Raw genomic sequence first — 60,948 nt, forward strand, 5'->3', positions numbered from 1 at the left:
TCAAGAGAGGAAAGAAGGGGAAGTAAGCTTCCCCGCCAGCCGAAATCTCCGCTCCAGTTATCTCAGCGGTGACAAAGACACAAGCGGCCAAGCCAAGGTTCGAGGGGCGGTCAGCTTGACTGCCCCTCGAACCGCTGCAGTTATTGTCACGCTGCAACCGGAGGCGGAAGAGAAAGGCGTAACATACGCACAGGTCCTGGAGCGAGCCGAACAGGGCATAAAGCTCCAGGACCTCGGGATCTGTAGCGGACTTAAGGTCCGTCGCTCGGCAACAGGGGCTAGAGTGTTGGATTTTTTAGGACCCGGATATATGGGTATGGTCCGCGTCACCTGTCCCATTACGGTGGCGAAGAAGCTGTCCGACGCCGGTTGTCTTCTGGTAGGGTGGAGCTCAGCCAAAGTGTACGTCCTGGAACAGCGCCCTCTGCGCTGTTACAAATGCATGGGCGTTGGACATACAAAGATGCTCTGCCCATCCAAGGCGGAACGAGGTGGGCTTTGCTTCCGGTGTGGTATCGAGGGCCACAAGTCTTTGACCTGCACTGGAAAGCTGCACTGTGCAGTATGTGCGGACGCTGGAAGACCCTCTGGGCGCGTGATGGGCTCGGGAGAGTGTAACCCTTCTTTCACAAAAGGAAAGATGGTATTAGGCACTCACACCATCACCAACGTCGGACGGCGCCAGGCCGAAAAGGAAGCACCCATGTCAACATGAGCGTGAAATTGTGCTGCTGAATGAGACGGGCAAGCTCTTCGAGAAGATCCTCGCTGCTCGTCTTATTCAGCACCTCAACGAGGTGGGGCCGGGTCTTTCAGAGGCTCAGTACGGGTTCAGGGAGGGTCGATCAACCATTGACGCCCTGGACGCCCTAAAGACCTGGACCACCGAGGCGGTGGCCCGAGGAGACGTAGTCCTGGCGGTATCGCTGGACGTAGCGAACGCCTTTAACAGTCTTCCCTTCGAGACTATAAGGGAGTCACTCCGATACCACGGGGTGCCTTCCTACCTCAGAAGGCTGTTGGGGGCATACCTCCGGGACCGAGTGGTCCTCTGGGAGGGGGGCGATGGGCGACTTGTCCGGCGTTGGGTAGGCTGTGGCGTTCCACAGGGGTCGGTACTCGGCCCAATCCTGTGGAACGTCGGATTCGATTGGCTCCTTAGGGCCCCCATCCTTCCCGGAATGAGGGTGTTGTGCTACGCGGACCTTTCAGGAGGTGGCCCGCCTGGCCGAGGTCGGAGTATCGCTCACGATGGACCGGATTGGGATGCTGGGCTTGAGGGTCTCTGTCACAAAAACAGAGGCCCTCCTATTCCACGGTCCACGTCGGGGTCCCCCTCGAGGGGCGTCTATCACCGGTCCAGGGGACGGTGATTAAGGTGCAAGCCCAGATGAGGTACCTGGGCCTGATCCTGGACGGAAGATGGAGCTTCAGGCAGCATTTTGTCCAACTCGGCCCGAAGCTCATAAGCGCTGCTGCTGCTCTGGGCCGCCTCCTACCGAATGTAGGAGGGTCGGAAACACCAAGTCGGCGTTTATACGCTGGCGTGGTACGCTCCATGGCGTAGTACGGTGCACCCATTTGGGTGGATGCTCTCACCACTCGTAACAGAGCTCTTCTGCGGAGGCCGCAAAGAGTCATAGCGGTGAGAGCGATACGTGGGTACCGTACGGTGTCATGGACGGCAGTGACACTTCTCGCGAGCGATCCGCCCTGGGAACTCCAGGCAGAGGTGCTTGTGGAAGTGCACCGGTTCCGGGTGGAAACGAGGTCAAGCGGCGTCCGTCCAGGTTCAGCGGAGGTTGAGCGAGTCAGGGCCCTAGCCCAGCGAGCCTTGATTCGTAGGTGGGAGGAGGACCTGAGGTTCCCCTCGGCAGGCCTAGTGACAGTGGAGGCGGTCCGACCCCACTTGAGTCGCTGGGTGGAACGGAGTCACGGCACACTCACATTCAGGCTGACGCAGGTACTTACCGGACACGGTTGTTTCAGTAAGTACCTGCACCGGATAACGAGGCGGGGAAGAAGGCGTCGGCGCTATGCGCATCTTCTCCTCCCGCCCTAAGTGTTGCCGGGGTTAGGGGGTCTTTGTACCCTGAGAACCCCTTAGGATTTGGAGGCCTGCAGAGGCGGGCCAACCGTCGGGGCGTCATAGGAGGGGCGGGGGTAGTATGCGCAAGCGATCCCGTGACGCCCTCGAAAAGGCGGTGTGGGTACCGCTGGTTTTTTAGTGGGTATTCCGGCACATACTCGGCGCCGGCGAGTCTCACATACCCCCCCACTTCAAGTGGGGGAAACGCGTAAACGCGTTTTTCCAGCGAAAAAAAAAAGACCATACATTCCTAAACAAAGGACTTCTAAAAAGTTTTCATTAATAATGAAATACATAGATACGATGATACTGACAAAATTTGTAAACACTGATACTGATTTTATCACTCTACAGACAATAATTTACTGTGCCGCATGGACAGCAGCTAAATGTAATGGGGCAAGAATGACATTCTCAACACAAAACAACCATCAAAACAAATCATATAGAAAACCTAGCTGGCAAAGAAGATTAGAAAATAAAATAAGGAAATTGCGAGTCAATATAGGCAGGTTAACACAATTTATTAGAGGAAATAGAAACCGAAAAGTAGTAGCTGCAGTAGAACTCATAAAGACACAATATCAATCACACGCACAATATGAAAATACAAACACGCATATAGAACACTTCTTAGATACCTTAAAACAGAAACTCAATGCAGCAGCTAGTAGACTTAAGAGATATTTGACGTGTACTGCCCGTAAAATAGAAAACAAAACATTTGCTAACAATGAAAAATAATCTTTTATAGAAATTTATTATCTAATTGCAAAGATAATGAGCAAAATCTAGAAATACCTCCCCCTGAAATATTTCGACAATTCTGGGCTAAGACATGGGAAAACCCCATAGAACATAATGAACATGCAGACTGGGTTAACGAAATAACTATACATATTCCAGAGATGGAGTTCAACTTCATACCAATAGAAACATTTATAGATGTCATCAAACGAATGCACAATTGGAAATCCCCAGGCTCAGACAATATTCACAACTATTGGTACAAGAAATTTGGTAGATACACTCATACATACATAAGAACTTAAATACATTCATTCAATCACCACATTTACTACCGAAATATATAACACATGGAATCACATACTTAGTACCTAAAGATAAACATGATACCACAAATCCAGATAAATACCGACCAATAACTTGCTTACAAACCATATATAAAATTTTATCAGCTTGCATAAGTGAAGAAATATACAAACATTTAACTAGACATAATATATTAGCCGAACAGCAAAAGGGGTGTAGAAAAAATAGCCAAGGTTGTAAGGAGCAGCTTACTTTTGATGCAATCATTTTAAGTAGTGCGGTAAAATCAAAATCAGATATCCATACTATGTTTATTGATTATCAAAAAGCCTTTGATTCAGTCCCGCATAGCTGGTTATTGTATGTCTTAAAATTGTATAAAATAAACCCAACCCTCATATCATTTCTTCAAAATTCTATGCAAAACTGGCAAACTGTATTAAAAATAAAACAATCGTCCATGAAATCTCTAACTACTGAACCAATTCGTATCCAACGAGGAATTTTTCAAGGAGACGCTCTGAGCCCCCTCTGGTTTTGCTTAACCTTAAATCCTCTTTCACTCTTGTTAAATAAAACCAATACTGGATTCACACTTTACGGTAATAACACCCAATATAACTTATCACACCTCATGTACATGGACGATATAAAACTTTACTCCACTGACAAAAACACGCTGCTTGAGTTAGTAAGCATTACGGAACAGTTCTCCAAAGATATTCATATGAAATTCGGTGTCGACAAGTGCAAAATTCTGTCATTCTCGAAAGGAAAAATCCTTAATAATAGCTACACACTCGAAACTGGTGAACAAATTGAACCAATGGATGAACAAAGCACATATAAATACCTTGGTTTTAAATCAATCTAGGCAAATACTACAAACTACGACAAAACAAGAACTGCTTACAAAATTCTCGCACCGATTAAATCTCGTATATATGTATGTAGACACACCTTTACTCTAAAAACACAATAAAAGCTATTAACATATTTGCCATACCCTTACTTACGTACTCTTTCGGAATAATACAATGGTCAAAAAGTGACATAAAAAAATTGCAGCGAACTATAAACACTCACTTCACTAAATATAGGAAACATCATCTAAAATCTTGTATTCAAAGGCTCACACTACCACGCAAAGAAGGAGGAAGGGGATTAATAGACATACACAATTTACACAATAAGCAGATACTCTCACTCAGAGCATACTTCCATGATAAATCCGAACACTCACCTCTACATAGACATGCAACAGAAATAGACAAAAAGCTTACACCATTAAACCTACATGACAAAAACACTCAAGTAAACGAACATATCATAAGTACACAACAACAAATGTTGCTGAAAAAACACTGCATGGGAGGCACCGAGCCTATTTGAACCAACCCCACGTCGACAAAGAGAAGTCGAACGAATGGCTCAAACGAGGTGAACTGTTCCCTGAGACCGAAGGTTTTATGCTCGCCATTCAAGACCAAATAATAGCAACTCGTAACTATAGGAAGTACATAATGAAGGATCACAATCAACCGACTGACTTATGTAGACACTGTAACGCAGCCTCTGAAACTATTCAACACATAAGGGGGCTTGCAAATCTCTCGCACAGACCGATTATAAGCATCGACATGATCAAGTGGCTGCAATCATACACCAACATTTAGCATACAAATATAAACTTATAACAGAAATGAATCCATATTACAAATATAAACCAGAAAGTGTATTAGACAATTGAAACCACAAAATCTACTGGGATAGAACAATAATAACTGACAAAACTATCTGTTATAATAGACCAGATATTACCGTTCATGATAAAATGAATAGAGTCGTTTATTTTATCGATATAGTCGTTATTAATTCACATAACATACAAACCACAATATCTGAAAAGTTAAGTAAATACCAAGATCTCGCCATAGAAATTAAAACGCAATGGAAAGCACAAACAGTACACATAGTCCCAATAGTCCTATCATCCACAGGTATCGTGCCAAAATCCTTGACACAAAGTCTGAACACCTTACAAATGCCAACATATATCCTTCATATACTTCAAAAAGCCATAATCCTTAACACCTGCCGTATCACCCGAAAGGTTATATCATCATCCACTTTATCATCAACGTTTTTAATATAAGCAACACTCCTTAACGCTTGGCTGTAGCCCGCGTTTTAGGTTTAAACCCTTTGAAAAAAGAGAAACTTTAAAAGTTAAATAGAAATAATAATAATAATAAATAACTTTATTCTCCAAAAAGAAACAGACAAAAAAATTAAGGTAGAAAACCATAAAAAAAGAGTTAACAATATCATAATTTGGTGAAAAGGTCGTAGTCCCAGCTAGGCTGCTTTTCAGTCTACGCCTTGTACATATGCTGCCAACACAAACGCTACATTCAGTGCAGTAAAAGGTAAAAGGAGATAAAATTACTTAAATAATAAAAGTTAATACAATTTATAACACGCACAATAGGCTAAAAATAAAAGAAAACATGCAAGCATTACTAAAACAGTGAGGTTTTTTTTTAAATTCTAGAAAAAGGAAAATATTTCATATTGAATAAAAAATGAGAATAAAATAATAATAAAATATTTAAAATGTTTAAACAAATAGAGATATATGTTTTAATAGATTACAATCAAATTAACAATTAAATATTGAAGTTTAGTTACACACATTTGTCCAGACACAATGCGTTGAAGAAATTACAGTTGAAGTTAAAAAAATAAGGCGTATAGCCTTTCTAGTTAAAGAGTTGAGAAAGCCCAGTGAATAGAACTCGCAAATTTTAAACGAATATTGTGGGTTAAACCTGGATAAGCACCGCTAAATGTCATTTGCTTAATGTGTTTATAATTCATCTCGTGCGGTAAGAATATGGTAAAATTATCAGGAGTGTGGTTAAGGCTCCAAACCTTCTCCTCAAAAGAAGAGAAGGCCTAAATCTTATATTTTACTATTGATTCATTTCGATGTGCACATATTAATATTATGACGATTACGGATAAAAGATGTTGTAAAGAATGCATGAGCTAAAAAACCTTGGGATATGCGGAAAAACGCTATGACTACCGCATACATCGGTATTAGGATCGAATAGGCTACTTATTAGGTATTTAGCTTGCTGTAACATGCATTAATAAGTTATCTATTAAGAATGTACATGAAAATGAGAACACATTAATAAATAACATTATTCGATTAGAAATATACGTGAAAATTGCTGAAAAGTGACAAAATATGCACTTTGCATATCGAATCAAATGATAAAAATGGAAGGTTTTAATTTTGTATAATCAAAATAAAACCTTATAGATGATATAATACAATCGACAAATAAACGACGAAATCATTTATTAATTTGTTTTATTATTTATTTGCATTTATATAAAACAATTTAAATCATTTACCGAAGGTGAATTTTTGCATAATGATTACAGTTGTAATATACGAGTAGTAATACTTACATACAGTTTACGTTAAAGGATTACAGTTTGTTCTGTAAAATTATTGTTAAATACGAATTCATAAAATATAATAATATACTACAAGATTGAAATATTGTATGTTTATTTGTCAATAAATAAAGCAATTCGCTATATTGATGTACCTAAAGTATATTCAATTACATATTAGTTATTTGAGTATATAATTAAATAAAGTACATAAATCTATATATATCTAACTGCATTTATGCTTACAAGTTAATATTGTTAAAAGACTAAAATACAACAAGGATTTCTTAATTATGAATGAATTCTACTGAAAGTATGCATTATAATTTTATATCTACGTGGGAATATGCAATGTTATTTTACTCAAAGTATTTGCATCGTATAATGAGGTTGACTATCTGGTAATTACTAGTAAGGATCTAGAACAGTGTTGACGTTATCGGGAATAAAATACAGAAGCTGACATTTTGCTAGTTAGACAAGTGAAACTAAGCCTGTTCGTTTTGATAAGTCTCCATAGATAATATTCACTCTGCTCGTACAATCAGAGACCAATATATTCCAGTCTTCACGTTTATTATAAAATAAATTACGGTTATTAATTATGTCTCGTTAAAAATTTCATATAATATTTTAAGATTACAGTGGGGCATAAATTATTTATAAAAAAGTAAATGATTATTATTAACAATAAAATATTCTATTAAATATAACCTATTGCACTTAGAGATTTATTAAAGTGTTTAATAAGACGATAAAAATAATAATACGTTAGTAGGTGGGTACCAAGAGAGAAGCACACAATTTTTCTAAGGCCATAGCTAAGCGGTCGCTTACACTGGCGCCGGACCGGGGTTATCGGCGGGCGCGTGCGGTACGCCTGTCGGCGTCGCGACGCGCATAAATATAACGTAGGGGAAAGACACATACTAGTCTATTAAGTGCGTTAAAGCTCAGCAGACAAAAATGGTGAGAAGTGTTCTTCGTGGCGATATTTGCGGGTACTGCAATGCCTGTGTTCGTATAAGACTATGCGCAGCAAGAGGTCGCAGTCCAGAACCATTGGAATGTGCCTACAAGCATATTTTAGAATCATATGCCGGCAACGCTAGTGGAACTGAAAAATTTCTTGACACGCCAAAACCGGCATGTGCTTCTTGCCGGTGGACATCGGATGCCCAATTTCCAGAAACACCTCCGTCTTCAAGCGATCTTAGTTTAGAGTGGAGTTCTCAATCGTCACATAGGCCTCGTACGCGACGACGCAAGAGGTAGAATTATTGATTGATGGCGAAAAAGTCTGGAACCAACTCTTCGCAGTTGAAAGTGAAAGCTGATGGCGTCGTCTCTTGATGAACGATAGAGCCTTATCCTTTGCTAGTCAAAATGATGTATACCGTTTTTAATTTACAGAGATTATGATAATGTAATTATTATATTTAATAAATTATTTCGCTTGAAATTTGTTGTTTTTTATTAAAAAAATTTTTGTTATTTTTTCAATGAAATAAATCATAAAGCATTAAAATTAAATATTATGTATATATTACCACTATAATTTTTTTTATATACTAATTAAATAAATAATAAAATATTTCTTCAAATCAATATCATTAAAAAAATGCCATATTAATTAAATGGTGTTGATTTATATGTTTTTCACTTCATTTATCCTTAAAAGCTGAAGGAAATAAAGGTATTAAAGTAAAAAGCCTTAAAAAGCTATCAGGAAATATTTTATGAATATAGTTTAAACATGTCTCATAGTTGTATGCATATTGCATAAATAGGCACACAACAGGCATAGAACCAGTACCTTTTACTTCTGTTTTTCAATCGATTTTCTTATTTTTTTTGTTTGGTTATTAATATAATTGGGTTCGTTCACTATTATTGGTAATATCAAAACATTTTAATAATTTACTGATAAAAGAATAGTGATTATTGAGTCGTCAGAATAATTATAACTTTTATAAATTTATCTACTAAATTATTTGGTTCCAGATTTTTTGTTAACTCGACGTTTTCACAGGCCTTTTAGGCCATCGTCGCTTTAGGTAACAAAGTAAATCACATAAATGCTAGAAATTAGGTTATTAGTATTTATTTAATTTTATTATTTTATATAGGAATCAAACAGAGCATTTATTTTTACATCTATAACAATAAACATTTGCACATTTTTGGTATTTGTGCTTATAAGTTTCCACTTGTATCTAAAATATGATAAGATCAAAACAAAAATTAATTAAAATTCAAAAGTCATCACAAAGGAGGATGCAAGTTTTGATTCCACCTCCACAAGCGACGTGTATGCACGCATTGTTGGATAGGTATTTTTGAGCTGAACCAAAGTTACTATGACTCCAAGTTTTAAATCTTAGTCCGTTCAGAGATATAATTTATTAAACATGGCAGTTTAAGTAATAGCCAAATAATACTTTTTAATAATCTTTTGGTACCTAGGGTTCGCCAGGCATGAGATATTTGTAAGTCCAGCCTTATTTTTAAATGCGATCATAATAGACGCAGAGTATGAATAAAAGTGTGTGATTTTTTTATAAATAAAAACGTTACTAAATAATTAAAAAAGCAACCTAAAGTAGCTTACCGTAACCGTAACAGCCCGTGAATGTCCCACTGCTGGGCTAAAGGCCTCCTCTCCTCCTCTTTTTGAGGAGAAGGTTTGGAGCTTATTTTTATATTATTTTATATTTTTATTTTTTGTAGTTGCTACTATTTTTTTTAATAATTTGACATTGGTGATGTAAGAAATATTAACCATCGCTTACATACCTTGTGCTTGCCATTACACTAGTTCACTCACCCTTCAATACAACAATACCAAACTTTGCTGTTTTGCGGTAGCATTTCTGATGAGTGGGTGATACCTACCCAGACGAGCTTGGACAAAGCCCTTTTTTTTTATAGAATAGGAAGGCGGACGAGCATATGGGCCACCTGATGGTAAGTGGTCACCAACGCTCTTAGACATTAGCATTGTAAGAAATGTCAACCATCGCTTACATATCCAATGCGCCACCAACCTTGGGAACTAAGATTTTATGTCCCTTGTGCCTGTAATTACACTGGCTCACTCACCCTTCAAACCGGAACACAACAATACCAAGTATTGCTGTTTTGCGGTAGAATATCTGATGAGTGGGTGGTACCTACCCAGACGAGCTTGCACAAAGCCCTACCACCAGTAAATATAGTATACTAGTATTAATTTAAAAAATGCATTGTATTGGGGTAAAACATTATTTTTGACTAAGATTTGAAACTTAGCGCTATAGTGACTTTTGTTCAGCTTAAAAATATCTATCCAACGATGTATTACAGGTCGCTATCGGATGTGGGACCAGAGTTCATACAAATCCTGGCATCATCCTTTCCTAAAGTTTGCAATCGATGCCATGAATATTAATTTATTATTAATGTTCCTTACAAAATTTATAATTAAAGCAATTTCGATGATGTTATTTTATGTAGTATGTGCGGTGCATGAACAAACGTGAATATTTTTTTATTATAATATTGTAAGACGAATTGGAGAATGGTAATATATATCTCCCCGAAAGTGTAATACAAATAAATAAAGTTGAAATACAGAAAATGTTTATCAATTGTAAGAAACTTACCGAAAGTACTGTTTAGTTACAGAATCTTAGCGTATTCGATGGATTCGATCTGTAATATATTTTTATTATGTAAATAAGAAGATTTCAATGCGTACAATGTTATATGTTCGGAAATTGTATAAATAAGATCACAATATTTCAGCTGTTAGCTTATTTGCTACTTTAGTGCTTTTCTTAAATGACTGTCATTGCTATTGGCTATACTAGTCCCTAACAGTGTCAATGGGCAGGGGGCCGGGTATGATTGTGTTGCGCTACACACACACACGGCTCACCACACTTTGACGGAGTGTGCTGCGTGGGGGCCCCAGAGGCATACCCTGGCGGCGATAGTTGGCGAAGATCTCTCGTTGCCGAGCATCTAACGCTATGCTTGGCAGTGTGAGGTATTAGATGGAGATGGTCTCTTTTTGCGAAGGTGTCATGCAGCAGAATGAAGTCGCGGAGCGAGAGCGTAAGGCGAGGTCAGCCGCCACTGGTTTTCTAGCGGGTATATCGGCGCCTTCAGCGCCTGCGAGTCCCACATACTCCTCCACATATCCCCACCTCATGTGGGGGAAACGCGTAAATAACTTATGTAAATACGTGCGGATACAGGCGTCAGGCTTGAGGGTTGTTTTCTATGAGATTGTAACTCGGTTCAGAACATGTTAGGTAGGAAACTTTATAACTTTATATTACATCCAAAATGTATAGATTTACGTTAATAGTCTGTAAAAATAAGAAATAACATGTAATTAAAATATGTTATTATTTTGTTCAACTTTATATTAAGACAAATTAGTCAAATCGTGACCTTAAAATGATAATAACATTTATAAAAAAAATTTTTTTAGAATCCATACGACATAATAATATGACTTATGTATGAGTGTGCCGTAGTATTTAAAAGATAATTATAAATAAGGCATTCATTGGTTTATAAGAATCACATAGAAACTAAGGCAACATGAATACAACTCGTGGTAAAAAATAACATCATATTATATGTTGAAAATAGTCTCTTATCTTAGGGTCACCTATTAATTGGCATGTACAAAAAAAAACACATCGTCACATGTATTATAAAATTATATTATAAATAAATTATTTAGTAAAACAAAATATTCTTAAGAGTTAATTATTAATTCTTATAAATAATCAATAATCATTGTTAATAATAAAATTAATGTTGTTGACAATTGAGTGCATTAATTTTAATGCCCTCAATTGTTCAGTGCGATAGTCGCAAGTTCGATGCCTGACCCCTTGAATAATAATAATAATAATAATATATAATCCAATTCTATTAAAAATATATCTTATTTAATTAAATAGAAAAACATTGATATTCTATTGCACTTATAGTCTAGAAATCTATTATGTGTTACTAACAATCCATTTGAAATTTGCCTTTAACGTGCTACACTATTGCGGATAGGTACATTTTCTTTATAGCAAGTTTTCTGTCTTCATAAATTGTCACATCACATAAAAAATAAAGCTTAATCAGATTCAAGTATCTACATGTATTAAATACTACGACATTAATTAATGGTCTTGCGTTTTAGTATTATTCACTAGTTTGACTCCTATCTACATTAGTCGTTCTTAACAGTGCATGTCCAGCGTTTCCGGTTAAGTTACTGTTAAAATGTCTTTGATAACAATGTATTGTAACCTAATTACAAGAAAAATAATATTCATATTGTTTTCAGTTTAATTCACATCTCGCATGTTAAACATTAAAAAAATGTAGTGTTTATACTTTCCTAAAAAATTTAAGCCCATTGTATATACATACAAATTAAATTTAATTTAAAATGTTTGTTGTAGATTATTTTAAATCTCGATTCTTGATCAGTGATGTGACGTCATTTCAAGGTCAATTTTGTTTTTTATCTTTACTTTCCTTTTCTTTCCTTCTGCCTGCGTTTATCTTGATTTAGAAGATTCCAATATATTCTAAATCAAGATAAACGTACGACTTTTTCTGACGCAAAATCAAGTAAAAATTGTATTGCAATTTCTAAGCTTTATGTTACAGTCTTATCAATGAAATGATGCAATTTAATATTCCATTAATCAATCGTTCAAACTCGTGTTATAGATAGTTCTATGTGAAATGTTTGGAAGCGGTTGTCTCTGAACAATGTGTATGAAACACGTGTGAACTAAGGTCAGTCGACGGGCACTAACAATTGCGTTTTAACAAGTCATATCAATTTATTATATAACATAATAAAGCTGATATATTTGACTTTCTCTCACATATTTGACTTTGTTTTCCAATAGTGAAATAATAAACAACTAAATTGTAAAGATAAATGCGTCGTTGTGAAAAAAAGTTTTGAGTCGGCATAGATATGTAGCAGAATTCCAAAAAAAAAAAATGGCATTACAACTTAAAATATTAAAAATGTAATTAATGTGTTTATTGATACAATAAAATTAACTTCTTTAAGCTTGTAATAGTACCTACTACATAAAAATGTACACATTCATACAATCGAAAGTAACATGTAAGTATATAAATCTTGGGTTATTATGTGTGTCTAATAATAAGGTTGTTTATGAATGACAATATAGTTACTTGAGAGCGTAAACGAGGTAATGATATCTCTATTATTCGGTGTTATATTTAGTCTCGTAATGAATACATTTGTATAACGGTCTATAAATATTTCTAAGTGACGTTTAGAGTAAAGATAATATTATTCTGATACAATAAATATCGTAAAAGTAATAAAATTATACAGGACATACGAGTCACAAAGTTATAGTAGTGTAGTTTTATTAGCCATGTTTGCGACTGTTTCATTTAATTGTTTGTTAACTTTTTTTTACTTGTAAATGTGAACTGCATACCTTTTTACTGTCTACATACAGAGTTGGTTTTAATATTATATTTAATTTAATAATAATATATCTAATTATTATATTTAATTATAATTCATCTCGTGCTTTACGGTGAAGGAAAACATCGTGAGGAAACCTGCATGTGTCTAATTTCATTGAAATTATGCCACATGTGTATTCTACCAACAATTGAGCAGCATGGTGGAATAAGCTCAAAACGTTCTTCTCAAAAGGGAGAGGAGGCCTTAGCCCAACAGTGGGACATTAACAGACTGTTACTGTTAAGGCAAGATACTGAAATTAAGTAATTCGTTTGTTTTGCAAGCGATTTGTAAATATATTATTAAATTTTTGATAAAAAAATTATTATAAAATAGTTTGTTATTAACTTTTGGTATCGACGTATTTGTGTCTTCGATTTATGCAATGAATATGTAAAATATTTTTAGTTACAATAAAAACTTAAAAGCGTAATCTTTTTGAAGCGACTATTTGAGAAAATTTAAAAGCATCAATCAAAATCAGTTAAAAATTATTTTAGCCATAGCAGAAAAAAAAATTAATACCCTACCGGTCATGGAGTTCTTTGCAGGTATGAAAAAATCTGCAAGTTATTCACAAGCACTCTTTCTCGATGTAGTAGACTCTATGTAGATAAGATTAAAAATAGTTCAATTGAAATGTAAATACTATATATTTTATAGTTCTTCTAAGAAATAGCTGCTTTGTCCTTTTTAGGCTATTAATTTTCATTTAGGAAATACAACTAAATTTAAGCGTTTTAAATTAAACAAAGTGTCATTAGCAATTAAAACATTTACTCAGCTACCATAAGATGTGTACCTATTTATGATAATATTATCGTTTTATGAATCTCAATTATGGTTATTACCAATATAATGTTTCAAATAATTTTGTTCAAATTGAATGATAAGAACAATTTATCAAAATTGTTACATTTAATATTATCTTTTGTTAATACTTATATGTTTAGGTTTTGTACAAATTCATTTGAAACAATCACAAAAATATAAAAAAAATCAAAATTTTATATGCTTATGAATATAAATAAATGAATCTAATTTACATAAAATTATATATTCTATTATTCTTTTGTACTAAGACATAATGTAAATTGCTAAATAGTAATTATAAAATAAATAAAATAGGTCACGTTTCATTTTATTTGATTATAAAATATATATAAGTTTAGTGTTATGGAGTCGATTATTATTTAACAAAAGTTAGAGTCGCATTGTATTTCAAATTCAAAATAGGAACTTTAAAATTAAAAAAGGATATGTACTCACGTATTTACATAAGTTATTTACAGTATGTACATCAATGCTTTAACTAATAATAATAGTCAATGTAACAAATATTAAAATTCTAATTATAGTAAGATTTATCTTATTATCATTAGAATTTATATAAAGTAAATATTATACACAGGTCAAAACGGAATACTTGAATGTAGAGTTAATTTTTCTTTGAATTTTGTTTATCTGGTATCTAAAACAATGAAGCGTCAATGCTTACTTCTAAATTTGTCTCATAAAAAATGGACATTAAATATTATCTACGCCAGATTTTGTTTCATTACTAATAGCGATGGATTAAAAACGAATTATTTCGTTCTGAATTCTACAAATTGTATTGAAATGAACAGCTGTGAATTTTTAGATTTGTTTAAAAAATAAAATGTTATTGATTATAAATATTTAAAATAAAGAGTTTATTATTTGGATTGCGGCATATTTTATGTATTGTTTTACTAAAAACAATAATTGGATGAGCACAATGTGTTGAACATTTGATAACTTTACTTCATACTCGTATGTGATATGGTATTAAAATATTCCTAGAATTAATTTATTGCGTGCACATTGTATTATTATGAAGGCATTATTTTAAATATATTTGATTATAGTGAGATTAGACTTTAATATTTAAAAAAGATCTACAGCTTAGTACAATCTAATTTAACATTCCTTATTATAATAAAAAAGAAACACTAGCGCTACAGATGATCTCCATCTTCTTAGTTTTAATATATCATAAGAAAACATTTTTGACTATTATATAATAAATAGGTATCAGAGAAATATGCAATAAAACAACTTCCTTTTTGTGCGAATATTCTGATACCAAAAAAAAAGTTAGATCTTTTCAGGCAATAGTTGTACAAACGCACCATTGCTGCCCGTCTTATCGTTAGTACAAAACGCTTAACTTGAAGTAACTGAAACTTATACCAATAGTTTTTCACCTATTCTGCCATTGTAAGATTTATTATTTTGTAATATATATATATATATATATATATATATATATATATATATATCACTTCAGCAACTTAATTGTAGCAATTAATACGAGTATACAGGCGGCGTTTTTATATTAAGGTAGAATTTAACAAAAGTACTTACGACACTTTTAGTACAATTTAAAAAACTTTTAGTCTTTTACTGTTACGGTGCTTATATATTAAGAATGACAAGAATAGGAAAGATAATAGATTCCACGATAAAATAAAATTAGAAAACGACATAAACTAACCAAATGAAGAATACAAATAGACAGGCTTATTATAACTTGTAAATTAATGTATATCGATATTGATGGGAACCCTTGAATTTTAATTAAATCAATTTTTGTTTAAAATAATAAATATTTAATGCACAGCTGTCAAAACAAAGGTACCATTGCCGGTGTTGGAGATGGGAGATACAGTAGGTAATACCGGTGTAGGATAAATACGACAAGTTTCTGCGGGGGGTCCGAGCATGCCCAGCAGTAAGTAGGACACCAATGAACCTGACAGCAAGCCACCGTTGTATGATAATGTCATCATGTTTCCTGAAATATTATTGAATACAATCAAAAGAAATATCAACTAGAAAAAAAGGAATACAATTTATGTGTTTTTATTTAACACATTTGCTTGTGTTAAATAGGAAGTAAATTATTAAGTAATTAATTATGCGTTAAAAAGTATAGAATTACCGGCGATTTCACGATGTTCCCTTCCAACTCTCGAAGGGGCCATTATCATGGGTACAGAACCGAACAGCCCGTTTGTAAATCCTAGCACGACGGAAAACATTATTGGGTAAACCTGAAAATTTAAGAAACGAATTAAAATAACTTAATATGTAATAAAAAAGTATGGAAGAAAAACTTTTCGTTTATTTTCATGCTGGACAAATAAAATAATGCAATCGTATCTTATTAACTACGTAAGATGATTTTTAGACAGAGTCCGTCATTCCGGGCTAGTGGTAACTTTATTTATTTTAATCTTGTAAAATGACGATTCAAAAGGGCTCGTAAGAGCTTGCTTGCTTGAACAAAATATATTTTGATTTCGTTACTTTCTATGTATACCTCTCGGATATGGAAATTTTATTTTATGAATACTTTCCTTAGTTTATTTAGATAACACTTATTTTCTTGGAAATTGGTACAGATACCTATGTGTAAATCGACAATTATTTCAAAACCATTTGAAGAAACCGACTGCCCTGAGATCGTCTCAGGGCAGTCGCGTTCTTCGTGAATTCTAGAACTTTATATTTATGAGAAATTAAGTAAATGTGTCACTTACATCGCCGACGATGTGTGGTGAGTGTCTCGGCGCTGCGCACAGCAAAAGTAATGGAACGAGTAAGAGTCGAAGACCACTAGCCATTAAAAGCTGACTACGACTCCACTCGTAAGGCCATGCTGCTGCGATCTGCATAGTAAAAATATTATTTACATTCATTTTAAATTTTCGACTAAATAAAAATATAATAATAATATATTATAGATAATATATGGATAATATCGAAAAAAAGCCTAGAGTATAGAACACGTGTAACCGTAAACTTGGTCAGGTTTTTAAATCCGTACAAGCACAACTGAGTTTTAAGTGTTTAGCTTTGTTTAGAATTTATTCCGTGTTTGACGATGAAATTATATGTGTATCCCACAGAGGAGCTTCGTGTGAGCTGTTGCTCAGCTTTGGGACATATACGGGTGTTTTTAAAATGCAAATTTTTATATGCATTTAATTTACAATATTTTGTATTTAGTGGTGTGATTTAAAGATTGTTTTTTATATAATAGTTGCGTGTCTGGTATGAGTATACTAATAGAGGTTATTAAATAAGGTACAAGTATAATAATAACGTATGAATACTACTATAAATACTAAGCCTATGAAATACATACCTACAAAAATATAAATATCTTACTTTTCCTATGAAGTCGAAGAGGTTAAAAGAGGACATAAGAACGATCGGCATCCAGGATCCTAGGCGACACGAAGGAACCTCTGATGCAATACCAGGGTACAAGCTCAATGTGGTGAAATATACAAGCCCTATTGACACCATGTAGGGGTATATAGCTCGGGCAACAGCCCACCTTGCTAGCACACCACCTGTGGTATCAAATTACTTAATTAGTATCACAAAAAATATATGTATATTTATGATTTTTAATTAACTCTATTAGTGTCATAGTCCTGTACTAAAATTTGTTAGAGATATTTTTTTTGTTAAATGAATAATTACTTTAAGCTACCAAAAACCTTATTTCCTGTAGGCGTACTTTTAATGATTAATGATAACACGTTGTAATTGTTAATTATTAATCCGATTACATTTTGCCTTATGTCTGATAAGAGATACTATTTCACATTCCGATGGTTTCCCTCGATATATGTGTTATTATTGAAATTGCAATAGGCGTTACCTCGGGTGAGTAGAATAAACCTTAAGATTTACATAGGATTCACTGTAAAATTTAAAAAAAATTGTGAGTTTACAATGTTGTTTATTATACATGTGAATGTTAAGTTAATAAAACTGTCAGTAAGTAGTGAATTAAATTAAAATACATTATAAATAACTTGACAATTATACTAACACTAAGCAATATAATATTTACGTTTGAAGTTTCTCCATGATGTTGGTCTCTCTGGAGATTCAAAAACCACATCTTCAACTTTGTAAGATGGTCTTGGGGTTCTAAGTGTTGTAGGAGGTAAAGTAGACTGTTCGGATACACTCGCCGGCGGTGACGCTAGCGGTACAGGGACAGGCACAGGCGCAGCTGCAGTCGGTGAATAAACGGGATTTGCGAAACTAAAAGTGTTCTCCGCTTCCACTAGAAATAGATTTGTATAAGACAAATATGTATGTTAAGATATATATGTTAATAATAATAATGTCCTCATAACATTATGTTATTTATGGAGTTGGCCAATCTCAAGAGAGATTAGCCAACTACGCAGGAGATATTATAGTGTACAAGTGTGTGCGCAAACACAGGTGCACTCTGTATTCCCTAACTCTCGTAATCCGATAGGACGGCAATCCGACACGACCGGAAAGAGTTCAGGCGCAGGACCTACGGCTTTACGTGCTTTCCAAGGCATGGGAGTGTCCACACTTCCAACTTCCAACTTATATATGTTATACAGTACACCGAAAAAGAAATAAAAACAGTTAGTTTTGCCTTTGGATGGCAGACATATAACGAAAAAAATATATATTTTAGTATATTTTTCCTAAATATATTAGTATGATATAGATTTTGTTGTAACGAATAGCAATTAATTACAACATGTACTTCTATATATGTACCTTATACAGTATATTTGATAAGAAATCCTTATTTATTTGTTAAAGTATGTTTGAGTGTGTACTATCGTTTTTGTCAAACAAAATTTCAGTCATCGTTGTGATATCATATAAAATGAGATGGTAAATGCCCTTCATTTTACGTTATTACCCTTCATATTAAACGTTGATCGCAATTAACAGAAAAGCATTGCAAAAATTGAGCCAATTTACGCAGCGTGAAAACTAAATTCAAGTTTTGTAGTATCTTGAGTTTGTAATCGAAAACTGAAACAATAAGAATTAGGCGTGATTTAAAAAATATATATTTTAGGATAATAATTTAGCAAATAATGGCTACCAATAACTACATCGAACAAAACACACGATAAGGTAGATAAAGGTAAAATTAGTATGATATTACCGCCGTTATTTTGTTAATAAAAATAGAGGGCAGTCTATCATTGCATTGAAAATAATTCTAGTAAGAAAACACCAAATTAAATAAAGTTCACTCAACTGTAGAAATCTACGAAATTTTTATATGTTACATGTAATGTTGTTTAATTATAAAACTAACAAAAAAGTTTTCTACCCGTACATGTACGGTTCGAAAATTAGACTTTCAACGCCTCACTTTCATCTTATTCTGAGATGACTATTAAATGTAAGCTTAAGTCGAGCTAGCTGAATAAAATGTAAATGTAAATGTGTGTTAATTATTTTATTTCATTTCCATGTTTCCATTTAATTAAAATAATTGTAAGTATTAGACGATTTCTGTAGTATATATGATACTGCACTCATAGGTTATTTCATTGATTATCTTCATCTATTATTAGTATTACATGATTTCTGTAAACTCTAAATAAGGAAAACACTCAAAAGAGCATAATTTTTTTTGAGCATTTCATTATTTTGGAAGTCACCTAAACATGCTTTAGCACAAAATAATAACATCACAGTATTAGATGACCACTAAACACAAATAAAGAGCAAAAGTGTAAATATTAATTTAACGAAAATTAAACTTGGCAGCTTGGTATTTTAGTACTTCGATGTCAAAGTTTGTAAAATCGTTTTTTTTTTAAATGTACGATGAAAAAAATATTGTCCACGTTTATTATTATTATTCTAAGTCAAATTTTGGTTCTATTACATCTTGTATTTATATTTTTGGATGTAATATATATTTGTGCCGTTGAATAGTTTATATGCAAAAAGTATTATATTAAAAAAAAACACTAGATATTTTCAAGGTTTTTTTATATAGAATAGGAAGGCGGACGAGCATATGGGCCACCTGAGGGTCACCAACGCCCATAGACATTGGCATCGTAAGAAATGTTAACCATCGCTTACATCACCAATGCGTCACCAACCTTGGGAACTAAGATGTTATGTCCCTTGTGCCTGTAATTACACTGGCTCACTAACTGGTTTAAAGGAAACCGGAACACAACAATACCAAGTACTGCTATATTGCAGTAGAATATCTGATGAGTGGGTGGTACCTATCCAGACGAGCTTGCACAAAGCTCTACCACCAGTTTTAACAACAACTTTTTCGGTCTGATATCTCGACAGTTGTTTTTGGCGTGATTATAAATATAAAACTGAACAATAGATTGTAATAGTATGATTCTTCTTCCCTTAGACCTTATTGTGAAATATGAAATCGCACTAACCTACTCCAGTAGAAGGCGCTGGGCTCTGAAGTTTCAAGACACCATAACTAGCTTCTCCAGCTTCACTTTCCATCTAAAATATAACACGTTTAATAATTGAATAAATGTTTGGCTATAGTTAGCTTCTTTATAACCATAACTTACATAAAAAAGTTATTTATTATTCTAATTGTTACATAAGAAAAAACATAGTGTAATTTGATTGCGTTGAATGCTCTAGGTAATTTTTCAGTAGTTACTCAAGCTGATTCATTCGTACATATTTTAATTTTAAATAACGTTAATACCTAATAGTAATTGATCATGAAATTTTTAAAAATAAGCTTATAATATAAAATGGCTTCAATAAGATTTTATTTAATATACCAAAGTAGCGTCCTCAGTTGGATTGAGATGAAGTTGAATGCGGCGTCGATGTCGGGATTCGTTGGTTAAACGTAAATAGTGTTGTACAAGTGGATGTCTCATCATCACATGATGTAACATGGAATGACCGAGTAGTATCAATATTGAAAAAACAAAAAACATAAAAGTACTGCGTTTAGGCTGACGGAATCCATATTTTGTAACGATCCTATCGAGTGATACCCAGAATCCAGCTGCGCCTGTAAAAATATAAGAGCATTTAAATTTTGAAGAGAAATAAATCTACAATATAAATGTTTTATTAATATAAATTTCACTTGAATTGAAAGTATATATATTTTAAAATACCATAACTAAAGGTAACTTATAAATTAAATTGTAAAGTAAAAATTAAAGTATTGAACGTTTTTGGCATTTCGCTAGGCGTTTATTCAAATTGTGGTTCTTTGTGAATTTATAAAGAAGGACTCATGTCAAAAACAAACATCCAAAGAAAATTACTTTAACGTTTGTTGTATTAGAAATACTAGTATTATTCTGTAATAATTATATTTAAACTAATAACTAACTCTCTCCTGCCATAACAGCTTGTGTGTATCGAGGAGGAAGGCACCCAGTAAAACCGTAATACGATGCCTGTTGCATGGTACACCCGAAGGCTACAACTCCGATCGCCACTAAGTTGATAGTGTAAGATACACTTGTTGAAAATCCATCCCATCCAATATTGCACACAGCCACGAACAACATAGTCGCCAGGGAGAGTAAGATTCCTGCAATAACGAACTGAGCTTGGTTTCATTTCATAATGCATGAGTTTGCGGATTTATGAAATTGCTTTTTTATTTTAGTTTAGTCCTTATTTTAATTCCGTTGACATTTTCTCCATAGACATGAGCGAACGGCCCTTATTTTAAATTAGTATCAGAATATTTATTACTTCAAATTTAAAATTCATAATACTAAATAGCAAATATTACGTACTCATATAAATACATCGTCAACTAGTATAATTAAAAATGTTTAAATACTATATCAATACGTTTTAGATTTAATATTACAACATTACTATACTATGTTTTTTATCCACATTTCTACAATAATTCTTATTAGTATTATTAGTAACTTTCAAGAACAGCTGTTTTTACTATTCAGCGTGGGTTCCCCGATGTTCTCGCGACACACTTTCCTTCAATTAAGTGTTTTACTTATTGACTTCATTTTGATGATTTCCTAATTTCCCGTTTGGCGAATGATAAATCTTATATTCTTGGTAAAAATATTTTTAATTCATCGAAGTGATCAGACTGACTTTTAGCTTACTTTATAATTAGACTTTTTTAGAAGATTGATCAATAGAGACTGGTATATAGGTAAGTATAATGAAATAAGCTATTTTTAGTTTTTGAAACGTTGCAAATTATTATACAACTGATAATAGTTATTATACAACTGATAATTTTATATTTTGATGACTACTCTGTGGGATTGTATTGAAGCCGCTGGGTTCCTAAGGGATATGTGTGTATTTCTGTATTTGCAACTGCATGCAAATCTACAGAAAAGGACCGAAGTTATTTAACATCGTACGTAATTATTTGTTAAAAACTAAAACTCGTCTTCGCTTGTCGACAGCACATAAGAAATTAGTAATTATCATTTTGTGAATAAACACTATAAACATCTTACATTTCTTTAAATAGTGGCATTATTTTCGCCAATATTTCACATGTACATACGTTTTACAAAATATTTCTGGTGTTTAACAATTTAATTCTCTTTGTTTTGTATTTACGCAATTATTATTTTGCTTTAAACGTTAAAATAAAGATTGAAAGTTTAAACACGGGCAACACCACTGACTTTTCGTAAGCTTAATTTGTATTTATAGTTAATTTCGTGTTCAATTCTGAAAGACAACATCGTGAGGAAACCTGTATGTGTCTAATAAAATTCAGGCACATTTCTTTATTTTTTTTAATTTTTTTATAGAATAGGAAGGTGGACGAGCATATGGGCCACCTGATGGTAAGTGGTCACCAAACGCCCTTAGATATTGGCATTGTAAGAAATGTCAACCATCGCTTATAGCCAATGCGCCACCAACCTTGGGAACTAAGATTTTATGTCCCTTGTGCCTGTAATTACACTGGCTCACTCACCCTTCAAACCGGAACACAACAATATCAAGTATTGCTGTTTTGCGGTAGAACATCTGATGAGTGGGTGGTACCTACCCAGACGAGCTTGCACAAAGCCCTACCACCAGTAAACCTTCTCCTCAAGAAGAGAGGAGATCTGTAGTGGGACTAGTGGTATACTGGCTGTTAATTTGTTTATTTTTAATTACTAATTATATTTTGTAACGGTAATCTAGAAAGAGTATTCAAGAAAATGATACTTACCAAAAGTGATCCTAGTATTGTATGTGAAGATATCGAGCAGGATATTATTCGTGATGACTGCGACACACGCTGAGACGATATACACAGTAGACATGTCGAACATTATGGTAGATTTTGGGTAATGGTATTGAAAATAGTCTACCGCCATTATAAAACTGAAAAACGTAACAAACACGTCACAGTATTTCTTATCTCTCTCAGAACTATAAAAATCGAAAATAGTAATATCAAAATAGTTACTAATAAGAAATAAGTGAAATGATTAAAAACAAGGTTTCGTTGAATTTCTCTCACTGTTGTGGAAGTGGACAGAATATAATTATGTTAGAACATCTAAGTAAAAGTTTTGTATATTTGGTGTTTAGTATTTCTAATATTTAAATAATAGATACCTATTAAATGGCAGTAGAAAGGCAGCGCCCGCGACAAACAATGTCAAGTAAACTGAGTTGTATCTGTCCGGTGGAGGCGCAGCGGGTTCCGGCATCGTTAGGGCTTCACCACGCGCTGCTCGTATTGCTTCAATGCGGGCGTACCCGCGTCCTAGAGTCTCATTCATTGTTTTCACTATTTCACTTTATAATTTCTTTGTCCATTTTTAAACACTGCACCTTATTAATTTAGAAATTTACAAAAACTATGATATTTTCGAAATATATTTTTATAATTATTTTAATGAGCGCATTTGCATTTTGTTTCGAAAGTTTATCTTCAATACAAATTTATTATTGGGCTATACATATATAGTTTATTTAATAAAAAAATATTATGCGGGGTTAAAAATGTAAAATTTTACATATATTCCTTTATTGTTGGATGTTAATGATTACTTTTATCATTAAATTTTATGCGAACGATTGTATTCGTATTTTGTTTTCACTAACAACATTCCTAAATCGGCTTTTACTTGACAGTAAAAGTGTATTCTAGCTATGAATTGCTGACGCATGCGTGCAAGTAATCGATTTTTAGTGAAGGGCCTATCCTTACATTTTCTTGTGCGATGTACTACTTTAATTTAATGCCATGCATTGTTCGTTGTGGTTTTTTTAATATGGATATTTTGTATTGTTTTTTTACCAATAAAAATTTTATACGGTATCGTTCTTTTTCTTCTTTGAAAAAAAATTAGACTATGCTATTATTGTACTATTCTGTACTTTCGACTTTTATAAACATGACAGTTCACGCATAGTATGATTTTGAATTTTATTGTGATACTCATAACATTGACTTCCTACAGCTATCGTGAATATATAAATGTGTGTGTGCGCACCTGTGTTTGCGCACACACTTGTGCACTATAATATCTCCTGCGTAGTTGGCTAATCCTTCTTGAGATTTGCCGCCGTGGCCGAAATCGGTCTGGAGGACATTATTATTATAAGTATGTATTTACAAAAGAAAAGTAGTATATGTAGTATATCAGTTGTCTGGTTTCAATATAGCACAAGCTTTGTACAAGCTTAATTTGGGATCAGATGGCCGTATGTGAAAAATGTCCTGGGTTATTATTATTATTATTATTACTGTGTAAGTATTATTTATTGTTATATTATTGTAGATTTAATCGAAACTTGACATTAACGACTTTTCGACTGCATTTTTTATTCACGAAAGATAACATCTGTCGTTTGTCACGGTTACTTATACGTAGTGGTAGGGTTTTGTGCACTGTGTGGTAGGACTTTGGGTCATTGGATGATCATTTTCTAACGTATGTTGAATATCTAAATTGACTTTCATGTGCTTTTTTTAGTGACAGATACCTTTTACCGTACATAACTTGGCTTTCTCCATATTTTTGTGTTTTAATAACTAAACATTGTGTGTAGCATTCTTTTAAATCAATATGAGGCTTTTTAAAATATTATAAGCAAGGCGTTTAATAAAAGAAATATTTGAATATAAGAACAATTGTTGGCTTAGTTAGGAAAGATCGTATTTATATTATACCTACTAGCTAGCTTATACGGCCGCAAAACTCAAGGTCTTGGTTCAAAATCATGGTTAAAAAATACGCACATACAGACACTGCATAAGTGAGTGCTTATAATATGTTAGATATGCTAGTTTGCAGAGTGAATATGGCCACCGTGGCCAGAAACGGTTCAGAAGACATGATCATTGAGGCGTACTGAGTTTTTAAACGTTAGTCATATATCATATTACGAGCGCTAATTGTGTAATATCTGCATGCATATAGCATGTATACCCTAGGAAAAGGATGCGGGCGTACTGTAGTAAATATGCTATTTTATCTACATATTGAGAATGATTTCAGCCGTGATTGAAATTTATTTAATAATATTTATTAATTAAAAGAAAAAAATAATGCTAGTGTACTAGTTTTATTTCACATAAAAATAAACACACAACGTATTTTAAGCCTAGGGTTGATTAAAATACAGTTATCGGGACAAAAATATTTTGAAAATGATGTACAGCCCCGCCTTATATTTATATTATGCCTTGGCCTACAAGGCTCTGGCTTAGGGACCCCGCCAGCCGAGGGGCCACATCCAGACAAAAATAATATAATTGCAAATAAAAATAGTAACCGCTTCGGAATGACTAACTGCCTGGAGATCTTAGATCTAAAAGTCCGGGCCTGTTGATGTAATGCATAATATCAACAACACTAGAAATTAGTTTTATTCAAACTTGATATGATGATATCCTATTATATTATATACAACTTATTAAATGAGAAAAAAATAAAAATAAAATAAACTTATAATATAAACTTGTATAACAAATAACAATAAACCACTCAAACAAACTCTAAATTATAAACAATGAAATAAATAATACAAAAATATCATATTTTTTCTTAACTACACGTTGTTTTTTACAACTGTTTTTATATTAACTTACTATCAACACTTGAAATGACGTCAAAGTAAAGCAAAACAAGTTATTTATGTCACACATTATAAACTATGAGGTCTGGAAACTTGTACTATTAAACACTGTGTAATTTTTATAATAATATTTTAAAATATTATTTATTATAAATATTTTTTGCAGAGGCAATAGTCCCAGCGTCTTGAGTACAATGCCAAAGGACATTCTTATAGACGGCGTGTTTTTGTTTATTTTTTTTATTTTATTTTGTATTTTATAAAAATGTCTGTACATAAATATAAATAATTTTTAATAAATATCATAACATGCTTATACATAAATATAAGAATATTTGATTATATAATTATCAGTTTGAGATTAATAGAGCTCAACGACGTTTGTAAGTTGGCATATGTAATTGTATATTTTAATGAAGAAGGTTTTCCCGGTATGTTATAATTAGCCGCCAGATATCACTGCAGCATATCAACTTCTTTATCGTTTAACCCATCGCTATAACATTACACAGACAGGCCGACATCTATCTGATTTTACTTGATTTGCTTTATGATATATTGATGTAAAACTTCGGATGATTATATCTTTTTAATCTCGGTTCAAATATGATTTTGAAATCCTTTGCGGAAAGAGTAATTCCGTCAACCGGTTCTGTACTTGGTAGAGGGGCACCTTCTGGTAGTTTAAGGTTAAAGCTTTGCAACAGATGAGTTAAGAACATAAACAGTTCTGATCTTGCCAATCCTTCGCCAATACATCGTCTTCTTCCTGATAGAAAACGATAAAAATATATTAAAACGATACAATACAAGACTTAAGTAGTCTTATAATATAGTTGTATATTTTACGAATTTCTAAGACAGCTAAACTATACAGGTACATACATACATATGAATTTCCTGGTGTATTTTTGTATTATATGATCAGCACTTTTGACAGTAATACTTTATATTACCGAGTTCGAGTTTAATTCCAGATAGAATTGTAATTTAAGTTAATCATTACTTATTTTAAAAGGCATAGATATTTATGATACAATATTTATCAAAACAAAATTACTAATTGCGTCCGTATCACGAATAGTACCTATTCATGTGTTCATTTCATTTGTTTATCGCTGATTGATTTTTAAATTAATATTGAGCAGCTGTGCAAATGGGCCACCTGTGAATTGTGACTGCATGGTTACGTGGTTAAACCGTTAATAATTCTTACACTACCAACGCGAACCACGGAAACTAAGATTATATGTCCCCTTGTGCCTGTAATTACATTGATCAATCACCGTTTAAACTGGAACATCGTAGTAGTACACAATAATTTGGCGGCAAAATAATTTACAAATGAGTGGTACTTATCCAGGCGGTCGTTGACAAAACTCTATAACTTTTTAATATATACACGTTGATATATAAGTTGTTTAGTTATTTTAATTTTATCGCAAGAAAATCAGTACACTCAATGCGCCTGACATTCGATGATGCGATAATTTCCATGACAGGTAAATAATTATATTTGCAAAATAAAACCATTTTTTTATCCTTGTAATGACATTGACATTCATTCCATATCAATTTTATTATCGAAATGAATGTGAGCAACTGTATCTGTTAATAGATAAGTAATTAGTGTTCAGTTTAGTTCAATGTTAAAGTTACTTATGTATTAGTAATTGAATTATAATTAAATTTAAATCGATCATATAAAGTTTAATAAAATCTTGTAAATGTCGCGCTTCTGGCAAAAGGCCTCTGTTCATCGTCCATCTCATTCCGTCATGAGATATTCTGGACGATAGAGTGATTATTATTTATATATATTGGGCACATGATAATTCAATGTTGCTCAGATTTTAGTCGCGATCATCAGTTAAAGTCACACAGACACTGGGCTCACTAGGCGTTTTTAGAAAAGGATAAAAAACGTAGGTACAAAAACATGTCTGACTAAATAAATATCCATAGATTGGTTTCCGGCATATACACAGTTTACGAAGCCAGTATACACAAGTGACTGAGATATTTTGAATTGATACGTCCTACGCTATTACATTTGCCTTAAATATATATTTAAACACTTCGAATGATCATCAAAGAGGCAAAGAAATACAAATCTACAAGCTTTTTATATTTTCATAACTAATCAAAAAAAATCTTTAATTACCGCTTCCAAACGGCATTAACCATTCATCTTGTATTAAATTTCCTTCTTTAGTTATAAAACGTTCCGGTCGAAATATTTCAGGGTCTTTCCAATGACGGCCATTGTGTAAGTCGTGAATAGCGAGTAATACGAAAGTTCCCTGAAATAATAATTGGAATGTTGTAGTAAATATGCCATTTAAATCAATTGGTCCACTCATTCATCAATGATAGAGATGTCAGTGAGTCAATATTACTAAAGTAGGACTTCAATTATACAATAATATCAATTAATATAATAATTAAGATGTTACGTAGATAGGATATTCTCACTATCAGGTGCTCAGTGAGGTAAAAAACTGGAGGATGTCTTTTCGATGGTATGGTATACTCATTGAGAAAAAGGAAAGAATCGTCACAAATATCTAATACCGAATAATATTGTTCATAATTAATTTAAAGTTAAAATGTTAGACAGAAAATGTAAAAAATCTGCAGTGTCAAGTCTGGGTAGTAGTAAAAAGAAGATAAAAATACAAATAAGTTTTTATCTACATAACTTGAAGAATCACTGAATTAATGTGTTTTATATTTTTAAGGCGACTTCTAGAATAAAGAGGTTATCATTTCGTTATTTATTATCAAGTTTTTATAGTTGGGCTTAAACTAACAAGATGATGCAAAAGTATACTTCCAGAAGAAGGTGATTTTTATAATAGGGTTATATTATCTAGCTACTATACTACTATGTACTACTATCTACTATGTACCTTTAGTTAGTAGTAGTAGTTAGTAACAGCCTGTTAATGTCCCACTGCTGGGCTAAGGCCTCCTCTCCCTTTTGAGGAGAAGGTTTGGAGCTTATTCCACCACGCTGCTCCAATGCGGGTTGGTAGAATACACATGTGGCATAATTTCAATGAAATTAGACACATGCAGGTTTCCTCACGATGTTTTCCTTCACCGTCAAGCACGAGATGAATTATAAACACAAATTAAGCACATGAAAATTCAGTGGTGCTTGCCCGGGTTTGAACCCACGATCATCGGTTAAGATGCACGCGTTCTAACCACTAGGCCATCTCGACTTTTTATGTACCTTTGGTATGATGTAATTTCCAAGTTTTGCATCGTCTAACGCCATATGAGGTATACCAACTGCTGCTACACTGGATATTCGTAACGTTTCTAGTAACACAGCTTCAGTATACACCATTCTGTTAAAAACATGTTTATTCAATACGCAATATTTTGGTGTTGTTATTGAACTTAAATATGATAAGATAACAAATATTTTTTATTTAAAATCTACATTTAATTGTATGTAATACAATTAAGTAACAAATAATTGAACTATATCCGATACAGCTGGTAGGGCTTTGTGCAAGCTCGTCTGGGCACTCATCAGATATTCTACCGCAAAACAGCAGTACTTGGTATTGTTATGTTCCGTTTGGAAGAGTGAGTGAGCCAGTGGTAATTACAGGCACAAGGGACATAACATCTTAGTTCCCAAGGTTGGTGGCGCATTGACGATGTAAGCGATGGTTAACTTTTCTTACAATGCCAATGTCTATGTGCTTTGGTGGCCACTTATCATCAGGTGGTCCATATGCTCGTCCGCCTACCTATACTATATAAAAAAAATACAGCCATGTTAGCATCTTTTATATAATCTAGAGATCTGACTCTTTAATTGTTATACGTAACGGTGCTTCAGTATAAAGCATTCATGTTTATTTGTTACTTATTGGACTAAAATATTACGAGATTAAAGATTGTTAATAGTCACTAGAATACACAGCAATGGGTCCCATTGCTGTGTATTCTAGTATCTGTTTTGAATATTTTTGATGAAATGCTGGACTAAAAAATCTGTAATCAATTTGATAATTGAAACATTTTAGCAATTGTTTATTACTAGAAGTAAGATTTCTGACATTTGTCATGTTCATACAGTGTTCAGATGTGATTATTTGTAAAACAAACTTGTTACCTGGCTCTATCACTAAGAGTAGGTTGTCGACAAGATCCAATTTCCATATCAATTTCCTGTTGCAGTCTTTTCTGAACTTTCTCATTTCTCACAATATGCAACAGCATGAACACTGCCGTATTGCTGACAGTTTCAACTCCGGCTTCAAGTAGGTCAAGGCATATCACTTGGAGCTCTTCATCAGTCACTTAAAGGAAAATTTAACATTAATGAGTATATAAATAATGGTTGAAAATAATAACTATATTTTATGTATTTATAGATAAAGCTCATGATCACCATCAATTTTAATGTTGTAAAGACTACAAAAGACGATTCTTGTGGTCCAAAACATTTTGAATTCACGTTATTTAATACTTAATGGATTGAGTCAGCGACTTAAATAAACAAATAAATAAAAAAGTTACGGACAAGGATGTTTTTTGTCTGCAGTCGTTTCAACCAAGAGCATGTCGATAACATCTCTTGGATTCTTTACATCTATTGTAGCTCGATGTTCTTGTATAGTGATCTAAAATAGGAAAAAATCAAAGATTATTATTTATAAATAGATACATTAAGTACGTGTCGCAAACGTTGTAAATTTTATTTTAATATGAGTTGACAAAATAATATGAGAATTTTATCATCCATGTTGCACTAAAAACTAGTTAAGTATAAAAATAAAACTTAAAAAACACGAAACATAGACATGACCCCAACCGCATATCAATGTCTTCCGACATTAACATTAATTTAATAAAATTGTATATGTCTCCTTATATTGCACCATTATGCTTTTTGTGTTATTACAAAAAACACAGTTAATTTTTAAATTACAAAAAATATAGGCATTAGGAAAAAATAAGACCCCACTCATAATTTGTAGGGTTACAACATTTTAATACATATTTCATAATTTAACTTTAAATACTCACGTTTAAAAAACTATATATTTCATTGTGAATGTTTTTTAATTCTGCATATCCAATTATGTTAGGCATTACATATCTAAGAAATGGTAAAAAATTTAAAATGCCACCACTCATATCTACTACCTTGAATGATCTTGTAATTAGATCACATAAAATGTTCAATTGTTCATCTTTTAAATCATACCTAAAATATATAATATTATGTTATTAGGAGTAAATGAATCGCTACAAAACGAATAAACTAATAATGATGCAGTAAAATCTTGTTAAACTAAAAGTTCGGAAATTTGAAAAAAATGGAATAAATTGGATTTAATGTTTCTTGATTCAAAAAAGGAATTCGTTTTAAATGTTTAAACAAATCACACAATACAAAATGGTAAAAGTAAAAAGGTATGTGTATTAGTAAATTCCGTCAGTCAGTCATTTATACTAGCTATAAAAAGTCCAGTTTAAGTTCTCGGCTTGTAAAAATTAAAACATGTTTTATTTATTATTTGTGTTTTATATATAATTTATTATTAAATTCATTTAAAATAATACGTTTAATTTCTAACCTTCTTTAAGTATTATAAATGTTATATTAGGCTTTTAAATGTTTTTTTTTATTTACCTTTTTCCAGCAACTAACTTCCATAGAATATTAACGATAGAAATGTCAAACATGTGATTCACTGTCACAGATTTTTCAGGTTCAGCCAATCTCAATTCAACAAGGGCTCTACATTCATCACTTATATTACTTTCCATTGCACGTGAACCATAACCAAACCGCTTAAGACTTTGCAGAACCATACGTCGTGTTTTAACCCATGTTGGTCCTTCAGAAAATACCAAACCTGTTTAGCGCAAAAATATGTACATATATAATAGGCAAAGACAAAACACTTTAGTACTTTTTTCTTACCTCTCCAAGTTATAGTTGAATTGACCACATTTTATAAAACCGGACGAATTTATCGTAATAGAAGGAGCATATATTTAGACTGTTAAAGAGGTTAATAATAGAGTATTTCGGCCACCATACCGGATGAATGATATATCCCTAGTTTGTTAGGAATTTTAATTAAAAATAATAGTATTGTTTTTTAACAATTCCACAAAATTACAATAATTTATATACAAGTAGATAATCTAAATTAATGTAGATGTCTACTGGTGGTAGAACTTTGTGCAAGCTCGTCTGGGTAGGTACCACACACTCATCAGATATTCTATCGTAAAACAGCAGTACTTGTTATTGTTGTGTTCCGGTTTAAAGGGTGAGTGAGCCAGTGTAATTACAGGTACAAGAGAAATAACATCTTAGTTCCGTGGTTGGTGGTTTATTGGCAATGTAAGCGACGATTAACATTTCTTACAGTACCAATGTCTGCGGGCCCATATGCTCGTCCGCCTACCTATTCTATATAAAAAAGATATATACAACAAAAATCATATGCTTGAAGGAGTCCCGTTGTTAGTTTTTATTTATTTTTAGCAGGAGACATGTTCATTGATTTGTTACATAAACTTTTCGATTATTTATCAACTGTTCCTATCGTAATAAAAGCCAATTGGCAAACAATAATGCTTATTTGTTTCGCACTATACGTACCCAGTAATTGAAACGTAAGGCCAGATTTGTATGATATTGACATCGTTAAACATGCACTTACCAAGCTTTTTTCCAAAGGATCTCATTAAGTAAAAAAATCCATTCGGTCTGCCATCGAAAACATCTCTTGTTGATACTTCTCTGATGAAGTCCTTACCAGAAACAATGACGACATTGACTAAGCCAAGACGTAGCCCCAGAATAGGTCCATACTTATTTGACCAATATTGCCAAACAATGTGATGATATTTAAACTTTTTCAAATTCGACCAAACTGATAGGATGTTGCCTAATATTGGCAATAACGGCGGACCTAAAACAAAATAAAAATGTTACTATACATATTAATTTAAATCAGTTTTTGAATATAATTCGAATAACCTGGAGGATACGAAGGTGGTTTTTGTATAAATTCTTTAAAAATAATTAAAAATAAAATAAATATGATTAAAGCCCACATCTCTTTTCGTTAAAGAGTAAAGCAATACTAATAAAACTATGAAACGCTATTTCAATACTTTTTTAAGATAAAATCGCAAAATCTTACGTAACAGTATTAGTTATTCAAACCTGGAAGTTAAAGACGCAAGAGTTCTTAACAATAACAAGATATTATGTTCCTCACATTTTTCTATACTTATCGGAAAAATCTATCAGGTCACGTGTCTTTTAGGGATTCGTATGGCGCACTTGGTGTTGGAATGACTTTGAAAAGGAAACTTAGAAGAAGGAAAATGTTTACGGAAAATTACGAGAAATCTAAAATCCTTAATAAACAGCGTATTACGTGAGTAATATTATCCAAGTACAGTAAATACCAATTAATTAAACGTTTGAAGTTTCATTAGCCTTAAATAGTTGCTTCAATTTTTGGTGTGAAACATTGAAACATAAATGACGTACCTTGGGGGTAGCAGCGATTCGTTTGACGTTACGGTAAACGGCACGCTCCTTATACCTTCTTGTTCTCTCTCAGCCGCCTCTGACTTCCTTGTGTGCGTGGTATTTGTGGCGTATAATATATACGTTGATGCTATATATAATATTACAGTAATAAGTTTATTTAAATATGTTTGTTTTATTTACAAACTTGTTATTTATTTTTTTCTATATTAGTTTATATGTATTTTTTTTTATATGCGCCGGGATGGCAAATGACTCTACTCCACCTGATAATAATTCCTCAGAGCACTCGCCGTGATACAGTCGATAGAAAGCGCTCAGTGCTGCTATCTCCCAAGGTGCGAGCAATATTCAACGCAAGACCGTACCTGTGTTTTGTATAACAGGCACAGTTGTTGTGACGTGAAAAAACGCCGCACCTTGTTCAGAACTCCGAGTTTCCGTGAAGCTGTTTTTATAATAGCCTCGATGTAATCCCTTGGACTAAGGTCGCAGCGAACGTTCATCCCCAGCATGGCGATTTTGCTTTGTATCATCAGCGGTGTGCCACAGAGGGAGGGATGAGGGTAAAATGGTGACTTTTTCGCTTTGAGAGCGCATACCTGTGTTTTCTTGGCATTAAACTCAACAAAATTATCAGAACCCCATTTGGCGATGAGCTCTAACGTCCTATCGAGTTCAATGACAAGATTCTCCCGCCTCTCCTCAGTTTCCGCCCGCCCAGCCACAGCGCGTCCGTGGTATCCACCATGCACTGTATTATCATCTGCATAGCAATGTATGTTCCCAAGAGAGAGCATATCATTGATATGCAAAAGAAAGAGTGTGGGAGATAGCACAGATCCCTGGGGGACCCCAGCATTCACTACATAGAATTGTGAAGCGCAACCATCAACTAAAACACGAAGGCTACGCTTGTGTAGGAGGCTGGCAATCAAGGTGCATAGCTGAGCAGGCAGACCATATGCCGGCAGCTTGGAGAGAAGATTTCTGTGCCAGACCCTGTCGAAAGCCTTGGAGATATCGAGGCTGACAGCCAACGATTCTCCATGCTTGTCGATAGCTTCACCCCAGAGGTGTGTTACGTATGCTAGAAGATCACCTGTGGACCGTTTTGGTCGAAACCCGTACTGACGATCATTAATTAGACAGTGATCTTCTAGGTAATGGATCAGTTGGTTGTTTAGAATCCGTTCCATCACCTTACAAAGTACTGAGGTGATAGCTATTGGTCGATAATTTGCCGGGTCAGACCGATCCCCTTTTTTGGGAACTGCTTGCACATTAGCTCTTCTCCAAGCCTCCGGCACACGTCCCGAAGAGAGAGAAAGTTGGAACAGGCGCGTTAACACAGGAGACAGCTCCGCCGCGCAGCTCAGCACTATGGCTGATATTCCATCGGGACCGCTAGCTTTCCGTATATCAAGTGATTGCAGCTCCTCACGCACATCACGTTGCCTGATTTTGATGTCAGGCATCGTGTGGCCACATGAAGGTATTGTTGGCAGCGCACTACAATCATCGATCACAGAGTTGTCGACAAAGAGTTTAGCCAGGAGGTCGGCTTTCTCCTGCGGACTGTGAGCTAGCGATCCGTCCGGATTTCTGAGCGGTGGCAGCGAAGGTTGGCAGAAATTGTTTTGCACAGACTTGGTCAGACGCCAGAAGCTACGGGAGCCCCTAGGATGCGAAATAAGGTCATGGCCAATCTGTACAATGCGCTGTGCATCCGCTCTCGTGTATGCCTTCCTACAGGATTTAATTATATATTGTATTAATTATATATGTATGTGTATTTAATTATATATTTTTACAATAAACATCAATTTCTAAAATTTCACACGTGTCAGGCGATTCCATATAAAGTGTAACAATTGCTGCCGATCCAAATAAATAAATTAAAAGACAGGAAAATATTTTTTAAATTACATATATTTACAATATAAATATCTTAATTATACGCTAATCGTTTGTATAATAAAATCTAATTAAAATATTTGTATTCAAATATATTTTTACAAGTACTTTTGAATCGTCAACCACCTGTCGTGTACTTAACAGGTAAAGTTAATTAAAATATTAAAACAAACATAAGTTTGCAGTTATTACTGAAATAAAAACTAGTAATTAGTGGCGTAGTGAAATTACTGATAATGTAAGAAATGTATTCCCAGATTTCCTCAGCAGTCAAATATTTATCTTAGACAAGGTATCATCTTGAAGTTTACATAATAACTAGAGTAGTATTTAGCAGAATTTGGCATAATTTAAGATTATAATAAAAATAAAGTTTTTTTAATAAATAAAAATATATTCCTATATAATAGTAAAGCCGAGATGGCCCAATGGAGTATAATTCATCTCGTGCTTGACGGTGAAGTAAAACATCGTGAGGAAACCGGCATGAGTGTAAAATGGAGAGGAGGCCTTAGCCCAGCAGTGGGATATTCACAGTCTGTTACTAACTACTAAATATAATAGTAAATGATAGCTTTTTATTTTTCGTTTCCGTAGAGATTAAAAGAAACACTAAAATTGAAATGTGATAAGTTTTTAAAGTCGATATTTTTTTTAACTTATATGGACAAGGACGTTATATTACTTTTACAAAAAGTAAGCCAAGCCAAGCTTTTTTTTCCGATGGAAAAACGCATTTACGCGTTTCCCCCACTTGAAGTGGGGGGTATGTGGGGCTTGCCGCCGCTGAAGGCGCCGGAATATCAACCAAAAAACCAGCGATACCCACACCGTCTTTCGGGGGACGCCACGGAATTGCTTGCGCATACTACCGTGACGTCCCAACGGTAGGCCCGCCTCTGCAGGCCTCCAAATTCTAAGGGGTTCTCGGGTTACAGACACCCCCTAGCCTCGGCGACATTTACGGCGGGAGGAGAAGGTTTGCAAAGCGCCGACGTCTTCTCCCCGGTCTTCTTCGGCGAAGCGGGTCAGCGAAAGCACTGTTCTCACGCTCCCGCTCCGCGGCCTCCTTCTGCGACATGACGTTTTGGCAGAAAGAGACCATCTCCTTCCAGCCCCTCTCGCTACCGATCATGGCGTTTATCACGCTCAGCAGCGAGAGGTCGCCGCCTACAATGGCCGCCAGGTAATGGCGCTGAAGCCCCCATGCAGCACACTCAATCAGGGTGTGACGCGCCGTGTCCGAAGGCGCGCCGCACTCGTGGCAGTAGGGAGTGACCTCCCGCCTCGCTATCCGGTGCTGATACCTACCGAAGCAATCGTGCCCGGTAAGTCAGCCTGAATATGAGTGTGCCGTGACTCCGTTCCACCCAGCGACTCAAGTGGGGACGGACCGCCTCCACTGTCACCAGGCCTGCCGAGGGGGACCCCAGGTCCTCCTCCCACCTGTGAATCAAGGCTCGCTGGGCTAGAGCCCTGACTCGCTCCACCTCCGCCAATCCTGGACGGTCGCCACTCGACCTCGCTTCCACCCGGAACCGGTACACTTCCGCAAGCACCTCTGCCTGAAGCCAAGCCAAGCTAACCTTACTAGTAGAAAATATAAAGACAGAAATTTGCTTTTGTCCATTGTAGTTATCGTAACTTCAATCAGCCAACAGAAATATAGACAAGAAAATCCGTCTTGTCATGCAAGCTGGTAGGTCACCGGCAGTAAGTTATTAATAAAAACTAAAGTAACAATTTATTTTCTAACAGTATGTAGCAAGGGTGACCTACAAAATGAGGTAGAGAATTTATTACGGATCTCTCGAGTCAGTTACTAAAAAAAATGTTTTTGGTTTTTTAGATTTTTTATCGTTTTGAGTCGAAACTAATTATAGTAATAATCATTTATTTGCATGAAACATAGTTTTACAGATGTTATGATTTCTTTATAAGTCTCTAATACATTTCGCCCACCAATTGTACATTAAAATAATTATATTAATATATGTATAAAATGATGAAAATAAAAATTGATTTAAAATTAACAATAATTAATTCAATTCAATGATTTACTTAAGTTTATTCATTTAAGTGCATAGTTAAATAATAAAATATACATTTACTTTACTTTATTTAAAATAGGTAGACACCCTTAACCGTTAAATCTTCATGGTTAAAAACCGGTTCGAAATGTAGATTCTACCGAGAACCGACAAGGATATTAATTCACTTATATTAAAAGCATCCCTTGTTAACCATACTTTGGGGATAAAGTTTTTGAAAACGCTGATATTTCTAAATTAAAAAAAATAATATTATCCAAAATTATCCATTTACTAAAGTTCAATGAATCATCAAATCAAATTCATTAATTATTCATTCATTCAATACATTCTTGAATTTTTAAATATTCATTTATAGAGTAAATTTTTTAATATATTAACCATTTTTTAAGCTTAGACCTTAGTAACCTTAATGGTAACTCCCTTAACCTTTTTAGTATATTATTAAATATTATGATGCACATTATGTAGGATTTTTTTAAGAGAGCACAGTGGCAAGGTGGTATCAATAACCTAGTAGGATCTCTTAATCCAAGCCTGCTCCTATCACCTCCTTTTTCGAATAAATGTGGATATTTATTTAAAAACATGACTACATCCATTATATACAATCATTGTTTTCTTCAAGTTCCTTTCCACGATAACCAATTTTTAGTTTTATTTTTTTAGTTTTAGAATTTGAAAATTGAATAAATCGCATTTTTGATATGTTGGCACATAAACCATTTGATTCCAGCCAAGACAACATTGATTCTACAGCTTCATTTACATCATCCTCAAAGGCGACGTTAGTTTTAGTATGAGATACAGCTAACTCTACGTCATCGGCAAATAAAACACATTGATATTTTATAACATTGGGTAAATCGTTAATGTACAATATAAATAACAGTGGACCCAAATCGCTACCTTGTGAGACGCCAGAGTTGTTTTGTAGATTGGGAGATTTATAAGTAGTTAATTCGGAATTGTTGATTATTTTTGATATTTCTACATGTTGTGTACGGTCTTTTAATTTAATTGTTAGGAAAATATTTTACGTATAATATATTTAAGTAATATAATTACTGACATAAATGTAGAGTTTCGTCTTATCGGTGGTAAAATAACTAAAGAATCCTATTACATAATATGTTTCATATTCAAGTTGAATTATAGGTGTATGTTAGCTAGGCTAGGCTTTCCGGTGTAATTAAAAAACTACAAGGAATATAAAAAAAATGATGATGATTTGATCTAAAACTAGAACTATCAGTTGATTATTGATAAAATATATTTTCCAATCCAAGAATCTAACCCCTTGATCATGAAAATTGAGCATCATGTCGATCTGATTGAATTGTTACGGCTCGTACTGTAATGTAGAAAAAAGAAACACTTTAATTTGCCGTTTAAAATTAATTCTCCGAATTTGACGCTTATTAGCGACATTATCAGCTTGTGCAATAGCTGTATCATTTCTGTATATGCTATCTTTATGTGTTTAATGACATTTAATAAAAAATATATATATTTTATAGTATTTTTTTATTATTATTTAGTCAAAGGTGAAAACATTAAGAATTGAGTTAAGTTGGCTCCGTGTATAGTATACGTGAATCTAAACAAATGATTGCGTGTTTAGACCCGGCCAACTAGCATTTCAAGTCTTCTCTTCCAAAGAAGAGGGGGCTAAGGCCTCATTCTAGTGCAAAAATTTACGGACTTATAGGTTTACTTTTAATTTTAAATCAAATACGATTTAAAGATTGTATTTTTATTATTAATATTAGTGCACTGTTTTAAAAATATATATACAACTTTCGCGTAAAAAAATAATAATATTTAAACCTATCAAAAAATGAACAAAATCGCACTAACTAATTGGTTCATTTGTTTTTATGAAAAATGATGACATATATACATCGCATGAAATCGTTATAATGACGGTATTCCACTGATAACGATTTAAAAATTATATAAAGAAGTCATTTGAAACTAAGCGAGTTGTTATTTCTCGCAGTGTCCATCACACACTATAAAACTGACCGAGAGTCCAACCTAACGCATTTTACATTGTGTCATCGACGACAGTAGACTACTCTGATTTTATCTGTTTTTATTTACATTAATTTTATAAATTGTGCAGTGATGGCTCCAATCAATGTTGACGTTGTGAACGGGAGCAAGGTCGATTCTCCCGCTAAAAAGGCTCTGCCTGAAGTGGAAACTGATACCAATGGAAACGAACACAAAAGGTAGAATATTTCATATTTTTGCATTATTATAACATACATTGGTTTATTTAAAGAAGTAAACTGATATAATAAATATGTTTATATCATTGAAAACGATTAGATAAAGGCCGTGTGTGATACAATTGCCAACAAGTCGAGCATCAACAAGGGTTAATTGGGAATATTTTTCTATCATACTCCTTAAATTGATGTTTGTTGGATTAATAGCTTTTATCAAAATAGTTAACGATTTGAATCATTTTGAATTTTGAATTGTTTTGCTAAATATTATCATAAACAACAGGATAATAAAGGTTATTCAACAACGAAACCTGTTATCGTTTCCGAGATACGATAGTAATGAATCAACTTGTACGATCCAGTTGACGTACCAATTACATATAATGCATACTCGATATTCTTTAGCACATATTTGCTGTTTACTTTTATTACCTCCGCCAAACCTTGGGAACTTGTTTAGAGTCATTATACTGCGTTCATACTTTTTTATATTTTTTGTATACATTTGAATAATATAAATATTGCATAGGTATAATTTTAAAATAAAAAATTCGAATTTGATATTAAAAAAAATAACTTCTTACAAGAAATCATAAGTTATTGGCCAAACCTAGAGTAATTTATTTATTTTGATTAAAAGTTAAAAAATACAGTTAAATAAATAACAAAAAATTATGAACTTATAAATATATCTCATTACTTTTATTATGAAACAAAGAAATATATCGAGACCAGCCCGGGATGTTAACAATTAATTATACGTATAATGTAGGTACCTATGTATGGCAGGTAGTAATTTCGCAAACATGCTGGCTAAGTTGATGTTATAATTCTCAAATAAATTTTGGTAAAGAAAACGTTTATTAATTCAAACAAAGTACACTGCAATAGCTAATGAGTAACATTTTAATTTGATTGACTTTGAAAATTATAATATCATCATTTCATTATCGTCATTGGAAATAAACTACTATATTAAAAAATAAAAGTGATAATTAAAAATCTTCGAATGCTGATTTACCTGTTACGACTATACTTGCAAATCAAGTAATGGATTTGTTTTATTTTACAATTTAGATTAGACTATACCTCATAAATTCTTATTCTGGATTAAAATCATTCCGTGCGAAATGTGGTGCAATCGTTAATATATAACTTGTATCATGAACATATTTTAATTATATATTTTATACACTAAATACCAAAAATAGATTAAATTTCCAATTAGAATGATAATTCCATGAAATAATGCAGCATTCCTATATTTTTTGCAGATACTCGTATGAAATGTTGGTTGAGACTGCAAACTTCCTCCTATCTAAAACTCCCGTGAGACCTAAAATTGGTGTTATTTGCGGCTCTGGGCTCGGTTCGTATTGGAACGAGGGTATATATTACTTAGAATTTCATATACGCATAATGATAGTAATCGCTTCTTAAATAATTGCTTGTATACTGTGTTAATTATTTTTACATTAATTAGGATATGGAAATTTTAGTTATAACAATTGATAATTATGTATACGAATAATTATCGGCGGTGAATCGGTGGTGAATCTTATTAATAAATAATTTATCTAAAATAATTCACTTACTATTCTTGATATGATAAGTCGAATATTTTATTTTTGTCTACTTAAAGAACCTGTCTTTAAATAGACTAAAATATTCAACTTATTTACTTATTCATGATAAAAAATGTTTAAAAAAAACTGGTACTAGAAAAACTAGCTCAGCTTAAATTTGGTTATATTTATAAAACGCTTAGTTTGTGAATTCATTAACATTTATTTAACTCTAATTTTTGTGTTATGTTGTTAACATATTATTATTTGTATATACAGGATCTTTAGCAGAGACCATAACAGAAGCACAGTGTATTCCTTATGAGGAAATACCGAATTTCCCCGTGAGCACCGTAGAGGGTCACTATGGGAAGTTGGTGTTTGGTCGTCTCGGTGATGTTCCAGTTGTTGCCATGCAGGGTCGCTTCCACTATTTTGAAGGTTATCCGCTTTGGAAGGTGAGAGCTATCAATATGTTTCGTATAGATAAATTATGTCACGAAAATTAATAACTCATTGTGAGCGTCTCTTGTCTTTAAATGTAAATTTTTTGTATCTACATAATGCTTTGATTAAGTATTATGTAAATGTGTTGATTAATTACTTGTAAAAGAAATTATTTAAATAAATGATTTGCATGAATATAACTCTGATATTATTTAAGTAGTATCATTGTTCTTGAAAGCTATTTATTATATATATTTATTTTAACTATGATACAAAAAAGAACGTAAAAACGTGTAGAAATTATCTTAAGCTTTGTTTTTTAAGTTTACGTTAGGTGAAACTGACAAAGATCCATGAAAGACTCGATAGGGTACCTCCCTATACCTTACATACGTAAAGGTTTTCTTTTACCAGTTGATGTATATTTATAGTGATGTACATTTTTATTTGTGAACGTTCAATGACAAAATAAAAAATATATATCTATTTATTTGTAGAAAGATCTGGATCGACTGATGTAAGGGTCTCGACTAAAGAACTGACCCTCCCCGGTCAAAATGTTATCGTAAACCTCCTATAGTGAATTAATGACGCGTTTGATAACGGGCTCGTATCTACGTTCGTTATTATAAAAATAAATCAATAAATAAATATTTAATATTTACGCTATGAGGTGATTCGAATAATCTTTAGATTACTTCATGTAGTTCTTAAGCATTAGTGAATTGTACTTGTCATTTGATTAATAATATCATATATCGGAAAGTTTAGGAATGGCTGATAAATGAAATGAGGAGTGGGAATTTTATATAATATCTTATTTTCATCTTAATTATATTTTCTCTTATCAAGGTCTGTCTAATTATAAATAAATAAAGTATCACAATCTAGATCTAGGTTATTATTGGATTAAATTAATTTATCACATTAATATTAAAGATTTATACAAAAGTCTGCTATACAAAGTACGAGTACCTACGACTCTACACTACATATATAATAGTTTAAAAAAGTTACGTGTTATTATCATATTAGGCATGTTTACGAGAAATTAAATTATCTTTTTATTTAAAGGTTTATAGTAAAATCTTTTTGCATTCTACCTGCTTTTATACTTCCATCATATTGTAAACTGTTGGTATTGCAAATACAGCAAAGTACTGGTGGTAGGGCTTTGTGAAAGCTCGTCTGGGTAGGTACCACCCACTCATCAGATATTCTACCGCAAAACAGCAATACTTGATATTGTTGTGTTCCGGTTTGAACGGTGAATGAGCCAGTGTAATTACAGGCACAAGGACTTCTGACACAAATCCTATCTAATGTTCATCAATGTCATAAACAGATAAAATAAATGAGCGTAAATTGCCTTTTTTGTTTTGGTTAAAGTTTATTTTTTCGATTAATTGCTTATACTTAGTTGTTTGTTAAGTTGTGTGTCAAGTCAAGTTTCTTTGTCTGCTAATGTAAAGCGAAAGTTATTTCGTAAAGGGTTGTCGAGATTTTGTTAAAGTTTAAAATCAAATGCTATGAAGGCATATATTTGTTTTACAAGTTTAGTTTTAAAACATTTATGCTTTCTAAGGTTCAATAATTATAATTTATTTTAATGATAAAATGATTGTTTATTTATGTCAGTTTATTTTATATTATCGTACCAATTGGTTTCTACTGGTAGCGAAGAGCGACTTTCGTGACTTTGATATTGTGCGTTGTATTTGTAGAGATTGTTAATCTTTCCGCAAATTGCATCAGCTCAACTACGCATAAAAATACCCTTAGGTCATAATAAATAATAATGTTATCTTCACTGCCAATACAGATTAAGTAAACGAAACTAATACCTACTCTAAAAAAATGTAAAGCCTTTTTAATAGAGCAATTTAAAGTTTTTAAGATTCCTAATAATAAGAAAATTGCGCTATGAATATAATATATACCTAACCTAACCTAACAAATCAATTCTATATAATCTGTAACTATAACAAACTGCAACGCCTTAAGTGTGAAGTTTTCAGATGAAAAAAAAAATTGAAACAATTTTTATTTCAAATTAAATAAATAATATCTAATTCCACACAAGTCCTTGTTCAGTCTTAATTCGAATACACTTGGAAATGTTCCTTTTTTTTGATAAGCAACATCCCCTAATCACGCAACACTTAGCACAACAACTAATATCGCGTCGGCAAACTAAAGGAAATCTTTGCTGGTAGGGTATTGGTAGGAAAGTGATACCAAGTATGGTTTGCGCCAGGAAGAAGGTCATAACAGTATGTTAAATATTACTTGTAGTGTTGCGAATTGCATTGACCTTTAATAAATAGGATAAGAATGAAAAATCATGATGATTCAATCAGTATTGAAAAAAGAGCGGTTAGTGGTCAGTGGATTAGGTGGTACAAATAAAATCAATTTATAGATAAAAATAATCTTTAATAATAAAATCTAGATAAGGAACCGCAGATGTCTTTCACCTACATTATCCAAAAACAATATTATATAAAAGTAATCTTTTCAATAAATGAATTGACACCATAACATTAAAAAAAAACATTTACTTTTTAGTGCTGTTTACCAGTCCGAGTCATGAAACTTCTCGGAGTGCAAACGTTGATTGCCACTAATGCGGCCGGTGGCCTTAATCCTAACTATAAGATTGGAGATCTGATGATAGTAAAAGATCACATCAACATGATGGGTTTCGCTGGAAACAACCCATTGCATGGCCCGAACGACGAAAGATTTGGACCAAGATTCCCTCCAATGAATAAGGCGTACAGATTCGAATACAGAAAAATTGCTAAAGAGGTAAATTGTGTCTTCACTTTTTTACGAAAAAATGATAAAAAGTGCTGAACACATTTTGGTACATTTTAGTTTGCAAATCTAATAATAAATATCTATGGAATATATTACATGTTCAGCATATTGTACTGTAAGAGCTGCTAAGGAATAAAACTGCATATTCTGTATCTTTTGATTAATTTTAATTCTTACTATCTCAACCAGGATATGTTTTCAATCCTTTGAATGAGCCATGAGATCAGTGTATTATGAACAGATAAGAGCTTCCATTGTTAGTAACGATTCTTGCGAGTTTGATAGGTTATCGGTTGGGGTTACACGCTACAAATGTTAGTCTGAATAGTCATTTAAATTTCTTCTTATTTTATCAAGTTTTAATCTACAAGTTTTTTTTAGTATGAAGATTTTAATAATTTTCGAACTTTATTTTTTTAAGGTGGCAAAAGAACTAAACATTGACAATATTGTAAGGGAAGGTGTGTATACTTGCCTAGGCGGACCAAACTTTGAAACTGTAGCTGAATTAAATATGTTGAAAATGGTCGGAGTTGACGCTGTAGGGATGTCTACGGTACACGAGGCAAGTTTTCATTGTTAAAAACGTGTTTTTGTAATTCTTAAAAAATATTATTATTATGAGCATTATGTATATCACGACCATAAATTTAAATTGTTTATTTTTTCAGGTAATCACAGCTAGACATTGCGACATGAACGTGTTTGGTTTGTCCTTGATTACGAATGAATGCGTAACGAGCTATGATCTAGATGCAGAAGCTAATCACGAAGAAGTACTAGACGTAGGACGCATGCGACAGGAAATACTCCGCAAATATATAACAACATTAGTCGATAGATTTGCAAAGGTCATGAAAGTACAAAACCCTTGAAAACTGAACATGTCAAAATTTGGTATCTCAGCACCGAAAAATAGAACATATAAAACTGTTTTCACCAAAAACCGTACCAAAATGTGTAATTTTTTTTAAAAAAAAAAGTACTTTTAAAGATAGAGCAAAAAGTCCATACATATAAAAATGTGTAACAGTTGTTATCCTTTGTAATATGATGTCAGCGTCTGTTTTCAGAACAACTAAGTTCTAAGAAACCTCAGTAGAAAGTACCTACGTAGGTAACTCTGCAAATCCACCATCAATATTATGTATTTTAGTGGTTTCCAGGATAATTAGAAAATTAGACCTATTTCTAATATACGAAATAAATCGCGGAAACATTGAATTTCTTATAAGAATATGACCATAGAATGAAACGTAAGCTAGGTTTTAAATGTAAATAGTTATTTAAGAAGCGATTAAAGGCGTTTTAATTATGAACTCATCAACAGCCCTATTCTTTGAGTACCTTTTTTTAAATTATCGGCATATTACCGTTTTGTTGCAATTCTTAAGTATTCAGTTTTAATTAGCACTTTGATTTATCATTTCTGACACTAAGGTTTATTGCTCTATTTTGAAATGCACTACTATTTCATTGCGTAAAATACGTCGTGTAAATTATATTGGGCTTCGAAGAAAGACTTTTATAGTCTTCATTTCTTCACATCGGATTAATTGACGTACCCGTTAAGTCGAATAACAGATATTTTTATTATCTGGATGGTAGAACAACGTCAAAGGCTTAATTCCCTACGTTTGGATTGTAATCTAAATAAATTTATGTCCAATATTGGATTGGTTATTAACCTTCTATTCTGTAATTGAATTAATATAAATTGTACATAATTTGTTTATATGCAATAATTTTTTATCATGTACATAATCATCCATCCATGATAGTGATCAAAATAGTTAAAATAATAAATAAAAATAAATTAAGGTAGAAACCTACTAGTATATATTATTGTCATACAAAATATGTAATACCGATATTTGTTCGTACTATTAACTGGTTAATAAATTATTACATTGCACCATTCAAATGTTTGGCTATTTTTTTATTTTAATTATTCCGATCTAAAATCATTACTATTAAATACGTCTAATTAATATTTTTTTTATATATATAAAAAGGGATTGGTCTTGTATGAACACTATGGCGCACTGCAATATGTGTGGTATATGTCGAAGTAAGCCGAGATGGCCTAGTGGTTAGAACGCGTGAATCTTAACTCGATGATCGTGGGTTCAAACCCGGGTAAGCACCACTGAATTTTCATGTGCTTAATTTGTGATTAAAATTCATCTCGTGCTTGACGGTGAAGGAAAACATCGTGAGGAAACCTGCATGTGTCTAATTTCATTGAAATTATGTCACATGTGTATTCTACCAACCCGCATTGGAGCAGCGTGGTGGAATAAGCTCTAAAAACCTTCTCCTCAAAAAGGGAGAGGAGGCCTTAGCCCAGCAGTGGGACATTAACAGGCTGTTACTGTTACTGTACTGTATGTCGGATTCCCTTATGATGTTAAATATCTATAGAGTTAATAAAGAAAATTAAAACTTGAGGCTTGAAGTGATAATAATAAAATCTTTATATTCGACAGCTTGCCGGTAAAGTTCCCATCGTTTTGCTTTAGTTTTAAGTTCTTGTTAAGAATGTGCCCTATTAAATAATAGTATAGGATTTTAAAATGAACTTATTTATAATATTTCATTTTATTTACAACATTTTTTGTTCTGTAATCATAAACCGATAAACAATCAACTTAATTAAGAAACAACAAAAAACTATGGTATTCTATTTCATTCGGTAAACAAAAACTTATTTAATTTTTAATGATGTCGATTAATTCTTGTACATATATTTTTAAAATTTCAGGCCACATCATAAATCAGAAAATAATATGTTTATATATGGTTCATTATATGACAAAATGTTATTTATTTTAAATATTGTGTGCGATAAAATTATATAAATTCATGACATCCAGCAAAATTAAATTTCAAATTCATAATGTAATAGAAACAATGATATCCAAGATCAAACTATCACTTTATTAATACAAATCTTAAATTTAATGACTTCAATTTATCATGTCTTTTAAATTGTATATTAATATTTAAGTTTTAATATATAAAATAAATTTCATCTATTTTAAATTCATTATAAATTATTTTTGCTTAAAATATTCTGAGGAAATTAATTCTTTGAGAATAAGTGAGCACATTCTGCACACGCTGCATCTATATTAGGATACTTGTACTGAAAACCATATTCTAATGTTCTCTTGGGGATAACATGTTGGCCCTTAGTTAACATCATTGCTCTTTCCTTGTGTAGAAGAAGATTTAGTACAAACTCAGGGACTGTGAAAAATGCTGGTCGAGACAGGGCTTTAGCAAATGCCTAAAAAAATATAGATATTCTTTAGTATATTAAAAATTTCAAACTTGATATCATTGAAACAGTAAAATACCATTGAAAAACATTTGTAGATTGTTTTCGAGGAATTATATATTTTTTTAAATATTTTAATTGAAATTACCTTTGTAAAATCTATATTAGTGATAACTTGAGGAGCAACACCATTTAATATGCCTTTAACTTCTTGATTTTCTATTGCAAATTGAATTAGTCTGGTTAAATCTTCTATATGGATCCAAGGTAGAAATTGTTTGCCAGATGCTATTGGACCACCGAGGCCTAAATAAAATGGCAGTATCATATTCTTGATCATACCACCATCACGACCTATCACCACTCCAGATCTAATAATTACCTGAAAACAAAGTATTCATGTTATTTAAAAAGATATTCATGTTATTTAAAAAGGAAGAATATCATCTACTATTATGGTAAAAACAGCTTTATGAAGATGAGGCATATTAGGAGGCACTCAATCATATTAATTCGAAATTGAAATAGAAAAAAACCTCGTGTACGGTCGGAACAGGCATTGCGTAAACGAAACATTGAAGGTAATCCATTCACTGAATTTTAACATTGACTACTAAAAATAGAAAAATTCAACTACCTAGACTTTCGATTGGAAATCAGAGATATAGTATTTTGAGAGCATTCAAAATATAATTCATAGTGAATTGGGTTATTCCAAAGTTTTTGCAAGTTGACCAAACGTTAAACACATTCATTAAATACATATATATTGTTAATGCAATTTTTTAAACATTTACAAGTAATTGTTATTGATAAACTTGTCTTTTCTTGCGTTATTTAATGAAATACATTCAAAATGTTTTTTACAATAAAATATATATTTTTGTGAAATAATTTTGCAAAGTTTTATATTATACCCAAGATCTTTTGACTCAGTTATTAGGGTGCAATGATTATGACTTACCTGGCTCTGGGCACTTACCCAAAGACTGGCTAACCTCAACTTTTATTACGCTTTCTAAGAAGACCAACGCAAGAAGGTGCGAAGAGTTTCAAACGATTAGCCTTATGAGCCAAGTATTGAAACTATTTCTGAATATCATCCACGAGCGAATAAGAGGTAAATGCGACGAACATTTCGCAGATAGTCAGTTTGGTTTTCGAATAGGAGTGGGCACGAGAGAGGCTCTTTTTGCAATGCAGGTTCTCGTACAAAAATGCAGAGACATGCAACAAGACGTTTTCCTTTGTTTCATCGATTACGAAAAAGCCTTTGACAAAGTACTGCATGACCATCTAATTTTTTTTTTTTTATATTTGCCGGGAGGGCAAATGACTCTATTGCACCTGATGGTAAGTGGTAGTAGAGTCCAAACGCGACGACGGCCAGTACAGACGGGAAAAACGTTCTGCACTAGCCGCCTTTGCCTTGCCGGCCCGCAAGATGCCTCTTCACGCCACGGAGGGGAACATGTGAGCTGGTAAGGTATTCCATTTTTTGGAAGTGCGACAAAGAAAGGAGTTGCCAAATTTCTTTGTTCGCGATGGAATTGATGTCACAGTTAGGCGGTGACATCGAGAACCAGCTCGCGTGGACTTAAGAAGGAAGGGGGAAGCAGGAATTAGAGAGAATAATTCCTCAGAGCACTCGCCGTGATACAGTCGATAGAAAGCGCTCAGTGCTGCTATCTCACGACGCAATTGTAAAGGTTCAAGGGTGTTTGTGACCTTTACGTCGCCAATAATGCGTACGACACGTCGCTGCAACCGGTCCAAGGCCTCCAGTAGGTACTTAGCGGAGCCATCCCAAAGGTGCGAGCAATATTCCACGCAAGACCGTACCTGTGTTTTGTACAGCAGGCACAGTTGTTGTGGCGTGAAAAAACGCCGCACCTTGTTCAGAACTCCGAGTTTCCGTGAAGCTGTTTTTATAACAGCCTCGATGTAATCCCTTGGACTAAGGTCGCAGCGAACGTCAATCCCCAGCATGGCGATTTTGCTTTGTATCACCAGCGGAGTACCACAGAGGGAGGGAAGAGGGGAAAATGCTGACTTTTTCGCTGTGAGAGCGCATACCTGTGTTTTCTTGGCATTAAACTCAACAAGATTATCAGAGCCCCATTTGACGATGAGCTCTAATGTCCTATCGAGTTCAATGACAAGATCCTTCCGCCTCTCCTCAATTTCCGCCCGCCCAGCCACTGCGCGTCCGTGGTGTTCACCATGCGCTGTACTATAGTCTGCATAGCAATGTATGTTCCCAAGAGAGAGCATATCATTGATATGCAAAAGAAAGAGTGTCGGAGATAGCACAGATCCCTGGGACCCCAGCATTCACTACATAGAATTGTGAAGCGCAACCATCAACTAAAACACGAAGGCTACGCTTGTGTAGGAAGCTGGCAATCCAGGTGCATAGCTGAGCAGGCAGACCATATGCCGGCAGCTTGGAGAGAAGACTTCTGTGCCAGACTCTGTCGAAAGCCTTTTAGATATCGAGGCTGACAGCCAACGATTCTCCATGCTTGTCGATAGCTTCACCCCAGAGGTGTGTTACGTACGCTAGAAGATCACCTGTGGACCGTTTTGGTCGAAACCCGTACTGACGATCGTTAATTAGACAGTGATTTTAGGTAGGATAGGTAATGGATCAGTTGGTTGTTTAAAATCCGTTCCATCACCTTACAAAGTACTGAGGTGATAGCTATTGGCCGATAATTTGCCGGGTCAGACCGATCCCCTTTTTTTTTGCAATATTACATGATATCGGCTTAGATGACAAAGATGTACGTATTATCCAGAATCTGTATTGGAACCAGAAGGCTACTGTACGAGTTGACAATGAGGAGACTGACGAAGTAGAAATAAAGAGAGCAGTCCGACAGGGCTGTATATTATCACCCACGCTATTTAATTTGTACTCGGTACAAATAATAACAGAAGCAATTGAAGGCCAAGAATGTGGAGTCAAAATAAATGGCCGGTATATTAACAACATCAGATACGCTGACGATACAGTCCTAAAAGCATCATCTCCTGAAGAGCTGCAATTAATTATGAGCCGTGTTAATGAGTGCAGTAAAAACGCTGGTCTGAGGATGAACTTATCAAAAACGAAGATCATGGTGTTATCTAAACATACCTACGATGACATTGCTATCATTGTAGCAGGCCAAAAAATTGAGAGGGTGCGCAAGTACAAATATCTGGGGACATGGCTTAATGACACCTGGGGCTGTGAACAGGAGGTATAGACTCGTATCGAAATAGCTCGAAGTGCCTTCTGCACGTTGAAAAAAGTACTCTGCAATCGCAGACTTAAGATCCCTGTGCGCATACGACTCCTACATTGTTACATCTGGCCTATACTTCTTTACGGATGCGAGGCGGGGACAATTAAAGAAGACCTCAAAAAACGTATAGAAGCTTTCGAGATGTGGGCTTATTGACGTATGTTGGCCATTAGTTGGACTCAAAAGGTCTGGAACGCGTCAACCAAAAACGGCAACTTTTGGAGACTGTCAAGAAGAGAAAAGTTGCAAATCTCGGACACGTGCTTAGGCATGAAAGATATGAACTTTTGCAACTGATTATGATGGGGAAAGTTGCTGGAAGGAGAGCTGTTGGGCGCAGAAAAAAGTCTTGGCTGTGCAACATCCGTGAATGGACGGGAATCGCGAGTGCTGCCGAGCTCTTTCGCCTCGCGAAGAACAAGAAGGAGTATTTAAAGCTGACTGCCAACCTTCGCTAGTCGGAGTGGTACTCGAAGAAGAAGAAGAAGAAGATTATGAACTTTTCAAGTTTAGAAAATAGGACTTCAAAAGAAAGTAAAAGGTTAAAAACTGAAAACCATTCATCCTTCCTCCTTTCTTCTCCTTAAAGCTTGTTAACAAAACCTATTTTTGTCATTACTGGACAATTTCAATAAAATTATGTTATAAAATTTTATATATAAATAAATATGACATTTAACTTTAATTTCAAATTAGCTGAAAACCTCCACCTAATTTGAAATTTGTTACACTTAATATCACATAATCTCACTTACAAGTCGGACAGGTGGATCTACATTAGCAGCTTTCTCCCATTCAATAAGAAGTTTTGAAAAAAAATCATTGCCTGTTGAAGGACTAGACTCATCATATCTATTAGTTTCAGATGGCTCATAGGCCCCGACTCCAGTTATCAAAACAAACACTTTGGGTTTACTTTTGCTTTTGTTTATTGCTGTAGCTAATGCTCTTGTTGTGTATACACGAGAGTTTAGAACATTTTGTTTAAAACTGAAATTGTAGTTATTATTAATAATTTAAAAAAATAAAGTTATTATCAGAATCATACTGACCCAGGACTCCATATTTTTGTAAAATCCATGAATTGCTGGCCAGCCAGATTTACAACGGCACAAGTATTTGAAGGCAATCCAGATGCCTCCAATGATGTCCAAGATATATTATTAGCTGCAGGCATTCTAGATATATTGACCACATTGTAGTTACTGGCTCTTAAAAGTTTATTTGCACGAGTTCCCACAAATCCTGTACCGCCACCTACAAAATTATGAGCATAGTTAAATAATTAACCCGTATATTATATAACTAGTAGTATGTTACCCATATATAATTTTACATTTAAAAACTGGATGTGTCATCAAGTCTTATCAAAAGAGTTTGAATTTCGATATAAGGATGCTATGATTGAGGTTAATTATTTCTGCAAAGAAATATAGGTAACAGCCTGTAAATGCCCCACTTATGGGCTAAGGCCTGATCTCCCTTTTTGAGAAGGTTTGGAGCTTATTCTACCACGCTGCTCCAATGCAGGTTGGTAGAATACACATATGACAGAATTTCAGTGAAATTCAACATATGCAGGTTTCCTCACAATGTTTTCTTTTACTGTCAAGCATGAGATGAATTATAATAACAAATTAAGCATATGAAAATTCAGTGGTGCTCTCCCGGGTTTAAACCCACGATCATCGGTTAAGATTCACGCGTTCTTACCACTAGACCATCTGGGCTGAATGAAATGTACTATATTAAAATAATAATAGATTTCAAATGACCGTCACACGAGAACAACATGACATAAAATTAAACTTTTTTAGGGTATATCAAAATGTTATAGTTAGATATGTTTTCATTTTAACTTCCTGCCATTTATTACATTTTTAAACATAATTACTTGCAAATATTTACTCACCAATTAAAACTTTTTTGGTAGCCATTCTTTTAAAGTTATGTAACTATTTAGCCGTAAATTATTTAGATACAAATACTATATAATTTTTATTTTATCTTAATTATTTAAAGCATCATTTACGATTCAAATTATTTCAATAGTTATGTTTATTTCGAGTAAATTATTGTTTATAGTAGAACAGCTGATATTTTGTCTGACATGTTAACAATAAGTCAATAACAGTTAGGTAGGTACCGAAGAAATTGAAACAGTTTAGTTTCTACTACGGTAGGTACCAATTTACAGAATAATATTGACAGTTGACGTGACTGCAGTGATGCCAACTCCTACAGAATATTTCCCCTAGAACCAACTTCAAATTCCCCTAAATATCGAATAAAAACCCCTAAACTTTTTATTTTACACTCGTTTTGGGAGTTAAATTCAAATACAAATTAAAAATACATTCACACAAGTATAAAATTGCTGTTGTATTTATATGGGTGCATTTTACATATACATACATACATTAATTAATGACCTAATGATATTAATGATGATAACATACAGGGTTACAGGGTAATATGTCACGATCCTTTTTAAGGGTTATAGTTCAGGACAATAGCTATCAAATGACACCCAAAATGCTTATGCAAAAGTGTATCGTTTTCGAGTTATTAATTTTTTAATATTTTTTTTATTTAAAGGATGTTTAAGATTCTAAAATTCAAAAAAAAAAAAATCAACGTATTTTCCCTATTTTTTTTTTGTATTTCTTGCTAGGGTACATCCTAGTTAATAATAACCAGTTATAAAACAAAAACAATCTTCAAGCATTTTTAAATTACAGATCCAAAACTGTACAACTTTTCGATTTTTAATTTTGATTCTTTAAGTTACTCGCAATTTTTTTGTAAAAATCACTATGGCTCTTATCGTGCGGATCATTTTAAAAACATCTGCGTTTCCTTAGCTATCCATCGGTACATAAAAAGTACAGTAACAATCATAAACTCAGGAGAAAATTAGATAACAAAGAGACCAGGTAGGAAATTCTAAGAAATGCTATTGTTAAGAAATTAAATCTGGATCAAAGACAAAAGGACCTCAATGCAAAGTAGTTAAAGATTATTTTTAATAGGGGTAATAGGTAAAAAAGGAGAGATAAACCAGAGCTGTTTGTGGAATACTATTATCAATTCCTTTGAATTTACCGTCATTTTTTTTAATTTCCTTTTATCTCATTTCTTTTAGGAATAAGAGTAATAAAACCTTGTCGGGGTACATAATACTCACTGTACTTGCACTGCTCGTATAGTGTGGACATCTTCTTCATCTGGAGAACGGACACGAGGGCGTCCGGAATCAGATTGTCTCCTTTGCACGCGACCAGTTTCTCTAATTCGACGATACACACCAATAAAGACACTATTGTCAGGTGTCCGGCGATCCGGAAATCGACGATTATACTCACGACGAGCAGCTGCGGCGTCACCGTTACAATATCCATAGCAAAATAAGATGTCAGCGTATTCCTCATTAGAGTACGGACGACGAGAAGAATTTTGTTCTGCAGCCATAATAGTCCTTTTTACGCGCCAAGTTATCATAAACACAAATCACAAATTCCTTTTAGCTAGCCGAGTCACGAAGTTGTAAGAAACAGAGTCCAGTAAACGAAGCGGTTTTTTTCAAAAATTTAAGAGATCAATATTCACTAAAGCGCGTCCACACTATACGAGCAGTGCAAGTACAGTGAGTATTATGTACCCCGACAAGGTTTTATTACTCTTATTCCTAAAAGAAATGAGATAAAAGGAAATTAGAAAAAATGACGGTAAATTCAAAGGAATTGATAATAGTATTCCACAAACAGCTCTGGTTTATCTCTCCTTTTTTACCTATTACCCCTATTAAAAATAATCTTTAACTACTTTGCATTGAGGTCCTTTTGTCTTTGATCCAGATTTAATTTCTTAACAATAGCATTTCTTAGAATTTCCTACCTGGTCTCTTTGTTATCTAATTTTCTCCTGAGTTTATGATTGTTACTGTACTTTTTATGTACCGATGGATAGCTAAGGAAACGCAGATGTTTTTAAAATGATCCGCACGATAAGAGCCATAGTGATTTTTACAAAAAAATTGCGAGTAACTTAAAGAATCAAAATTAAAAATCGAAAAGTTGTACAGTTTTGGATCTGTAATTTAAAAATGCTTGAAGATTGTTTTTGTTTTATAACTGGTTATTATTAACTAGGATGTACCCTAGCAAGAAATACAAAAAAAAAATAGGGAAAATACGTTGATTTTTTTTTTATTGAATTTTAGAATCTTAAACATCCTTTAAATAAAAAAAATATTAAAAAATTAATAACTCGAAAACGATACACTTTTGCATAAGCATTTTGGGAGTCATTTGATAGCTATTGTCCTGAACTATAACCCTTTAAAAGGATCGTGACATATTACCCTGTAACCCTATATATATATGTATTTTTAGCCTCGAACCCAACCAACAGTTTGTTGGTTAGGTGAGGTTATATAAATTGTATAGTATAATTGTATAGAGTCGTGCGCTTTTTTAAGAAAAAACAAAAAAAAAAATCTTAAATAGTAGACCCCCTAAAACATCCCCCTAAATAAATTTACCCCCAAAAACCCCCTAGACATCTTGAATCCCTCTAAATTTGGGGTGAAAACTCCCAAGTTGGCATCAATGCGTGACTGTTCTCTTCACTTAAATTTTTCATCTCGGGGTATCTTATTTGGCATCAGCATAACAGCTTGTGACAAATTTCAAGCTAGTCAATTTGGGTTGAGCGTAATAAATGTAAATTCATAAAGATATTTTATCACATACGTAGTACCAGTAGAAGTATTTGCTGAAGCAGATTGTACAAAAGTGAAGCTTAAGAATTTTAGATTATTATTATTTCTAATCTGTAATGGCAACAAAACATGATCGTTCAGCAAAAATTTTTTGTGTCAATGTCAAATCACATATGAACAATGACATATTTTGACATATAAACAAAACTAACAGTATCATTAGTGGTGTTTTTCTCTAAATATTTATAATCATTAAATGGTTCAAAATTTGAAACCGAATAATATCATATCATATATATATTTTATACGTGACATTGTGACACGCCAGAAAAGGGGAGTTTTAAAAAAAAAATTATTATATAAAATATATGCGTGAATAATAGAATCATCTTTTCTTCCAATTAAAATAATATATAATATATAAAAATAAGGTATAACAAGTGTTAGAAATTTACAGTTGAGTATTAGGAAATAATAATTACATAGTATAATTTTATCTTTTAAAGCGATTTAACTAACACAAATTTTATATCTTTAAAATTACTGCAGGATCATGATACCATTATACGTGAATAATGGTGTTGCATATGTTTGGAATTCAAAAGGTAACATTTTAAATAAAATGAATTTCTATTTAAAAATATATATAAAAGAAAATTATTTTGATATTTATTTTATGAATTATTATTTTGTAAATACATAAACAAGTAGAATTGTTCTTACAAGGTTTTTTCAATTTACATTTTTAGACTGGCATACTCTTCGAGCAACTCATAGGATATGTGGTACATTGATTGGTACTATTGTTTCATATCCTCGTCAAAATGAGTTCCAAGGTGAGTTGTTATTTTAGATAATAATTTAAATAATTTCATAGCTTAAAACCTGCCTTCTTCTCCTCTTTCCTTGTATTTTTTATTTCGAAGGATATGTGGAGTGTTTCGATGAGTATTCTTATGATATAAAAAACATTATATCACTACTACCCTACATACATAATTGAAAATTATTAAATGAATTCATTTTATAGGGTTACCAATGGCTTTGATGCCTGAAGAAGCAGCATTACTAGTTGAAAAAGGGGTATGTGAGTTAATTGAACTGCCTAAAATAAATGAAGATCTTTCAGAAGAAGTAAAACAAAAAATACAAGAAATGGATCAGAAGTATGGTGTAGTCCTTTTTCAATAAATTTTTATTTCTTAGATCAATCTAAGAGATGCTTATTTGCAGTATTGTTATAAGCATTATCATTAATTATATATTCTTTAAAATTCTAATTTTAGGGTAATAAATGAGCAATCACAGGCATGGCAGAAACGGAAAATTGAACAATTGTCACAAAAGATTGACATAATTGTTGCTGGAAAAAAAAAGAAAATGATGTCTAAAGGAATATTTAGTAAGAACCACCCAGTTATTAATACCTATATGTATATAATATATACAAATGTGTTATGACTTTGTAATGATATATTATGTTGCAGATATAAATCTTGATAAAGATACATTATTGCAAGAAGAATTGAGTAAATTACCAAAAGCAACTCCTGCGAATGCATTGATTCATCTACCTATAGAACACTTTATAGATACAGGTAATTTTTACAATATATATACTATATATAACCTTAAATAAATATTTTATAAAAGTAAAATTATATGTCTCTGACATTTAAATGTAAACATAGCAATATTACAAAGTGCATTTGCAGTACAATAATAGTTTGATTTTTGGTATCTATTCAGACAGGCTGTATAAGAAATATGAGTAAAACTGTGTTGTTCCATTTTAAAATATTTACATGATGATTTGAAATGGATATTCCTGCAATTGAATTTGTTTATGTGTGGTATCTATGGTGAATTGAAATGATTTCTGTAATTTTATGGCAAGAGGGTTAATTCGAAGCACATATTAAGTTTCTTTTTAGCTATTATTTGTTTGGTTATACACCACTTTTTTTTCAGAAAACATTAAACTGAAAATAGATGTTTTAAGACCCTCTATAATGTCTGGAGATGGAGCGACACGCTATACTATTTTCAAAGATTTATGGCAAAGAGGTTACTATGTAACAAGTGGGTCAAAGTTTGGAGCTGATTTTCTTATATACCGAGGTCTATATTTACGAGTATTAAATATTATTTTACTTTTTAATGCCAACATAAGTGTGCTATTAATAATCTTCTGTTTTTTTAGTGCTTAAGCATTTAATTGACTATATATGATTGATTTATAATCACAAATATTTTTATATTTATTTCAGGTGATCCAGTAAAATTTCATGGTATGTATATGTTGAAATGTGTAAGCAATATTGCAGAATGTTTTCGACCTGCAAACATAGTGACATTTGGAAGATTGTCTGTGGCTGTCAATAAACTCGCACTGTATGGATTTTGCAACAATTATGGAAAAATTGAATATCAAACAATACAATGGCATGATAGTTTGAATGGTTGAGTTTGTATAGTTATATTAATTACACTTTTTTTAATTAAAAATTTATATTTTGTTTAATATGGTTGTGATTATTTTTTTATGATATTCTGATAACTAACTTATAACTGATGAACTTATAGAAAGTATTTAAAATAAATTCATTTATGTATATAGTATGTATTCTTAAATGTCATTCTTAAATTCTTAAACCATATGAAATATATGTAATTGAACAACTTAGAAATTCATTTTTATAATTTATACTTTTCTCGAATCATCTGATTTTTTTTAAAAAGTATATGTTCTTGTCTTATTATATTAAATAACTATAGTTTTTAAAATATAATTAAAAACATATTTTGTAAACTGTCTTTTATGTTTTAACTTAAAAAACATTTCGTCTTCATCGTTTTTTTTAAAACTAATGTTATAACTTATAATCAAAATAATTACTAGCAATGTCAAAATTATTAATAAATGTTGTCAATTTGGAGAAAAATGGAAAGAAGTACCTAAACAAAACCATAACATAGGTTAACTGCCTTAATTTTATTTAGCTGTTATTCACTCTAGGCTGTATACTAAAATATATTATATATAATAGCCTTATCCAAGAGGTAAAAAGGAAAAACATAACAAAATGTAGATAGGTTCCTAATTTAGATTTATCCATTACCTACATTGTCAATTGTCAAATATCAATTGTCAAGCATTACTTGACATTTTAAATAACTCTTTTTTGCTGTTGAGGAATCAAAGTTATATTTTCTTTCAGAATAACTAACAAAGTTTAAATATTAATAAAATGGCTGATCCCGAATTAGATAAAATAAGACAGCAACGTTTAGCACAGCTACAGGCTCAACATGGGGTAAGTACCGCTATTGAGGTTATGCGCGTACTAAACTAAATAATATACATTTTTATTTTCGATATATTTTTATTTTCTTTTATTTTTTCATAAATAAAGACAAATGATTATATATAATCTTCTTTATACGTTATGTCTCATTAAATTATTTCAAGAGTTGCATTTCCAAATACAAAATGTCTTATTTGAATTGTATGCATATGACTGGTTAAATTACCATAATTTAGAAGTTAAAATGTTTTTTTCATTTTTTATATAAATTTTAAGACTTGTTGACTATAAATTGTCACCTGAGTTATTGTTTTGTTAAGGGTGGAGATCCTAACCAAGCCAAGGCTCAAGAAGAAAGAATGCAGGCAATGGAGGAAGCAAAACATTCAATTCTCTCACAAGCTTTAAGTCAAGATGCTCGAGCTAGATGTAAGTATATCATCATTAGAGTAATTTTACTACAAAATGAGTTATCATTAAGTGTTCATAATATTGTTAGGAACATACATTATTTATCTGGAAATCTTCTCGTTATTCGTTAAAAATATTTAATAATAAAAATATAATGATTGCTATCATTTCTTCTTAATATATCATATTTTATATCTAGTTTCTTTAGTGGCAAAAGTGCTTTTTGTTCATTCTTAATCTATACTTGTACAATATACAATTTATAATTATTTCTAAATGTAATAATATTAAATATATGCTATTTACTTTAAGAAAATAATGGGGAACTGTATAAGAGAATAAAATTTAACAACTGTTCTTATTAAGTAAATGTAATGATGATATTTTCACTTTACAGTAAACATAATCAAGTTGAGTAAGCCCGAGAAAGCTGCAATGGTGGAAAATATGATCTGTAGAATGGCTCAAATGGGACAAGTAAATACAAAGATATCAGAAAAGGAACTTATTCAGTTGCTAGAGTCTTTGAACCAACAGATGCCTAAATCAAATAGCACTGTGAAGTTTGATAGAAGGAGAGCAGCCCTCGACTCCGATGATGATGACTTGTAGTATTTATTCAACAGAACTGAAATAATAAGACACATTTATTCTTGTATGATGTGTGCAGTTTGCAATGCCTACAGCTGATTGGACTTTTTTAAGAAGTGATAGAAAAGCAATATTTAGATTCAAACTTAAAAGTCAAACTGTTATTAAACCAAGACTTAATAATTATGTTACAAGTGCCTTTTTTGAAATTGAAATAAACTGGCAAATTAATTTGACTTTGCTTAAATATCCATTTTTTATGATTAGTTAGTATTTTGCACATTAATTTTATCTCATAACGCATGCATTATTTTATTGTTTGCTCCACTGTAAAGTTTTGTATTTTTATTAATTAGTTAACAGTTTGACCTGTAAGGTGTGATAAGGACGCAACATGTTCAAACTAAATTTTTAACTTAATAGAAGACTTGTTATACTTATTGTAAGTGCTATTCTCAAGGCAATAAGAAAGAGGCCAAAAACAAGGCAGTAACAAAAATTTGGCAAAATATTTTATTATATTAGTGTAATTAATTTTAATATTTTAAATTAACAGTACTTATTTTATATTAATAAAAGTAAAATTCAGTACAGAGTTACATAAATCTATACATTCATATAACTAGCTAGAAGGTGCATTCAGATGTCAAACTAACATTAAATTATTTTTGCTTTCATTAACTTAATATACTTTTTTTATATGAAATAGCTTATGTA

General features: G+C 32.9%; 7 protein-coding genes across 9 annotated transcripts; 4 read left to right on the forward strand and 3 right to left on the reverse strand.

The window, feature by feature from the left end:
• Window positions 1-7,507: 7,507 nt before the first annotated feature.
• Window positions 7,508-8,026, forward strand: LOC126774591 (uncharacterized). The gene has a single exon (XM_050496165.1). It carries the CDS (start codon window positions 7,583-7,585, stop codon window positions 7,889-7,891), a length of 309 nt encoding a protein of 102 aa, XP_050352122.1. The 5' UTR covers window positions 7,508-7,582; the 3' UTR covers window positions 7,892-8,026.
• A 7,661-nt stretch (window positions 8,027-15,687) lies between these two features.
• On the reverse strand, window positions 15,688-23,794 carry LOC126774548 (equilibrative nucleoside transporter 4). Its single transcript, XM_050496118.1, has 10 exons — window positions 23,559-23,794; window positions 23,167-23,321; window positions 21,331-21,534; window positions 20,762-21,000; window positions 20,396-20,468; window positions 18,034-18,252; window positions 17,337-17,524; window positions 16,706-16,834; window positions 16,105-16,216; window positions 15,688-15,957 (listed from the first exon to the last, which is right to left on the reverse strand). The coding sequence occupies exons 1-10, from the start codon at window positions 23,723-23,725 to the stop codon at window positions 15,773-15,775; spliced, it is 1,671 nt and encodes a 556-aa protein (XP_050352075.1). The 5' UTR covers window positions 23,726-23,794; the 3' UTR covers window positions 15,688-15,772.
• Window positions 23,795-26,373: 2,579 nt separating this feature from the next.
• LOC126774551 (farnesoate epoxidase-like) lies at window positions 26,374-33,139 on the reverse strand. Its single transcript, XM_050496120.1, has 9 exons — window positions 33,061-33,139; window positions 32,741-32,992; window positions 31,696-31,921; window positions 31,086-31,266; window positions 30,580-30,679; window positions 30,169-30,355; window positions 29,272-29,389; window positions 28,195-28,333; window positions 26,374-26,799 (listed from the first exon to the last, which is right to left on the reverse strand). The coding sequence occupies exons 1-9, from the start codon at window positions 33,137-33,139 to the stop codon at window positions 26,579-26,581; spliced, it is 1,503 nt and encodes a 500-aa protein (XP_050352077.1). The 3' UTR covers window positions 26,374-26,578.
• A 6,427-nt stretch (window positions 33,140-39,566) lies between these two features.
• On the forward strand, window positions 39,567-45,945 carry LOC126774561 (purine nucleoside phosphorylase-like). Of its 2 annotated transcripts, none has more exons than XM_050496131.1 (6): window positions 39,567-39,787; window positions 41,062-41,174; window positions 41,632-41,810; window positions 44,368-44,610; window positions 45,044-45,187; window positions 45,294-45,945. In XM_050496131.1, exons 1-6 carry the CDS (start codon window positions 39,681-39,683, stop codon window positions 45,495-45,497), a joined length of 990 nt encoding a protein of 329 aa, XP_050352088.1. In that variant the 5' UTR covers window positions 39,567-39,680; the 3' UTR covers window positions 45,498-45,945. The 2 variants fall into 2 exon arrangements, with proteins under 2 accessions (XP_050352088.1, XP_050352089.1); XM_050496132.1 differs by having other exon boundaries at window positions 41,062-41,156.
• A 1,596-nt stretch (window positions 45,946-47,541) lies between these two features.
• LOC126774563 (epimerase family protein SDR39U1) lies at window positions 47,542-53,366 on the reverse strand. Its single transcript, XM_050496134.1, has 5 exons — window positions 53,111-53,366; window positions 52,251-52,455; window positions 51,954-52,188; window positions 48,054-48,287; window positions 47,542-47,914 (listed from the first exon to the last, which is right to left on the reverse strand). Exons 1-5 carry the CDS (start codon window positions 53,133-53,135, stop codon window positions 47,708-47,710), a joined length of 906 nt encoding a protein of 301 aa, XP_050352091.1. The 5' UTR covers window positions 53,136-53,366; the 3' UTR covers window positions 47,542-47,707.
• A 2,761-nt stretch (window positions 53,367-56,127) lies between these two features.
• LOC126774565 (tRNA-splicing endonuclease subunit Sen34) lies at window positions 56,128-58,445 on the forward strand. 2 transcript variants are annotated; one of them, XM_050496138.1, is made up of 8 exons: window positions 56,128-56,377; window positions 56,471-56,526; window positions 56,671-56,757; window positions 56,952-57,087; window positions 57,208-57,323; window positions 57,409-57,519; window positions 57,893-58,042; window positions 58,192-58,445. In XM_050496138.1, exons 2-8 carry the CDS (start codon window positions 56,475-56,477, stop codon window positions 58,386-58,388), a joined length of 849 nt encoding a protein of 282 aa, XP_050352095.1. In that variant the 5' UTR covers window positions 56,128-56,377; window positions 56,471-56,474; the 3' UTR covers window positions 58,389-58,445. The 2 variants fall into 2 exon arrangements, with proteins under 2 accessions (XP_050352095.1, XP_050352096.1); XM_050496139.1 differs by lacking the exon at window positions 56,128-56,377 and having other exon boundaries at window positions 56,390-56,526.
• Window positions 58,446-59,064: 619 nt separating this feature from the next.
• Window positions 59,065-60,467, forward strand: LOC126774589 (programmed cell death protein 5). The gene is made up of 3 exons (XM_050496162.1): window positions 59,065-59,238; window positions 59,550-59,658; window positions 60,038-60,467. Exons 1-3 carry the CDS (start codon window positions 59,173-59,175, stop codon window positions 60,250-60,252), a joined length of 390 nt encoding a protein of 129 aa, XP_050352119.1. The 5' UTR covers window positions 59,065-59,172; the 3' UTR covers window positions 60,253-60,467.
• Window positions 60,468-60,948: the final 481 nt, after the last annotated feature.

The sequence above is a fragment of the Nymphalis io genome, chromosome 16 (assembly GCF_905147045.1).
Source record: "Nymphalis io chromosome 16, ilAglIoxx1.1, whole genome shotgun sequence".
Classification (NCBI taxonomy): Eukaryota; Metazoa; Arthropoda; class Insecta; order Lepidoptera; family Nymphalidae; genus Nymphalis; species Nymphalis io.

Excerpts from the sequence above, each read along its gene's own strand:
- LOC126774589 (XM_050496162.1), top strand. The coding sequence starts at position 59,173 with ATGGCTGATCCCGAATTAGATAAAATAAGACAGCAACGTTTAGCACAG. Across the intron at positions 59,239-59,549 it reads AGCTACAGGCTCAACATGGG|GGTGGAGATCCTAACCAAGC; the intron begins GTAAGTACCGCT and ends TGTTTTGTTAAG. Across the intron at positions 59,659-60,037 it reads TCAAGATGCTCGAGCTAGAT|TAAACATAATCAAGTTGAGT; the intron begins GTAAGTATATCA and ends TTCACTTTACAG.
- LOC126774548 (XM_050496118.1), bottom strand. The coding sequence starts at position 23,725 with ATGAATGAGACTCTAGGACGCGGGTACGCCCGCATTGAAGCAATACGA. Across the intron at positions 21,001-21,330 it reads AGCTGTTATGGCAGGAGAGA|GCGCAGCTGGATTCTGGGTA; the intron begins GTTAGTTATTAG and ends ATATTTTTACAG. Across the intron at positions 16,835-17,336 it reads TCTTCGACTTCATAGGAAAA|ATCGCAGCAGCATGGCCTTA; the intron begins GTAAGATATTTA and ends TTTACTATGCAG.
- LOC126774561 (XM_050496131.1), top strand. The coding sequence starts at position 39,681 with ATGGCTCCAATCAATGTTGACGTTGTGAACGGGAGCAAGGTCGATTCT. Across the intron at positions 44,611-45,043 it reads ACAGAAAAATTGCTAAAGAG|GTGGCAAAAGAACTAAACAT; the intron begins GTAAATTGTGTC and ends TATTTTTTTAAG. Across the intron at positions 45,188-45,293 it reads GGATGTCTACGGTACACGAG|GTAATCACAGCTAGACATTG; the intron begins GCAAGTTTTCAT and ends TTATTTTTTCAG.
- LOC126774551 (XM_050496120.1), bottom strand. The coding sequence starts at position 33,139 with ATGTGGGCTTTAATCATATTTATTTTATTTTTAATTATTTTTAAAGAA. Across the intron at positions 32,993-33,060 it reads ACCACCTTCGTATCCTCCAG|GTCCGCCGTTATTGCCAATA; the intron begins GTTATTCGAATT and ends ATTTTGTTTTAG. Across the intron at positions 26,800-28,194 it reads GTTAATGCCGTTTGGAAGCG|GAAGAAGACGATGTATTGGC; the intron begins GTAATTAAAGAT and ends GTTTTCTATCAG.
- LOC126774591 (XM_050496165.1), top strand. The coding sequence starts at position 7,583 with ATGGTGAGAAGTGTTCTTCGTGGCGATATTTGCGGGTACTGCAATGCC.
- LOC126774563 (XM_050496134.1), bottom strand. The coding sequence starts at position 53,135 with ATGGCTACCAAAAAAGTTTTAATTG. Across the intron at positions 52,189-52,250 it reads ACAAAAATATGGAGTCCTGG|TTTTAAACAAAATGTTCTAA; the intron begins GTCAGTATGATT and ends CTACAATTTCAG. Across the intron at positions 47,915-48,053 it reads CTAATATAGATTTTACAAAG|GCATTTGCTAAAGCCCTGTC; the intron begins GTAATTTCAATT and ends ATATTTTTTTAG.
- LOC126774565 (XM_050496138.1), top strand. The coding sequence starts at position 56,475 with ATGATACCATTATACGTGAATAATGGTGTTGCATATGTTTGGAATTCA. Across the intron at positions 56,758-56,951 it reads TCGTCAAAATGAGTTCCAAG|GGTTACCAATGGCTTTGATG; the intron begins GTGAGTTGTTAT and ends TTCATTTTATAG. Across the intron at positions 57,324-57,408 it reads GATGTCTAAAGGAATATTTA|ATATAAATCTTGATAAAGAT; the intron begins GTAAGAACCACC and ends ATTATGTTGCAG.